At 42.0% G+C, this 72089-nt stretch overlaps 1 protein-coding gene across 1 annotated transcript; it reads right to left on the bottom strand.

Moving 5' to 3' along the window:
- Positions 1-11963: 11963 nt before the first annotated feature.
- Positions 11964-43415, bottom strand: LOC137641424 (NAD-dependent protein deacylase Sirt4-like). Its single transcript, XM_068373960.1, has 4 exons — positions 43077-43415; positions 33167-33309; positions 14750-14931; positions 11964-12391 (listed from the first exon to the last, which is right to left on the bottom strand). The coding sequence occupies exons 1-4, from the start codon at positions 43273-43275 to the stop codon at positions 12259-12261; spliced, it is 657 nt and encodes a 218-aa protein (XP_068230061.1). The 5' UTR covers positions 43276-43415; the 3' UTR covers positions 11964-12258.
- Between the last annotated feature and the right edge of the window lie 28674 nt (positions 43416-72089).

Below are 72089 nucleotides of genomic sequence, written 5' to 3'. Positions count from 1 at the left end.
TGTCTAGTCCTTTGTTCACATGTTCACGCATTTTTTTCGTGATATGATTATACTGCACGTTCTTATCCAGCTCGCTAGTCTTGATTACAAATTTTACAGGCAAATTTTCTCTCATTATTCTTCAACTCATGTTCCTTTCCTACGAATATAAATGACACATTGGCACTTTTCTTATCTTTATTATATAAACTGGATTATTACACTTACTCAGCGAGGGCACCCTCAGACGGGCTCTTAAAGCAAGGAACGCATTCTGTCTTGCTTGATATACTGACACTACTAAATTTGTGGAGATCTCCACCATGGAAAGATACACGTTAACTCATTTCCAAAAATCATGATACTTAGAAAGGTTAATGCACTCGCTGTACAAAATCGAAAGTCCATGTCATATAGTACATCTATTCCTCTGCCCAGGGTTTGGAATACTCGTATATACCTTAAATTTTGATTAAAGCATATTATGAGCAAATATACCACCAATCACTCCTCTTCTCCCCATTACACCCATCAGTTTGTTCTTTCATTTACTCTTTACTAACACAGTGTAGCAAACCCTTTTCTCCATTATTTTCTCTTTGTTATTCTTCTATTATACCTTAACACATTTCTACAAGACTCTTCATTTGCATTTACTTCAGGAACACCATTCCTACCAATAAATACATCTCAGGTCTACACCTAACAAGAAATCCCTTTATCTAAACAACTTTTGCATTCAGATCCTCTAGTACACCCACCCTTTCATGTTTTCCAAACCCAGACAGGCAATGATTCAAGGTCCTTGAAAGATTCTTCCTCTCTCAGTCTTTTCCCTTCCTTGGCCATAAACATCTAATATTAATCATTTTATTCCACCCAGTCTTATCAATACAATCCTCAAAATAACACATTTGTACTCTTTCTTGACATTACAAGAACCACTTCTTCCTAAGCTTATACCTTTTGGATTCATGGGCACCTGATAAAACCCCCTTCAAGAGGTCGAAAGAGGAGAAACCCTTTTATTTGTGCAAAAAGGTAACGTTAGCTATGTTGGGGAGGGGTTAGTGATCGGGCTCTGTCTGCATGTTCAAACGCCTTTAATCCCCACAAGGGCGCAGGGAGCCATCCTTCTTCAGGACGATATGTAAGGGCAATGACTACAGGCTTGAGGCCTTTTGGCAAATGCTCATTTCTTTCATTTTGGTGAATATTTATTTAGCGGCTTCCAAACGATCTTGGGCCAGTCGCCTGAATCTGGTAAACACCACGGGCCCCCATCATCTTGATATGGTGATATATACTGTATTTGGCGGGAACCATGGGTATTTGGAGAAGTTCAGGACGGGATACTTTCGGGTACGACGTTATGAGTTGGGCATAGGTGTGCAGTAGATCACCACGAAGGGTGTGAGAGTCCATGGATTAATTGAAACTCATGTCGATGCATGGAGGTAGGTATCTATAGGCATGGTCTACCAGAAAAGGGTGGCGTTGGAGTCATCGAGGGGTCAGAGGAGCCGGGTTGAAGAGGTGTCAATGAGTATGAGTTTATGTTGACTATGTGTTGATGTGCCACATCAAACAGGAGGTGGATATGGGTGAGGAAATCAACACCGAGTAGTGGCAACGTTATGTCGGCAATGAGGGATTCCCAATGGTATTTGAGGCTTCCAAACGATAGTGTGAGTGTCTTGTAACCGTGGGTGGGGATCTCAGATCCGTTGACAGCTGCCAGGTAGCAGGCTTAGAATGACTACGTTGTGTCAAGGAGAGTGACTTTTGGTAGAAGGGAACAGCAAGCACCAGAGTCTACCAAAAACCACACACCCGTACCTTCATCATGTAAAAAGAAAAGATTAGTTACAGGGGAGGGCACTGTCACAAGCTATGGCCTACTTACACATTTTTTAGCCACTGACAACCGTCCACACATTTCTTCGCAGCTGCCCCGAACCTGGAGTGGTAGTAGGAGAACTGTGGCTGATGGGCATCATTAAGTGGCTGGGGAGGTCGTTGGTCAGAGTGTGAGCGAGAGGCAGCATATGTGGGTGGTGGATTGCTTTGTCGCCGCTCCAGCATGTCTGCTTTGGTCAGTGTTGAGTAGTAGTCCTCTATGTTAGGAGTAGAGGCATTAATGGAAGTCTTGAAGGTGGTGAAGTGGCTGTCCATAAGGGTGTCGCCTTTGGTCATCACGTCCTTCGTGGGCAAAGTATCGACATCGGGGATGGCGGCACTTACAGGTATGGGTAGGGGTCGTAACAAAAGGGTATGAAGTAGGTTCACTTCCTAAGGAGAGTCGTCTGCAAAAGGTTGCAGGCATGCAATACTGGTCATTTCCTTGAGGGCAAGCAAAACCTTTTGGTCCACCAACGGCTGTTGAGAGAGCTGAAAAATCTTGGCTGTATGGGTGGCTAGCGATGGTGAATACTGCACCAGGAGGTATATTTTGAGGGGGATGTAGACTATTGGGGCGTTCCCTTGGTCGCAAAGCCAATCGGAGATTTCTGGAAAAGTGTCCTCGGGGATTGCCCCAAGGACACAGTTTACTAGACTGCTTGAGCAAGTCACACCCTTAATGCGAAATTGAACTTCTATGCGCTGGAACCAAGCGAACGCTTCTTTGTTGGAGAAGGGCAGCAGTTTCAACGATACAGCGTATGTCACAGAGTCAGGATTGGTGGAAGGCATCATAACAAGGGTAGGGTGGTGGAAAAAAGGCGCTGAGGAGCTGGTCACTCCAAGAGTCACCAATTATGTGAGGTGGCTGTTAGGTGCTAATAGAGAGGGCATGTGAATATAAGTAAAATTTATTCAATCTGAAACATGCAATGACAAGCCTAAACTATTGCTTAAGCAGGTTTTTCTATTATCAGTGTGAGAGAGAGCGAGAGATAAAAAAAAAGCAATAGCATTACAGTGTATGAGCGTGTAGGAATTGCATGGGGGTACAAGTCTCTCCTCGCATGCACATCTTCCGCTTCCATCCTCTTTGTGCCAGCATCACTTGGTCTTTGCTTTGTCAACAAATCTTCATAATTCATGTTACAAGCAATGCCCACACAATATAAAATTAATATTTGTTTGGTGGTAAAGAGGTCAACATAAAAGGAAGATATGGCCAGAGCAGAAGTCTGAAAATTTTCCTTACCAATAGTAGCAGAGGTAGTCAACAGTCTTAGAGGCTTGCCATGGGATCCAGTGGTAGGGGGAACAATATCAATGTTATTAATTCATTTATTTGGGGATGGGGGATAATGATAAGAATGAACTAGAAAATAGAAAAAAAAACAAGTTTTTGTAAAAAATAGAAAAACAAGTTTGTGGAAAAAATTGAAAAGTAAGTTTTAAGGAAAGAAATCTGTGTGGTTTCTAGCATCCTAAAAGATCCCCTCATCCTTTCATGGAATTAATTCCTCTACTAATGACACCAGTGAGAGCAGTATCCAAATGTCTTCTTCATAGCCGACACCAAAGAGATGGTACTACCTTGATTAGAGTGGCTGAAGTGTAAGCCAATTGTACTTGATAGGACTGAGTGGCATGCAAAAAAAAAAAAAAAAAAAAAAAAAAAAAAAAAAAAAAAAGTATACCCTTGGAATCCGATGGTCATTTTTTTTTCGGTGATAGTTCTGCATATCAATATGGGAATATTGACATTTCTTTGGTCCAAACATTATCGGGTAGTTGGCAGCACTCCTATAATTAGTTCAAAAAATAACTTTAAACCTAGTAATGACATTCCTTCCCAAAAATCTCAACAGTGAAAAAGAAGAGGGGATGGACATCAATGTGGGAGACATTTGATAAAATTTGAGGAAGGTTGAAGAAATATGTAGTCCCCCATTCACGAAGCTTTTTTTGTCTGTCACAAAGCTTCAACAAGGAATATAAGCACAGTAATTTTGTAAAGACATTCTGTCAGTAAGCGGAACACATTTTTAACACCAGCAATGCAATAAAGAGAGTGTATTCAAGAACAATGTTAGATACTTGATGAATTTATAGATCGCTTTAAGAGAAAAAGTTTTGACTTTAAACTGGAACTGAATGAGAAACTTTTCTTCTACTTGAGCTTATAATTTATTGATTGTGTCTGAATTTATGGACATGATTGATGATAAGTCATGTTGGTAATCATCTAGACAACATAGAACAATAAAATGTATCAGAACTTACCTCAAGTAACTTATTTGGATACCTTAGGGAAAGGAAGTTTTCTCAAGAGTAAATACCTTCCGTATTCACCACCTATTATTTCACACTCTTGAAAGTTCTCTTAACAGGCAACAACAAGCTTTCCCTTTTCTTTAATACTAACTTTGCCAGTGTTCACTACTAACAAAAACAGGAAAATGACTCGAGCCTTTATTGAGCTGTGTTCACTGTGATTTGAAACATGATTCAACCAAAAACTTACTGATTTTTCAATATTAAACTTACCCGATAATCATGTAGCTGTCAACTCCGTTGCCCGACAGAATTCTATGGAGGGATACGCCAGCTATCACAATACTAGAAGGGGGTGTACTTACCAGCGCCACCTGTGGCCAGGTACTCAATCATTTGTTGTTGACACCTCCTCAATTATTCCTCTGTCGTGCTTCCGGCTAGACGTTCTGGGATACGCTCATGGTCTTCGAGTTTATTCATGGATATTTGGTGAAGTATTCTCTTAGATTAACGGCTGTCGCATACTGGAATCCTTTTTATATTAGCTAGTTAGCTTTTATATAAACTTTGATTAACGGTTAATGAATTTTTGCTTGTTTTTGGATCACCCTTTGACTTACTCTTTGAAACAAGATGTCTGACGTTTCGCAAGCTCCCTCCCATAGACGATGTAGGTCTTGCAATAGGCGTATTCCGAAGGTCTCGGTAGATCCTCACACCGCTTGTTCTGACTGTAGGGACAGGCCCTGTCTATTAGAAAATCGGTGTGAGGAGTGCGCCGGACTTTCGGAATTGGATTTTGTACGTCTTTTAAAATATTCATCCAAGTTAGAGAGTTCTAGAGCTAGGAGAAGTTCTTCTCACTCTTCTATGTTTTCCTCACCTCATGATCCCCTACCTTTTCCTACCCCTGTAGTGGCTACCCCCGAACCTACTGTGTGCCCTCCGCCTGATATGTCAACTGTTTTGCGTGCTATTCAGGCTTTAGGAGATAAAGTAGAATCAGTGGTAAGTGACCATAAGTCTCTGATGGCCGAGGTTAAAGAACTGAAGGTCAAGAGTGCAGTGGGTGGAAATAGTGCCAGTGCTGTGACGAGTGCTAGTGTCTGTGCAGTGCCAAGTGCTAGTGGTGCCAGTGTGGTGCGTGAGGATTTTTCTGTGCGAGCCAGTCGTCCTCCCAGTCCGGGACCTCTTGCAAGCTCCCATGCCCAGGGGAGAAGCAATGTCGAAGGGCTTAAGGGTTCGACAGGCCTTGTTAGGCGCACAGAATTATCCTCGGTGGTTGCGGGCGTGTCTTCCTTAGACCGTCACTCCCACCTGCAGACGATTGAGCCCGTCTTCTCGTCCGCTGATCTTCATGCAGGGAAGAAACGTTGGTCTCAGGTCTCGAGACCGCTGAAACGTAGAGTTCAGTCAGCGAGTGCTCAGCCAGGTTGTAGTCATTGGCTCAGCTCCGACTCGCCTCTGTCATCGGTCGACTGTACTCCGCCCAAGAGGAGTAAGGTTCTGCCTATACAGACCCCGACTGTGTCTTTACCTCAGTCTGTTATCGTTTCTGCCGACCCCAAGTGGACCCTGCTTCAGTCCATGCAAGTTCAGCTTTCGGACTTGATGCGTGAGTGTCGGGCTGAGAGTGTTGCACCTCCTGCACTCCCTCCACCTGTTCTCGCTGCACCTGTGCTCGCCCAGCCTGCACCTGCTCCGCCTGTGCTCGCCCAGCCTGCACCTGCTCCGCCTGGTCGCAGCACCATCTGCCAGGCGTACGATGTTGAACCACTTTCGGAGTTTGCTGTTCACAGTGTTGTTCAGCCTCAGCCTTCTTTAAGGCAACCCTTGCTTTGGGATCAGGAGAGTTACACTCTTCCTCCTCCTCCCCTTGCTGCTCCACCAGTGGTGCAACTCTCGGTTGGGGTACAACAACCTCTCCCCTCCGTGAGTCTGTCTGCTCAACCAGCGCTGCACCGAGTTCAACCCTCATCTAGGCAAGCTCATCTACACCATGGACTTGCGCCTCAGGAGCCTCAGCTTGCTAGAACTTTACCTTGTTCTGCGCAGCCTCAACCTTCTCATGCTCCACTCATCTCTCAGGAACAGGAACGGACTACTCCGCCTCCGTCCTCCGCTCAGCTGGTGCAATCCTTGGGTGCAACTCTTGCTAGGAGTCAACCTCCTTCACCCTTGCACCTGCCTTCTGCTCCGACTGTTGTTCAGCCTATGCAGTCTGAACCTCAGGTTTTCCCTCAAGTTGAGGAAACCTCTGTTGTTGTTCCTACCCGTTCTGACTCTGCGGTTCAGCATTCTGGTCCTTTTGCTTCGCTACCTTCTGCTGATGAAGTGTCGGATGATGAGGAGGCACATCTTGATCCCTCATCAGACGTGGAGGAGTCTAAGCTTTCTCCATTGTCTGTTGATTTTAGAAAGGTCTTGGCTCTACTCAGGGAACTTTACCCTGACCACTTCGTCTCTGCTGTTCCCCGCTCTCCTCCATCTGAGTTTTCGCTAGGCGTACAACAAGCTAAGTCGAGCTATACTAAGCTTGTCCTAGCTAGATCCTCCAAGAGGGCCTTAAGGACCTTAGGGGAGTGGCTTCAGTCTAAACAACACCTGGGCAAGACTTCCTTCATGTTCCCTCCAACGAAGCTCGCATCGAAAGGTTGCGTTTGGTATGCCACAGGGGAAGCACCAGGCTTGGGAGTTCCTGCCTCTGCCCAGGCTGACTTCTCAAGTCTGGTGGACTCGCCTAGGAGGACTGCGATGAGACGCTCGAAGGTTTGTTGGACCTTCTCAGACCTGGATCATCTTCTGAAAGGGTTGTTCAGAGCTTTCGAAATGTTTAACTTTCTCGACTGGTGCCTGGGAGCCCTCAGCAAGAAAACATCTCCTGCGGACAAAGACTCTGCCATGCTAATTATGTCCTGCATGGATAAGGCTATCAGGGATGGATCGGGTGAGCTAGCGTCGTTATTTGTATCAGGGGTGTTGAAGAAAATGGAACAACTGTGTACCTTCCTCTCAGCCAGCATTACACCGTGCCAGCGGTCACAGCTCCTTTTTGCTCCACTCTCAAAGTTCCTCTTTCCCGAGGAGCTAGTTAAGGACTTGTCGGCTGCCCTGATACAGAAGGACACGCACGATCTTGTAGCCTCATCGGCTCGTAAGTCTAAGGTTACCACCTCTGTCCCCAAGACTTATCGCTCTCCAGTGGCTGATACCCCGGCCACTAGGTTCATTCCGCCCTTTCGTGGTAGAGCCCCCAGCCGAGGAAGCTCCCGTCCAGACTCTCAAAGGGGCAAGTCTAGGAAAGGACCCAGGACATCTAAGGGAAAGCACTGACTCTCAGATTCTCCAGACAACAGTAGGAGCCAGGCTCAAGATCTTCTGGCAAGCCTGGGAGAAGAGAGGTGCAGACGCACAGTCTGTCAGTTGGCTGAGGTACGGTTACAGGATTCCATTCTGCCTCAAACCGCCTCTGACCACATCGCCCATCAACCTCTCTCCCAACTACAAAGAAGAGGACAAGAGGCTAGCATTGCAACAGGAGGTGTCGCTACTTGTGCAGAAGAAGGCAGTGGTTATAGTCCGGGACCATCAATCCCCGGGCTTCTACAACCGTCTCTTTCTTGTGGCCAAAAAGACAGGAGGTTGGAGACCGGTGCTGGACGTCAGCTCTCTCAACGAGTATGTCACCAAGCAGACGTTCACAATGGAGACGACCAAGTCGGTCTTAGCAGCGGTCAGACAGGAGGACTGGATGGTCTCGTTGGACTTGAAAGATGCATACTTTCACGTTCCCATTCATCCAGACTCCCAACCTTTCCTGAGATTCGTTTTCGGAAAGGTTGTCTATCAGTTCCAAGCCCTGTGTTTTGGCCTAAGCACAGCTCCTATGGTCTTTACTCATCTGATGAGGAATGTAGCGAAATTCCTGCACTTATCGAACATCAGAGCCTCCCTCTACCTAGACGACTGGCTGTTGAGAGCCTCCACGAGTCGTCGTTGTCTGGAGAACCTCTCTTGGACTTTAGATCTAATCAGAGACCTAGGTCTATTAGTCAATATAGAGAAATCTCAACTCATTCCCTCCCAATCCATTGTGTACCTGGGAATGGAGATTCAGAGTCGGGATTTTCGGGCTTTTCCATCGGCCCCCAGGATAAACCAAGCCCTAGAGTGCATCATGAGCATGCTGAAGAGGAGCAATTGCTCAGTGAGACAGTGGATGAGTCTCACAGGGACCCTCTCATCTCTGGCCCTGTTTGTCGAGCTAGGGAGACTCCACCTCCGCCCTCTTCAATTCCATCTTGCAGCTCATTGGGACAAGGGCTCGTCTCTAGAAGCAGTCTCTATCCCTATCAACCAAGAGATGAAGACCACTCTCCGGTGGTGGAAGCACAATCTTCTTCTCAAGGAGGGTCTATCATTGGCCATCCAGACCCCCCATCTTCATCTCTTCTCGGATGCATCGGATTCGGGCTGGGGTGCGACCTTGGACGGACGGGAATGCTCAGGAGTATGGAACAAGGAACAAGCTTTACTCCACATCAACTGCAAGGAACTGTTAGCAGTTCATCTTGCCCTGTTGAACTTCAAGTCCCTCCTGCTAGGCAAAGTGGTGGAGGTGAATTCAGACAACACCACAGCCTTGGCTTACATCTCCAAGCAAGGAGGGACCCATTCGAGGAGCCTTTACGAGATCGCAAGGGACCTCCTCATTTGGTCAAGAGGTCTAAACCTCACACTGGTCACGAGGTTCATCCAGGGCGATATGAATGTTTCAGCGGATCGCCTCAGCAGAAGGAATCAGGTCATTCCCACGGAATGGACCCTCCACAAGAGTGTGTGCAACAGACTTTGGACCTTGTGGGGTCAACCTACCATAGACCTGTTTGCCACCTCCATCACCAAGAGACTTCCGCTTTATTGTTCCCCTGTTCCAGACCCTGCAGCGGTTCATGTAGATGCTTTTCTTCTGAACTGGTCCCATCTCGACCTGTACGCATTCCCTCCGTTCAAGATTATAAACAAAGTTCTGCAGAAATTCGTCTCGCACGAAGGGACACGGCTGACGCTGGTTGCTCCCCTTTGGCCTGCAAGAGAATGGTACACAGAGGTACTTCAATGGCTAGTCGACTTCCCCAGGACTCTACCTCTAAGAGTGGACCTTCTACGACAACCACACGTAGACAGGTTGCACCCAAACCTCCACGCTCTTCGACTGACTGCCTTCAGACTGTCGAAAGATTCGCTAGAGCTAGAGGCTTTTCGAAGGAGGCAGCCAGTGCGATTGCCAGAGCTAGAAGAATTTCCACTCGTAGAGTCTACCAGTCTAAGTGGGAGGTCTTCCGAAGCTGGTGTAGAGCCAATTCAATATCCTCTACCAATACCTCTGTGATCCAAATAGCTGACTTCCTTCTTCATCTTAGGAATGAGAGATCCCTTTCAACATCTACGATTAAAGGGTATAGGAGCATGTTGGCCTCAGTCCTCCGCCACAGGGGTTTGGACCTGTCTTCCAACAAGGACCTTCAAGACATTCTCAAGTCTTTTGAGACGTCTAAAGAACGTCGTCTTTCCACTCCAGGCTGGAATCTAGACGTAGTCTTAAGGTTCCTTATGACATCTAGGTTCGAACCTCTCCAGTCAGCTTCCTTCAAGGATCTTACCCTCAAGACTGCTTTTCTCGTTTGCCTTGCAACAGCTAAGAGAGTCAGTGAGGTTCATGCCTTCAGCAAGAACATTGGTTTCACAACCGAATCAGCTACATGTTCTTTTCAGCTTGGATTCCTAGCAAAGAACGAGCTTCCTTCACGTCCTTGGCCTAGATCGTTCGAAATACCTAGCCTCTCCAACATGGTAGGTAACGAACTAGAGAGAGTTCTTTGCCCTGTCAGAGCTCTCAAATATTATCTGAAGAGGTCTAAACCTATTCGAGGACAGTCAGAAGCCTTATGGTGTGCCATCAAGAAACCCTCGAGACCCATGTCCAAGAATGGGCTTTCGTACTATATAAGGCTTCTGATCAGAGAAGCACATTCTCACTTAAAGGAGGAAGACCTTGCATTGCTGAAGGTAAGGACCCACGAAGTAAGAGCTGTAGCTACTTCGTTGGCCTTTAATAAAAACCGTTCTCTGCAGAGCATTATGGATGCAACCTATTGGAGGAGCAAGTCAGTGTTTGCATCATTTTATCTGAAAGATGTCCAGTCTCTTTACGAGAACTGCTACACCCTGGGACCATTCGTAGCAGCGAGTGCAGTAGTAGGTGAGGGCTCAGCCACTACATTCCCTTAATCCCATAACCTTTTTAACCTTTCTCTTGAATACTTTTATTGTTGTTTTTATGGTTGTTACGGTAGGCTAAGAAGCCTTCCGCATCCTTGGATTTGGCGGGTGGTCTATTCATTCTTGAGAAGCGCCTGGGTTAAAGGTTTGGTAGAGGTCCTTTAGTAGGGTTGCAACCCCTTGTACTTTGGCACCTTTGGGTTGATTCAGCCTCCAAGAGGAACGCTGCGCTCAGTAAGGAAGACGAACTTTAAATAAAAGGCAGAGTAACGGTTCTATTCGACTTCCTTACCAGGTACTTATTATTTCATTGTTATTTGAGATAACTGTTATATGAAATTTGGGATACTTAGCTATCCTTTAATCATGTACACTGGTTTTCACCCACCTCCCTGGGTGTGAATCAGCTACATGATTATCGGGTAAGTTTAATATTGAAAAATGTTATTTTTATTAATAAAATAAATTTTTGAATATACTTACCCGATAATCATGATTTAATCGACCCTCCCTTTCCTCCCCAGAGAGAACCAGTGGACCGAGGAATAATTGAGGAGGTGTCAACAACAAATGATTGAGTACCTGGCCACAGGTGGCGCTGGTAAGTACACCCCCTTCTAGTATTGTGATAGCTGGCGTATCCCTCCATAGAATTCTGTCGGGCAACGGAGTTGACAGCTACATGATTATCGGGTAAGTATATTCAAAAATTTATTTTATTAATAAAAATAACATTTTTTAAGAAATTTATTGAAAATTATCTTCCTATTTTACAAATACCATGCGATAGTCAGGTATTTCTTAAATTTGGAGTAGAGCAACTAAATGTAATTTTATTACATCAGAGCAACGTGAGGACTGAAGGTAAGGCAGTTGCGCTACCATGGTTGCTGCCATTGGTCACTAGATGTTGCCTCGGTGGGCGAGAGGTGTAACCCTCTTGAAGGGAAGAAAGCGGGAAATCTTTATTTTTGGAAAGTAACGTGGATATCAATTCAGGTTCGAAAACAAAGTAATATGAATATCAGGGGCGATTTATAGAAATAATAAAGGACAGTATTTCAACCAGAATATTGAGCCATTTCCAGACTCTCATAAAAGGCTGACTTGAAGAACTTTTTTCTTAAATGCAAGGGGAAAATTAAAGGAATGTTTTAGGTATCTTAGCAAGAGTGCACACTGTAGAATATTGGGAATTTAAATTTCCTACCAATTCACCGTTTTCCAGTTTTAGTATCACAATATTTCAGATCTATGATACCAAAATGGTATGATTGGCTTTGGGTAGTTTTTTGGCTCTAATGAGGTGTTAAACAGTTTGGTGGCAAGGGTAAACTACTTACTGCATACTGCACAAGGCATACTTCAGGTGATATCGCCTATAAGGGTTTACTGGGGTAGTTAATTTGCCGGTATGTTATTTTCCATAAAGCGAAAGGACAATAGGTCTTACAAACGAACCTTCAAACCTAAAGAAAGGTTTCAATATTAATCTTGGACTTAACTAATTTGGAAAGGAATAATTAAACTATTTAGTTTGTTTTGCTTCTGTTATTTTTTCACACTGTATTTTATCATCCATACACTGAAATGTATTACTGTATTGAGTTTTGTACAGTACTTCCAATTAATATTGAAAAATTGAACTAATTTATGATTTTCATTGCATATAGGTGTTCTAATTTGTAACATGTCATAATTTTACCTTTCTCTACCTACCCTGTAGCTATATCTATAATAAATAAACTGATAAAAAGGTAATGATTTTAAATGTATACGTAAAAACAAGAAATTTGTATAACAATTGTATAAATTAAACTTTTATACAATTATTTTCGGAAGAATTTCACCACATCGTCCACTGATCCGAAATTCTAGATGTTTGTCTGCTCGAGTGGTTCCTATATTTACCGCACAGCATTTTATGCCAGCTTCGACTGCTTGAAGGATAAATCTGGGGAAAACATATAAATTACTATTCCTGAAACATTAGTGATACTTACTTTAACGTAAGCTTTATATAATTTCAACGATAAAGATATATTAATAAGAAATGATACAGTGTGCTGCATAAAATGGTGATATTTAAAAGTATTTCCCAATAATTTTTTCAATTAAATGTCATAATTATTATTATTATTATTATTATTATTATTATTATTATGATGATGAAAAGTGAGATGATTAACTAGGGCAATGAGTCATGCTCAATTCTTCCATAGCTGACCCAAAAATATAATATACAGTATATTATACTCAAGTGATGAAAAAATAAATAGAAATCTACAGTAAATATAAATTTAAATTTTATCTATTAGCCTTATAATTCTAAAAGTCTTTAATATTATGAAAACAAACTAAAAATCCAGGGGCGGGGGTAACAGTGGCAATGATATTCATAGTAATTTCTTAAGAGCAATAATAAAGATATGAGCAAAACCAATCAAAAAAGAATTTGTTTATGGAAAGAAAGTTTTAGACTGTTTAACACCGTAAGACTGTTTAACACCGTATCTCGAAAAAACTAGCCCACTCCTGGAATACGAGGGACAGTTATTGGCAATGAGATAGTTTTGCATGTCAATATGGAAATATTGTCATTCCTTTGTTCCAAACATTATCGGGTAGTTGGTACACCACCACAGCTCCCACAATTGGTTAAAACAGAAAAAAAACCTCCAATCCCAGCAATGGTATTCCTTTCCCAAAAGCTAGACAGTGTAAAGAGGAAGAGATTGGACAACAAGGTGGGAGACAGTTAGTAAAATATGAAGGAATAGAAAAATTATGAGAAATTTTGGGATTTACTGAGGAAAATATTTTTCTCCAGTTTGAAGGCCCTCTTGCCTCACACAAGGATTCAACAAGGAAATGATATTCCGTGTTGGAGCCAAGTAGTAGTTAAGATGGGAGGGCATGTTAATGACTGGTATGGCATTTCTGAGTTCATCCCTATCATATTCAACTAGCCTAATCTTCTCTAGAATTTTCCCTGAACTAAAAGCTAGTTTTCTTTTACGTTTGGAATTTCCAATTTTTCAGCAACCATTTGAACATACTTTTCCATAAAAGAAAATAAAAGGCTTTCACATTCTTCACAATGATTAACCAAAGTCATCATGGGTGGGATTTGATTCAATTGCCATGACTAACTTTAAAGGTGTCAAGACAAGGGAGACAACTTCAGTATGAAATTATTTGCACAAAACTTCTCATAATAAAAATATTAAGAAAATGGAACTTCATAGAAAATACTGTTGTAGTCTGATGCAATACTCAACCCCAGTCATAAAAATTGTAGAATATGACCATTTACATGTATTGAGCCCAAGAAATAAGACGAGTTTTTACAAAATTTGTCCCTTGTAGTTTTGTTCATAGTAGTATCGATCTGGCAGAGATGCTCTTTTCATGCACCAGAATAACCCCTAGTCAATTACAGCTATTACCAGGTGTGAGCCATGAACTAGTCACGCTACCAGTGCACAAGTTAGGACAACTTTAGTTTACCAGAACTTACTAGATGAGAAAAAGAGGAAGTAATAGATGTTGATTATGCAGAGTTTATTAGGAAATTCAGTACAAGGAACGAGAATTACTAATAATAAGAAAACAGATGTATGGATCACTTTAAAAAATGAGGGGCTAAGACCATGCATCAATGATAAACAGTAATTAGAGAACCAAGAGAAAAATAAACAGGTAATAGAACAATAGTAGACAAGTCTTTGTTTAGGTTCTCTAAACTGGCCTTAGTGATATTTTTAAAACCTGTCTGGGTGCGAGAGTAACCGATCACCATCACCCAGTTTTTCATTGCATCATTCAAGAGGCCCCCCCCCCCCCCATTTCCTCCTGCATTAAAAAGTAGTGCTATTGAGAGGGCAATGTCAAGAGATGTGATCAAGCAATGATTTAGAGCGTTCTGTAGCTTAGTCTAAAACGTCTTGTTCATCTGTGTATGATATGAATTAATAGGTGACCTTTTATTGGGTTGTGAACCCACCAGAAACTAAAGCTCCACTAATGCAACTCCCTTTGGCCAAGTCCACTTCTCCTACATTTAAATTCATACATTAAATCTAGGGTATTTTTACCATCCTCAATAATATAATGAAAATCTGAAACAATTCAGGATCTTCTTGTTCAAGGAGTTAAAATGACATTAGGTTTGAAACTAAATTTTTATACCACAAAAGTTGATGTAGAAGCAAAATCAATTATTCATTCTGAAAAATTACTTAGTTAATATATACTGTACTATAAAACATTTCATACTATACAAAATGTAAAGTAGAAATTAATGCATTACCTATAGCCAGAATATACATAGAGAGATGACCCTAGTACAAGGAGACCATCACTACTGGCTAAATCCTCTCGTATACTCTTAAGACGGTCTCCAGGAACATTATCGCCAAAGAAGACAATGTAGGGTTTCATAATCCCTCCACATTGGGTACAGGAGGGTACAATGAACTTTTCAACATCTTCCTGCAAAAAATAATAACTGCATTACAGTTTTTTACATGAAGAAATGTGATTTTTGCTTATAAGGTAAAAATTGCCTTCCTTGGAAATTGTTGAAAGACATTTTAGCTTTAAACTAGAAAACATAAACATAATATACAGAAGTAATTCTTAAGCATTTATGTTTTTCAGCAACACTACACACAACTAATAATGTATAAAGAAATAATGCTTAAGTTACGGGGGAAGATGATTTCTAGTCTACCTTCCTTAATTTGTGATGTAGATTCATCATTACTATCTGTGTAATGCCAGTTTCCTCTTTATTAAGTCATATTATAAATTTACTTCAGTTAGGGGTAACTTCAAAGATGAATGGAAGAAAATTATGAACTGAACTTAATAACACTATCGTTAGGCAGCTATTATTGTAGTATGAATCTAAATAAGTTCTTTTTTTCTTTATACTTTAATCTTTAGGATTTAGTATATGAATTATTTTAGATATGAAGCAGATAAAGGAATAGTGTAGAAATAAAGATTATGATATCATTTTGATTGAAAGTTTAATCTCTATATTTTTCTGTGAAAGGTTAAATGATGGATCTATACAAGAATATTCCAGTAGATATTGACAACAACCTCAAATGATAGATGTGGGATAGTGTTGTGCTGCTAGTTTGTATTCAAAGATGCTGGAAGGTTCTGCATGTTTCTTTTTAATATCAGAATTTTTACAAACCGTATAAATATCAACTGCGCCTCATGTAACTTTGGAGTTTTATCATTTCTAGAAATCTCCACTGATTTTCATATTGCTTTGCTCCTCGAGCTGACTTATATCAATGTTACTTCGTTCATTCAACAGCTTTTGTCATTTAGGTTGAGATTGACATAAAAAAATTGATGATATAATAATGGTAATGAAAACAGAGTTGAAAATAGCATGTGTTACATTCAACGGCTTTTGTCGTTTAAATTGACTGGAGTTCGATGGCGGCTACTATGCATGTTGAGTGGAAGAAACAGAGAGAAAACGTTCTTCTGTATTTGTATGAGTGTTGCTTGTTGAACATGCATTACATGGCTCCCCTCATGAAACAGACATGCATGTGAAAGAGGGCACCCTGCCTTAGAAAGTCGTACTTACAGGAGATACTCAGGTATTAGGTAGTCAATGGAGATCCAATTCTATTTTCAACAAATGTTGAGAAGGAAATTTTCGAAGTACAGTGTATGACAAGGAATGGCCCTGTGCATAGAGTCAGAAGCGGCGACTTGCAAGTGCTGGTGCGCATGAAAACTTATTTTGCTGTGTGTATATCTTTCAGCATGTGCTGCTTTGCTGGGGGACTTGTAAGTCTGACAGTTTTGGGGGTAAATTTCCCCACAATGTAACGTAGGCATTAGAATCATCAGAGGAAGTGGCGGACAGTAAAAAATTAGCAGGAACTATCAACAGATTGCCTTATACCATCTCTGCCACTGACACATCCATGGTACCCTTGGGAGCGGTTCTCAGTCTGAAGATGACTCGGGGAAGTTGTGGAAAACAGTTGGAGTTGGTGCAGCTGAACCTCAAAGCTGCTTTGAGGGTTTAATATAAACATTCCACCCTTCACTTGGCTGCAGGGATGTAAGCAGTAGTTTGATGTAGGCTGATGCCGAGAAGATGTCCTACTTATGTTCACAATTGAGAAGTGAAAGTGGTACCCCTGTTTTAAGTAATATGCTCAGGGATGCAGAATCTTGCAATCCATCCGGAAATTAAGGTAGTAGTAGAGTACATGAGGCAGATGTTGCATCTTGCATGGGGATAGGTTCAGGCCAAGGAAAGCAGCGATCGATGTGACATGGGTGAAGGCTAACCACGTCAATGTGATGTGGCAAAATTATGTTGTGAGGGATGAAAAGTGGCCATACTTGAGTCTATGAGTCGATGCACCTTTGAAGTTTAACATGAACAACAGGTGCAGACCCAATCCTTGGCTCTTTTAGTAATGCCATGGCATATGAACTATGACTTAAGTAGGTGTGCAGTAGATCACCATGAGGGGTGAGAAAGGTATGGATTAATTGAAACTCATGTCGGCGCATGGAGGTAGGTGTCTATAGGCATGGTGTACCTGAAAAGGGTGGCGTTGGAGTCATCGAGGCGATGTCTTCCCAATGGAGAGACTTGCATGGTTGCTACTCAGGACATGGGGCTATGCCAAGGCCTTGTAATCGATTCCCAGGTGGGCTGTGGCCAGTGTGTTTCTTGAAAGGGCATAGGCAACAAGGAAGTTTTGAAAAGTTCAGATGTATTCAGAATTGGCAGAGAAATGTCAGAATTGATGGATGGACCAGGCATTGGACTGTTGAATGAAGGTGTGCACAAGGGGCATGTGGCCTATGAAGTGCAAGACATCTAAATACACTAACAGTAACTCGCGATCAAAAGTAGAGTAACTGAATTACGCCTTGGAAAGTTTTCTACTGAAGAAGGCCAATGAGTGGGATGCTCAACTGATCTTTTGTTCAAGTACCATCCCTACAGCGATATCACTAGTAATGGTAGAGTAGAAGGGGTGTAGATGACATGGTAAAGGTGAAAACAGTAGCAGTTGACAGGGTTTTCTCTGCACTAAAGAAAGCCACCTTCTGCCTTTGAGGGAGTCGTAGAGCTGCCGGGTAGCAAATGTGGCAGCAATGACTATCAAAAACCGGTGATAATAGTTCACCATCTCCAAGAACTCCAGCAGTGATTCGATGGTTGAGGGCCTGGGGAACTTATGTAATGCTGATACCTTCTTAAGGAGGGAGTGAACGCTCTCAGGAGTGATGCTATGACCCAAGAATGCCACTTCTTTGGCACCGAAGGTACTTTTAATATACCTGACAAGGCTGTTCTGCTGCAGGCAGTTGGGGATGTGTAGGTGATGAAGGTAGTCTTCTTTGGAGAGGGTAGAATACCAGTGTGTCATCTATGTAATCTAAGCAGAAGGAGAGGTCCCCTAAGATGCCATCCATGTGCTATTGAAATGTCTACCCTACATTATGAAGGCCAAAGCAGGAGTAACTGAAAGTACATGTGCAGAAGGGGGTGTTGGTGGCAGTCATAAGGATATTTTCTGCATTCATAATCACATAATAATACCCCTTCAGTAGGTTGATTGTCATAAATACTTTAGGACTGTGACGGTAGGTGGTGATGTTGGCTTGGCGATGTTGGGGAGGGGATAGTGGTCTCATATTGTCTGGTTGTTAAGACACCTGTAATCCTCACAAGAATGTAAGGATCCATCCTTCTTCAGGACTATGTGCAGGGTTTATGACCATGGGGTTCAGGCCTATTGACAAAGGCTTATTCTTCCATTTCGGCGAATGTGTGTTTAGCAACTGTCAAATGGTATGCGGTCAAATGTCTGAATCTTGTGAACACTGAAGACCTTGTCATCTTGATATGATGATAAATACTGTGCTTGTCGGGAAGTGTGGGATTCTGCATAATTCTGAGTGGAAAATGTCAGGATAAAAAGTGAGAAGGTGGGCATAGGCATTGGTGGGCATGCTGATATGGAGAGCTAGGTCAGAGGGACCTGGTGGTGAAGGTGTGGACAAGCAAGAGCTGGTGTTGGCAAATATTGCTGTGCTATGTTAACCAAGGTGTGGAAATGGGAGAGAAAATCTGCACCAGTGAGATGTATTGTAAAGTCCACAATGATAAAATTCCATGGGTACTGGGTACCCACATACGACAGTGTCAGCATATCATACTGTGGAGGGGGATCACAGATCTGTTGGCGGCTGCCAGGCAGACATCAGTAAGCTTAGAATGGTGGAGTTATGCTCATAAGAGGGAACATGGCAGACAGGAGTGATAGGCACTAATATCTACCAGAAAGTGCACATAGATCTCGAATCATGTATAAAGGAGAGATTAGTTAGTGGGGAGCCCCTGCCACAGGTGATGGCTGACTTGAATCTGGTAGCACATTTATTAGCAGCAGCCCTGAATCTGAAGTGGCAGTAACACAACTGATATTGAGTACTGGCATCTAGTGGCTGTGGAAGGCATTGGGTGTCATTGGTGGATGGTGGGCATCGATGTCCTACAGCATTCACATCAGCTTCAGTCCGCATTGAATGGTTGTCTCATTTGTCAGGAGTGGAGATGTTGATGGAATTCTTAGCAGTGGAGAAGTGGCTGTCCATAAGAGTGTTGACTCTAGTCATCAGGTCCTTCATGGGCAAGGTGTTGACACTGAGGTCGACTTGCACAGATTCCAGCAGGCATTATGCCCAAAAGGCACCATGTAATTTCATTTTGCAAGAAGAACTGTCTGCGGCAGGTTGAAGGTCAGCACTACTGATCATTTCTCTGAAGTTCATCGACATCTTTTGATTTCCCATCTATTGAGAGCTGAAAAATCTTGGCTACACAGGCATCAAGAGATGATGAGTACTGCTCTAAGAGGTATGATTTAAGAGTGTCGTGCAGTATGGGGTCGTCCCTTAGTTCGCAAAGCCAGTAGAACATTTTTGGCAAGGAGTTGTCAGTGATCGCAGCAAGGACGTCTGCTTTGCTGCCTGAGAAGGTCACACCCTTGATACGGATCTAAATCTTACAATAAAACCAGACCAACACATCTCTACTGGTAAAGGGTGGGAGTTTCACTGTGGCATCATGGATAAAGAAGTTGGGGTCGGTGATGGATATTGTCACAGGATACGACAGTCAAAGCTATACGCTGGGGAGGCAGGCTGGGTGTTCAAGTCACTCTAAAAGTCACTAATGTGTCGTTCCTGGGAGCAATAAGAACTGACTTTATGTAGCGAACAACACAGGCATTTATATGTACCCTAGGGATCACATATGGGTGACAGTTGCATGTGTACATTCAACAGCTTTTGTTATTTATGTTGAGATTGACATAAAAAATTTACAAAATAATAACAGTAATGAAAGTAGAGTTGAAATTAGCGGGTATCATACTCAACGGCTTTTGTTGATTAAGTTGATTGGAGTCTAGTGGTAGTTACTATGCATGCTGTGTGCAAGAAACAGAGGGAATAATTCTTTATTTGTATGAGTATTGCTTGTTGCATGTATATTACACTACCCCCCAAAAGACTCAAAGTTTTCCGTCTTCTTACTTTCAAGAGGACAAGTCTCTTGCCCAACTATGAGACATCTGATCACTAACAGAAACACCTGCCAGCACCAGCTTTGTCTTCAGCCTTCTCATCTTGCTGACAATAAATGCTTGTTACCTCATTCCAAATAATAAGTCCATTTAGTAATTTGGGTATTGGGATGTCTTCTCCTGGATTTGTTAGTAATTACTGTATTGTGTATAATGTTAAAGAGAATTATTTCTTGCCAATCCGTCTCTTTACTGTATGTCTCTACCTCATAATAGGAACAGTAATTTCAATTGGATAATCATTGTGAAGAAGCTGAAGTCTTTCTGTTACCCTTATGGAAAAGTATGTTTATATTGTTGCTGAAATCATAGGTAGTTTGAAATGTAAAAGAATACTAGCCTCAAGTTATGACAAAAATCCTGAGACTAATTTATTATAGTGGGGATGAAGTTGGGAATACCATGCCAGCCATTAAGAGACTGCACCTATTATCGAACTCTCAGTCTTTAACAAGCTTCTGATTTTAATAATAGCAAGCTTCATAAGCTTAAAATTTCGTCAACTTTGTTTATATGATCAAAGAAGTACATTGAAATTTTTTACCAATAACAAAAAATCTAACCAAACCTGCCCCGTTTCAAACCCTAGCATAAGTCAAGTAGTGACTAGTAGTTCCAGTGCACCAATTGGTAAGTGTTCTGGTGGTCCATAATACATTACAGAGTCGAGATCCTCTCTTTTAACATAGTACTTTAAAACTAATTTTTTATCTTCTATAATGCAACCATCACATTTCTGAAATCCAATCTACTTCTGTGTATCATTGAATTCTAAGGTAGAAGTCCGAGCTGGTAGTGCTGATCCTAACATCTCTCCACTCCTTGAATTAAGTGCTAACAAGCAACCACTTACTTCTTATATTAATGGTGCTGTATATCATTTGGTTCACATTACTGATGGGTTGAAACATGTCTTGGATGGGAGTCTGTATTATTTGCTCATAGTATTGGGCTCTAGCACAATTCGAAGTTTTTCCTAATGATTTTAATTTAGGTACTAGTACCTCTGCTGCTGAAATGAATACCTTACCATACACAGGTGCAAATATTTGAAGGAAAGGTAAACAAAGAGGAAGTGTAGTATTTAATGTAAGGGAGACATTTTTAGAACAGGGAGATGAAGATAATCATGATGCAGAGGAAGAGCCATACTCTAATGAGGTACTATCTGATTTTTAACAGTTGAGGAAACTTATTTCTGAATAGTATCCAAATACATTTCTTGAGATAAGTTCTGATTCATCTTTTTATTCCGAGTCATTAGAAGCAACTTCCTCCAAAATGACATAAATAAAATAATCTACACAGTGCTGACATGGTATGTTACTAATCGGGCTAACTAGCCTGATATCCTGCTAGTATATGCCAAAGGTATTATCTTTCCTCACTTATGCAAGGCAGGGTTTTCTGCCATATTCTCAAGAGTTTGATGCATCTCCCGCAAGGCAGAGAGTTTCACTACAACAAGTGTCATTTTCATAAAGCTCTTGTGTGAAAACTACAGTTTTATAAAAGTTATCCATGAACACATGGTAACCTTTGCTTAAGAGTTGATCCAAGAGTCAGAAAACGAAGTTACGCAGAGATGAAGAAACACTACGGTAAACGATAAAATCAAGGACTTAATCCAACTGAGCCCCACATAATATCACACTATGCAGGTTTTATTGGTTCATGTACTGTACCTTGTTTGAAAGGCCTCTATTCCACTTCAACATCCTTCTTTTAGCGACAGATGGTTCTTCAGGATTTACAGACTCAGACATCTTTCCCAGATTTACTGCATGACAGGTCAAATAACAATCAACTTGGCAATATTATCCTTCAGTATGCTCCCTGTGGCTGCAGGGGATAACAACAATTAGAAAAGCGCCAAAATATCCGTGCGTGTTGTAAGAGGCGACTAAAAGGGATGGGACGAGGGGACTAGAAATCCCTCTCCTGTATTTTATTTCCTGAGAGAGATCAAAGAGGTGGAGCTGGGGGGAGACTGACTGCTCCCTGCACTCTAGTTTTGGGGTGTCGGAATGTGCGTGGATGTAGTGGGATAGAGAGTAAAAGATGTAATTGGATGTATGTTTGGGAGTAGAAGGATGGATAAATTGGGCTTGTGTGAGACATCGATAAAAGGGGAGGGTGAAGTGATGTTTAGTGAAGTGACTGGTAGAGTGTCTGGGATTGAAAGGGGAAGAGCATGAAAGGGTGTGGCTTTATTGCTGAGTGAGTGGATGACAGGTAAAGTAGTGGAATGGAAGGAGGTATCACCTAGATTAATGTGGGTAAGGGTTAGGTTGGGAAGGGAATGTTGGGCTTTTGTTTGTGTGTATCAGCCAGGTTGTGAGAAAAGTGAAGAAGAGTGGAATAAATGCTAGAATGAATCAACTAGTTCTGTAGAGGGACTGGGTAGTGGGAATTATGTAGTTGTGATGGGTGACTTGAATGCCTGAGTAGGCACTGGAGAAGTAGAAGGTGTCATTGGGAAGTATGGTGTACCAGGTGAAAATGGGAGTGGTGAGACTGGTAGATATGTGTGTTGAACAAGAGCTGGTGATGAGTTGTATTTTTTTCAAAAAGAATGATAAAAACATGTACGGTATACATGGGCAAGAGTGGCAAATGGAAGATTGGTAGAAAGGGCATTAATTGACTATGTGCTGATAACAAAAAGGATGCTTGGAAGATTGAAAGATGAGCACATATTTAAGGGTATGGCTAACAGTATGTTGATCATATTTTGGTTGAAGGAAAATTAGTTATAGCAAAAGAGTGGGGAAATAGTGTTGGGGGGGGGATTTAAAAAGGAGGCAGTGAAGGTTGAGGAGTTGAAAAAACCAGAGGTAAAAAGTGAATACCAAGAAAGGTTGGAAGTGGCATATGACAGGGTGAAGGTGAGAGAAACTGGTGATCTAGAGGAGTGGAAATTAGTAAAAGAAAATTTTTCAGGGATTGCAAATGATGCGTGTGGCAAGAGGATTGCTGGAGGCAGCATGCAAATGGGTAGTGAATAGTAGAATTAAGGAGTGAAGATGAAAGTGGAAGTGAAATAAAGGGCATTTGAAGAATGACTGCAAAGTAATAGTGGAGAAGTATGAAAGATATTGAGAGAAAAATGTAGAAGGCGTAAGGTAGCTGGGGCAAAGAGGGTGGCAGACTGGAGGTGAGGTCAGAGTTTTGGCCATTTGTAGGAGGAGAATAAGAAGTTTTGGAAAGAATTGAAGAGAGTAAGGAAGGATGGATCGAGAATTGAAGAGAGTGAAATATGAAAATGAAAGGTTGTTTAAAGGAGAGGAGGCAAGGAAAAGGTGGGCTGAATATTTTGGATGGTTGCTGAATGTTGAGCATAAAAAGGAGGCAAATATAATTGTGGTTGCTGGTGTTAAGGTGCCAGTGATGGGAGATGAGAATGAGAGAGAGATTACAAGAGAGGAAGTGAAGAGAGCTCTAGATAAATAAGAGCATGAAAGGCACCTGGTATAGATGGTGTGGGGGCTGAAATGTTAAAGGAAGGGAGTGTGACTGTACTTGAATGGTTAGTGAGATTGTTTAATATATGTTTTATGTTGTCAATGGTACCAGTGGATTGGGTGTGTGTGTAATGTTCTTCTATACAAAGGTAAGGGAGATGTGCATGAGTGTTGTAATTCGAAGGGTATTAGTTTGTTGAGTATTTTGAGAAAGTGTATGGTAGAGTGTTAATTAATAGGATTAAGCATAAAACAGAGGATGCAATCTTAGAAGTACAGGGTGGTTTTGGAAAAGGTAGGGGATATATGGAACAAATTTTACGGTTAAGCAGATATGCGAAAAATATTTAGTAAAAGGCAAGGAGATGTATATGTCACAGTTTTGGATCTAGAGAAACCTTATGATAGAATTGATAGGGAAGCGATGTGGAATGTTATGAAGTTATATAGAATTGGTGGAAGGTTATTGTAAGCATTGAAGAGTTTGTATATAGGCAGTAAAGCATGTGTAAGGATAAGAAATGAAGTGAGTGAGTGGTTTCCAGTGAAAGTGGAGGCTGACAAAAGGATGTGCGATGTCATCATGGTTGTTCAATTTGTTTGTTGATGGAGTTGTGAGAGAGGTGAATGCTGGAATGCTTAGTCGAGGACTGAAACTGATGCCTGAGAGTGATCATGAATGGGAGATGAATCAATTGTTGTTTGCAGATGATACTGTATTAGTTGCAGACTCGGAGGAGAAGCTGGGTCAATTAGTGACAGACTTTGGAAGGGTGTGTGAGAGAAGGAAGTGAGAGTTAATGTGGGTAAGAGTAAGGTTATGAGATACCCAAGGAAGGAGGATAGTGCTATGTTGAATGTCATCTTCAATGGAGAGTTACTTGAGGAAATAGATCAATTTGAGTACTTGGGGTCTGTTGTTGCTGCAAATGCTGAAGTGGAAGCAGATGTACGTCAGTGAGTGAATGAAGGATGTAAACTGTTGGGGGCAGTAAAGGAAGTGATAAAGAATAGAGGGTTAGGAATGAATGTAAAGAGAGTTCTGTGTGAGAAAGCGATTGTACCAACTGTAAAGTATGTATCGGAGTTGTGGGGAATGAAAGTGATGGATAGAAATTGAATGAGTTTGAGATGAAGTGTCAGAGGAATTTAGCTGGTATATCTCAATTAGATATAATTAAGAACTAAGTTGTGAGGATAAAAAATGGTGTAAGAAATTATTTAGCAGCCAGAGTGGATATGAATGTGTTGAGGTGATTTGGCCATGTAGAGAGAATGGAAAATGGCCCTCTGCTGAAGAAGGTAATGAATGCAAGAGTTGATGGCAAAGATTTAGGTGAATGGATGGAGGGAAGAAAGCTCTAGGTGATAGAAGGATAAATGTGAGAGAGGCCAAAGAGCTTGCTTAAAATAGGAATGAATGGCGAGCGATTGTGACGCAGCTCCAGTAGGCCCTGCTGCTTCCTCTGGTCGCCTTGGTGACCGCTGAGGTAGCATCAGTAGGGTATTTGGCCTATGAAGCTTCATTTGTGGTGGATAACAGGGGAAGGTGGGCTGTAGCACCCTAGCAGCATGAACCAAACTCGGCTGAGTCCCTTGTCAGGCTGAGAAGAGCAAAGAGAATAGAATTCCTCTTTTGTTCTTTCTTTTTATGTCAGCTACTCCAAAAAATTAAGAGGAAGGGTCTTGGTAGATGACTGGATGGCCCGCCTGTTGAATGTGTGAAAGTATTTCCCAATGCCAAGCTACCACCCATTGTCAACGACATTGGATCCACAATATGGATATACCAATAGTCTCTGCTGCTCCTCCCTCATCTATTTGTATCTGTGTAGAAATCAATCTACTTTCATAAGAAACTGATGTTAGTATTCATACCCACTCTCCCTCCCCAATGACTAATGTCAAGAGGATAGGGTATTAATTTTGACTTTTAGACTGAAGACAAGGCAGGGAGTGGCTACCCATAATGTGGTTAATGACGTTAGTCACCAGCTGTCTCATTGGTGGGTAAGAGTGAAGGGAAGATGGGAAATATTTAGTCTTTCAGGAATAACTTTGATATAAGTCGGCTTCGAGAAGGAAGAAATATGAACATCAGGTGAGTATAGAAATAACACATTTTATTAAAAAAATATTTTTCAAGTTGTCATACACAGTTCTTCAGTGGAATAAGCAAGACAAGTGCTTTAGTGCTTGAATCAAGTGTGATACCAGTTGAAGCACATTATTAAAATTGATAAATATACAAAATTCATTGTAAAACACTTGATTCATTCTTGGATAGGTATACTGTAATTCCATCAAACCAAATGTAAAAGGTCACTGGTCACTATCATTCTGGACCTACATTCATACTATCTATTGATATTTTATACTATACTATGCTAAATACTGTATTTTTCAATATTAAACTTACCCGATAATCATGTAGCTGTCAACTCCGTTGCCCGACAGAATTCTATGGAGGGATACGCCAGCTATCACAATACTAGAAGGGGGTGTACTCACCAGCGCCACCTGTGGCCAGGTACTACAGTACTTCTTGTTGACACCTCCTCAATTTTTCCTCTGTCGTGCTTCCGGCAAGACGTTCTGGGATACGCTTATGATCTTGGAGTATTTTCACGGCTTTTGGTGAAGTATTTCTCTCAGATTTCGGCTGTCGCTTTACTGGAAAACTTCTATATTAGCTTAGATAGCTATTATTTAGTCCTGATTAACGGTTAACGATCTTTTTGCTTGATTTGGAATCCCCACTTGGCTAACTCTTTTGATTCAAGATGTCTGACATTTCACAAGCCCCACCCCATAGACGATGTAGGTCTTGTAATAGGCGTATTCCGAAGGCCTCGGTAGATCCTCACACCGCTTGTTCTGACTGTAGGGAAAGGCCCTGTCAGTTAGAAGATCGATGTGAGGAATGCGCCGGACTTTCGGAACTTGATTTTGTCCGATTTCTTAAGTATTCAACCAAGTTAGAGAGAGAGAGAGTTAGGAGGAGTTCTTCTCGCTCTTCACTTTTTTCCTCACCTCATGATCCCCTACCTTTTCCTCCCCCTGTAGTGGCTACCCCCGAACCTACTATTTGCCCTCAACCTGATATGTCTGTTGTTTTGCGTGCCATTCAGGCTTTAGGTGACAAAGTAGAGTCAGTGGTTAGTGATCATAAGTCTCTTATGGCCGAAGTCAAGGAACTTAAGGTCAAGAGTGCAGTGGGTGGTATTAGTGCCAGTGCTGTGACGAGTGCTAGTGTCAGTGCAGTGCCAAGTGCTAGTGTCAGTGTCAGTGTGGTGCGTGAGGGTACTTCTGTGCGTGCCAGTCGTCCTCCCAGTCCGGGACCTCTTGCAAGCTCCCAAGCCCAGGGGAGAAGCAATGTCGAAGGGCAAAAGGGTTCGGCAGGCCTTGATCGGCGCACAGAAGTATCCTCGGTGGTTGCGGGCGTGTCTTCTAGAGACCATCACTCCCACCTGCAGACGATTGAGCCCGTCTTTTACTCGTCTGCTGAAGAATTGTCAGGGAAGAAACGTTGGACTCAGGTCTCAAGACCACTCAAGCGCAGAGTCCAGACCTCAAGAGCTCAACCTGGCTGCAGTCATTGGATCAGCTCTGACTCGCCGCAGTCATCAGTTGAATGCACTCCTCCTAAGAGGAGTAAGGTGCTGCCGCAACAGATCTCTGCTGTTAAGGCTTTACCTCAGCAGACCTTAGTGTCTGCAGACCCCAAGTTGACTCTACTGCAGTCCATGCAGTCACAACTTGCGGTCTTGATGCGTGAGTGTCAGGCTGAGAAGGTTACACCTCCTCCTGCGATCGCTCCGCCTAACCGCAGTACTGCCTGCCAGGCGTACGATGTTGAGGCTCCTCAGGATACCTTACCACGTTCTGAGTTGACTGTTTCCAGTGGTGTGCAGCTCCCTCCGCCTTCCTTAAGGCAACCTCAGCAATGGGAACAGGAAGCTTATACCTTACTTCCTCCGCTTCCACTTGCAGTTCCACCAGTGAGGCAACACTCTCTTGAGGTACAACAACCTCTCCCATCCATGAGTCAGACTCCTCAGCTCTCGCTGCAGCGACCTCAACCCTCCTCAAGGCAAGCACCTCAACACCTTAGCCTTGCGCCTCAGGAACCTCAACTCGCGAGACAATTACTGCGTTCTGCGCAGCCTCTACCTCATCGCTCACAGCTCACACCTCAGGAACCTCAACTCGTTCCTCAGGAACCTGCTACTGCGCATCCACCAACCACACAGCAAGCGCAACTCTTGAGTTCAGACACTCATGCCAGGAGTCAGCCCCCTCCACCCATGCGCCTACCTTCTGCTACTTCTTTGGATCAGCCTTTGCAGCCTGAGCCTCAGGTGTTCCCTCAACAGAGACTTGAGGAGGAAACCACAAGTATTTTTGTTCCAGCTCGTGCTGATTCTGCTGTTCAGCATACCTTACCGATCTCTTCGCTACACTCTGGTGATGAGGTTTCTGATGATGAGGCTGCACACCTGGATCCCTCATCAGACGTGGATGAATCCAAGTCTTCTCCGCCTCCTATTGACTTTCGTAAGGTCTTGGCTCTTTTCAGAGAGGTATACCCAGACCACTTTGTCTCTGCTATCCCCCGCTCTCCGCCATCTGAGTTTTCGCTGGGCATGCAGCCAGCTAAGTTTACGTATACTAAGCTTGTCTTAGCAAGGTCCTCTAAGAGAGCGTTAAGGATTTTAGGGGAGTGGTTGCAGTCTAAGCAACAACTTGGAAAGACTTCCTTCATGTTTCCTCCGACTAAGCTCACTTCTAAAGCGGGCGTTTGGTATGCCACAGGAGAGGAACCAGGCTTGGGAGTACCTGCCTCTGCCCAGGCTGACTTCTCAAGTCTGGTAGACTCTCCTCGTAGAACAGCAATGAGGCGCTCTAAGGTTTGCTGGACCTTCTCAGACCTTGATCACTTTCTGAAGGGTGTTTTTAGAGCATTTGAGATGTTCAATTTCCTAGACTGGTGCCTGGGGGCCCTTAGCAAGAAGACCTCCCCTGCGGACAAGGACTCTGCCATGCTCTTGATGTCCTGCATGGATAAGGCCATTAGGGATGGATCTGGCGAGCTTGCATCGATGTTTGTGTCAGGGGTTCTTAAGAAAAGGGAGCAGCTTTGTACCTTCCTTTCCTCCAGCATCACACCTTGTCAAAGGTCTCAACTCCTTTTTGCTCCGCTCTCGAAGTTCCTTTTTCCCGAAGAGCTTGTTAAGGACTTGTCTGCGGCCCTGATACAAAAGGACACCCATGATCTTGTGGCCTCATCGGCTCGAAAGACTAAGGTTGCTACCTCAGTCCCCAGGACTTATCGCACCCCAGTGGCTGATACTCCTGCTACGAGGTTTATTCCGCCCTTTCGTGGTAGAGCCCCCAGCCGAGGAAGCTCCCGTCCAGACTCTTCCAGGAGCAAGTCTAGGAAAGGTTCCAAGGCTTCTAAAGGAAAAAACTGACTCTCATCATCTCCAGACAGCAGTAGGAGCCAGACTCAAGATCTTCTGGCAAGCCTGGGAAAAGAGAGGTGCAGACGCCCAGTCTGTCAGTTGGCTGAGGGAGGGTTACAGGATACCATTCTGCCGCAAACCCCCTCTGACCACATCTCCCATCAACCTCTCTCCCAACTACAAAGAAAAGGACAAGAGGCTAGCGTTGCACCAGGAGGTGTCGCTCCTTTTACAGAAGAAGGCAGTGGTTATAGTCCGGGACCATCAATCCCCGGGCTTCTACAACCGTCTTTTTCTGGTGGCCAAGAAGACAGGAGGTTGGAGACCGGTGCTGGACGTCAGCGCGCTCAATGCTTATGTCACCAAGCAGACGTTCACGATGGAGACGACGAAGTCGGTCCTAGCAGCGGTCAGGCAGGAGGACTGGATGGTCTCGTTGGACCTGAAAGATGCTTACTTTCACGTTCCTATTCATCCAGACTCCCAACCTTTCCTGAGATTCGTTTTTGGAAAGGTTGTCTACCAATTCCAAGCCCTGTGTTTTGGCCTAAGCACAGCTCCTATGGTGTTTACGCATCTGATGAGGAATATAGCAAAATTCCTCCACTTATCGGACATCAGAGCCTCCCTTTACTTAGACGACTGGCTGTTGAGAGCCTCCACGAGTCGTCGCTGTCTGGAGAGTCTCAACTGGACTTTGGACTTAATCAAAGAACTGGGTCTGTTAGTCAACCTAGAAAAGTCTCAGCTCATTCCCTCCCAATCCATTGTGTACCTGGGAATGGAGATTCGGAGTCAGGATTTTCGGGCTTTTCCATCGGCCCCAAGGATAAGCCAAGCCCTAGATTGCATCATGAGCATGCTGAAGAGGAGCAGTTGCTCGGTGAGACAGTGGATGAGTCTCACAGGGACCCTTTCATCGCTGGCCCTGTTCGTCGAGCTAGGGAGACTCCACCTCCGCCCTCTTCAATTCCATCTTGCAGCTCATTGGGACAAGGGTTTGACTCTCGAACCAGTCTCTATCCCAGTCACCAAAGAGATGAAGACCACTCTCTTGTGGTGGAAGACCAATCTCCTTCTCAAGGAGGGCCTATCGTTGGCTATTCAGACCCCCAATCTTCATCTCTTCTCGGATGCATCGGACTCGGGCTGGGGCGCGACCTTGAACGGACAGGAGTGCTCGGTAACGTGGAACGAGGAACAGGGAACGCTCCACATCAACTGCAAGGAGCTACTAGCAGTTCATTTAGCCCTGTTGAACTTCAAGTCCCTCCTGCTAGGCAAGGTGGTGGAGGTGAACTCCAACAACACCACAGCCTTGGCTTACATCTCCAAGCAAGGAGGGACCCATTCGAGGAGCCTATACGAGATCGCAAGGGACCTCCTCATTTGGTCAAGAAGTCAAAACCTCACTTTAGTCACGAGGTTCATTCAGGGCAACATGAACGTCTCAGCAGATCGCCTAAGCAGAAGGGATCAGGTCATTCCCACGGAATGGACCCTCCACAAGAGCGTGTGCAACAGACTTTGGACCTTGTGGGGTCAGCCTACCATAGATCTGTTTGCCACCTCCATGACCAAGAGACTTCCGTTGTACTGTTCCCCAGTTCCAGACCCAGCAGCAGTTCATGTGGATGCTTTTCTGCTGAACTGGTCCCATCTCGACCTTTACGCATTTCCACCGTTCAAGATAATAAACAAAGTCCTTCAGAAGTTCATCTCGCACGAAGGGACACGGCTGACGCTGGTTGCTCCCCTTTGGCCTGCAAGAGAATGGTTCACAGAGGTACTTCAATGGCTGGTCGACGTCCCCAGGACTCTCCCTCTAAGAGTGGACCTTCTACGTCAACCTCACGTAGACAGGTTGCACCCAAACCTCCACGCTCTTCGGCTGACTGCCTTCAGACTGTCGAAAGATTCGCTAGAGCTAGAGGCTTTTCGAAGGAGGCAGCCAGTGCGATTGCCAGAGCAAGGAGGGTTTCCACTCGTAGAGTCTACCAATCTAAGTGGGAAGTCTTCCGGAGCTGGTGTAGAGCCAATGCAGTATCCTCTACCAATACCTCTGTGACCCAAATAGCTGACTTCCTATTACATCTTAGGAATGAGAGATCCCTTTCAGCCCCTACGATTAAAGGGTACAGGAGTATGTTGGCTTCAGTTCTCCGCCACAGAGGTTTGGACCTTTCTTCCAACAAGGACCTTCAAGACATCCTTAAGTCTTTTGAGACTTCTAAAGAGCGTTGTCTACCCACTCCAGGCTGGAACCTAGACGTAGTCTTAAGGTTCCTTATGTCACCTAGGTTCGAACCTCTCCAGTCAGCTTCCTTCAAGGACCTTACCCTCAAGACTCTTTTTCTCGTCTGCCTTGCAACAGCGAAAAGAGTCAGTGAGGTTCATGCCTTCAGCAAGAACATTGGTTTCACGACCGAATCTGCAACATGTTCTTTACAGCTCGGATTCTTAGCTAAGAATGAACTTCCTTCACGTCCTTGGCCTAGATCGTTTGAAATACCTAGCCTCTCCAACATGGTAGGTAACGAGCTAGAAAGAGTTCTTTGCCCTGTCAGAGCTCTCAAATTTTATCTTAATAGGTCAAAACCTATTCGAGGACAGTCAGAAGCCTTATGGTGTGCCATCAAGAAACCTTCGAGGCCCATGTCCAAGAATGGGGTTTCGTATTATATAAGGCTTCTGATTAGAGAAGCCCATTCTCACTTAAAGGAGGAAGACCTTGCTTTGCTGAAGGTAAGGACCCACGAAGTAAGAGCCGTAGCTACTTCGATGGCCTTTAATAAAAACCGTTCTCTGCAGAGCATAATGGATGCAACCTATTGGAGGAGCAAGTCAGTGTTTGCATCATTTTATCTTAAAGATGTCCAGTCTCTTTACGAGAACTGCTACACCCTGGGACCATTCGTAGCAGCGAGTGCAGTAGTAGGTGAGGGCTCAGCCACTACATTCCCTTAATCCCATAACCTTTTTTAACCTTTCTCTTGAATACTTTTATTGTTGTTTTTATGGTTGTTACGGTAGGCTAAGAAGCCTTCCGCATCCTTTTGATTTGGCGGGTGGTCAATTCATTCTTGAGAAGCGCCTGGGTTAGAGGTTGTGTAGAGGTCCTTTAGTAGGGGTTGCAGCCCTATATACTTTAGCACCTTTGAGTTGATTCAGCCTCCAAGAGGAACGCTGCGCTCAGTAAGGAAGACGAACTTAAAAAAGAGGCAGAGTAACGGTTCAAGTCGACTTCCTTACCAGGTACTTATTATTTCATTGTTATTTGAGATAACTGTTATATGAAATATGGGATACTTAGCTATCCTTTAATCTTGTACACTGGTTTTCACCCACCCCCCTGGGTGTGAATCAGCTACATGATTATCGGGTAAGTTTAATATTGAAAAATGTTATTTTTATTAGTAAAATAAATTTTTGAATATACTTACCCGATAATCATGATTTAATTGACCCTCCCATCCTCCCCATAGAGAACCAGTGGACCGAGGAAAAATTGAGGAGGTGTCAACAAGAAGTACTGTAGTACCTGGCCACAGGTGGCGCTGGTGAGTACACCCCCTTCTAGTATTGTGATAGCTGGCGTATCCCTCCATAGAATTCTGTCGGGCAACGGAGTTGACAGCTACATGATTATCGGGTAAGTATATTCAAAAATTTATTTTACTAATAAAAATAACATAATTCATATAAATTCATCTTTATTCCATCTAAAGAAGCCTGTATCCAAGAGTTATTCTAACAGCACTAATGACTTATAACCCCTTTGAAATACCATAATTTCAGATTCAATAACAAGTAATTTGAAATGTTGCCAATTCCAAAATTTAATCCTGAAATTTAAAAAGAACTAAATAAGTGTCCTTGTTTTGAAAAAAATTAATGCTATTTCCTAAATTACTGATTGCTGAATTGATTAGGCTACATTTCTGCTTAGAACCTATGTAACTCTTTAGTATAATTCTAGCACTCAGAATATTTAAATAAAACATTCAAAATGTTGATAACTGTATCAATTGACATCCATTTGAAACATTATGATCAAGATCAAGTGATAAAATGTTATCAATTCCAAAGTCTGAATAATAAAAGGAAATCTAAAAATAGTGCATTGGAAATTCCCTCTTGCCTTTGCTAATTCAACGTCACCATCGGGTCGAATATCATCAGATTGGATGGATAGGTGAGGATTCAACTTTCTAATATAATTCTGGAAGCTGTGGCGAGTTACCATCTTAGCACAGGACATACAGACAACATTAAAGGCTGTTCCTGTTCACAAAGAAAAGAAACAAGGAAATGATCATGATGTGTTAGAGACAATAACTAAATATGCTTAAGTGTAAAATTTGACCACAAAATACACGGACGAGAGTATATTATACTAGCAATGTCTTACTCGTGTGGTCATTTCGTGCATGTAGCATATACATTTCTGGATTTAAGGGAAGGGGCTCACCACTGCATACTAAATAACACTGAAATATAATGATTATGTCCTTATGGTCACCACTGGTGTGGAAAATTACCAGTAGAAGCCCAAACTAATGCATAATAAAGTATAATCACCTAATCTCTACAAAAAAGCTTTTAACTATAATTTTTCAAACCATGAAATTTTTGGATAAAAATTGCTACGACTTTTTTTTTTAATATAGATAGATTTTTGTCCTTCAAACATAAAAAGATTAAGAATTTTATAGTCTACAATCTTCACATTCAATTTTTGAAAAAATAAAAAACTTCTATATGACAAATAGTCACCTTTGAAAGTGACTTCTATACTATGATTAAATAATATAAGAATAAATAGCAATGCTAAGAAAAATTTCCATTATACAGCCATTACAGCGTAGAATTCTCTTTCAATGGTTTCTAAATGAAAATAATTAATCGAGAAAAAAATAAATAGTAGGAGTTTGATGTAATCCCAAAAATAACACTGTTTTAATAGGGTTGAGTTGCTCCCCTTTACTTTCATCACAAATCCAACAATGCATTCACTCCCTCCAATACAAAAAATGAATAGAAAAATACGGCAAGGAGCTGACAGTACATGTGTACTCGTCAGTAGCTGAATCAAAATAAGGTATTCAGTTGGGGGAAGCAGAGCTTCTTGCGCCCTTCACCATTTGGTTAGCCACTCGTTAACAGTTCTAACTACTGTCTCCAGCTCGCACTAAATCAATCACCACAATCAACTGATGATTGTTTTGTATGTCGCAGAGGAACAATCAGATCTTAATATCAAGGGGTTGAGAGAAATGAAGCTTGTACTAGATTTGTAAATACCTTGTAATAATCTAATGATCTCATAGGTTGTATGCTGTGATCTTTGGGCAACTCTTTTAATTTAGGCTGGCTGCAACCAGTCAAAGAATTTTGTATACTGCACTGAGTTTAGTCATTTCATATGAATTTAGCCACAAATGGTGTGTAGTTGAAATATGTCCCTCCAGAATCAGCTTGGATGGTTGAATTTCAGTCAAGTCTGCCCCCAGATAACTTTACGAGCCTGGGTGGGATAAAAAATTCATGACACTAGTGAAATATAAAATGAACTTGAATTATCTACCGACAAGGAAGGCATGCCAATGTAAGCATAATAGCGCCAGCAAAAATTCCCATGGTCAGGGAAGTAGGGAAAGACACACATTGAATCTTAATAATTAAAGTCTTTATTTCTTTATGAGCCTGATGTTCAAATTACTTCCTTCTAGAAGCTGACTTATATTGCCATTACCCTTAAAAATAAAAATTTACAATTTTCTTCTCTTCAAGAGTCTTATGCCTCTCGCCTTAAAATGAGACATGCAGTGACTAATGGCACTACATGTCTGGCCAACACCCAATTTGTTTTCAGCCTCAAAGTTAAAACTAATATCCTATTTTCTTGGCATATAAACCTTAAGTGAGTATAAGAAACAACAAATTTTATAACCAAAATTCAATTTATTTCTATGAATCTCCTTTGAAGTTCATATCGGAAGTGGGTCGTGAAGGAAAGGGATAGGATTTTTAAAAACTTTAAATAAAGCCAGGCTGACACTTACACGAATTTGTGGCACGCATTGTCACGACTCGAGTCGTGAACTGGCGTGAACTCGTCATGAACTGGCGTGAAGTGTTTGTAAACCTGTCGTGGCGAGAATTTTGAAATGTTCAAAATTTTGGTCACGACAAAATTTTGTGACCGGGTCGTGAACTCGTCGGGACGATGCAGGAAGTGCACAAACTTTGCGTGAACTCGTCGTGCCAGTTCGTGTCAATGTGGACAGGTCAGCTGTGATTCTGAGTTTTTTTTTTTTTTTCGATCTTCCAGTTCGTGCCACAAAATGTCACGACTTGCCACGACAGATTCGTGGCAAAAAGTCGTGGAAGTGTCAGGGTACCCTAATTCTTCTTTCATTCACTAGACACATCTTTTAGTCTAGCACTTGGGTACCAAACCATTTCAACTAATGTTATAATGTGATTCTCCAGATTATGTTTCTAAATATCACTTTATTAGCTTGTTACCTGTTTACCTTACCGGACACCATGCATTCCTATAAACATTTTGTAATGTAGCTGCATTTCTAATACAATGCACCCTACTTTCTTGTTTTGGGGTAAATATGGAGCACTCAACATAATACTGCTGCTCTTTGGTTTCTTTAGCTTGTTTATTTTTTCCTTGTTTCCTTTCCTCACTGTGCTATTTTCCCTGGGCTTATAGCATTCTACTTTTCCAATTAGGGCTATAGCTTAGCAAGTAATAACAAAAATAATAATAATGAATCATAGCAAACAGATGGAAAGGCTTGTAGATTTGTATGTGATCAGTCCTGGAAAAAAGGCCTCCAATTTCGTGCTAGAGAATTCAGAACTAGTGAATAAAATATCTCCATTTTTATGTTTAAATTGGTTGCAAACATGACTACATTTGGTCATCCTCACCAATATCGGCTAGAATGTTTTACCTTATTCGTATATATTGAAAAAGCACTATTTTCCCCAAAGTGGTCTGAATCTATGGTCCTTCTGCCATCTAGTACATGGAGTATAACCTGGTTCCACAATTTGAAAATATAATCTAATGCCACTGTGTTATCTGGAAACACAGCTAAATTTCTAAATAATCATAACTCCCGTGCCTAAAGGCCATTGAATACAACTAAAAATTCCAGACAATTGTGTTCTTCACATCCATGATAGAAGGAAAAATCTCGTGTTACTCCGCACCCCTCCGGTAAATTATCCAAGAACAAACAGAGGTCTGGAATACTTAACTCCAAGGAAACTTCCTTGGATAATCAAACTGGATCATCCCACCAACTCCGCAGTTGAAGTTGGTTCTTCATTACTGTAACAGATATTGCGTCTAGATTGAATATCCCATTCCAATTTTGACTAAGATGATATTGGAGCCTCTCATTCCTAGGAGGCCTATCAGAACAAACTTTTCTGAAGAATCCATGATCCCTAGCACTATTATCCTCATCATCCAAAATGACTCTTAATGTCCTAAATTTGCATATTAGCAAAGTATGCTAGTGAAGAGGCAAACCCAGCCTCAACTTGGTGCCAGTCCCAAGCCCGGGTAAATGGGGAGGGTTGGCAGCAGGAAAGGCATCCGGCCATGAAAAATTAGCCAAAACTAATATGGCCAGTGGAGATTGTGAGATTAGAATTAATGCTAGGGCATTCCCCGTAGGCGACGCGTTGGGACCTTGCCTGATCCTTCCGAAAAATTGGCAAGGCCTACCCGTTATGGGCGGGCTGGGTTAAAGAGGCAAGCTTAGAGGAAAATATCTGAGGAGAGGATTAGAGTAGCAACTCTGAATGTAGGGACAATGACAGGAAAAGGGCGAGAGCTGGTTGACCTCATGGAAAGAAGAAAGATTGGAGTGCTGTGTCTGCAGGAGACTAGGAAGGGAAATAAGGCAAGAGAACTAGGCGAAGGTTGTGAATTTTATTACACTGAAGCAAATATGGAAGGAAGAAATGGTGTAGGAATAATATTATCGAAAGATCTGAAGGAAAGTTTGATTGGAGTGAATAGGATAAATGACAGAATTATGAGTTTAAAGCTGGGACTGGGAGCAACAAAAGTCAATGTGGTGTGTGCTTATGCCCCACAAACTGGATGTACAAAGGAGTAGAAGGATACATTCTGGGAGGAGATGGACCAGGAGCTTAGAATAATTCCTGCAAGGGAAAGAGTAATTATAGGAGGAGATCTGAATGGCCACTTGGGAATTAGTAGGGAAGGGATAGAAAGAGTGCATGGAGGTTGGGGTGTGGGCGAGAGAAATGATGGGGGAGAAAGAGTGATTGATTTTGCAGTGGCTTTTGACCTAGCAATGATCAACACCTTTGAGGAAAAGATTAACAAACTGATTACTTACAGTAGCAGTGGCAGGGAGAGCCAGATAGATTTGCTGCTGTGTAAGAGAGACCATTTGACAGTGGTTAGAAATTGCAAGGTGATCAATAAGGAGATTGTAGCAGCGCAACACAGGTTAGTGGTAATTGATTGCAGACTAAGGAATTGTAGGAGAAGTAAAAAGATGAAAATGGATCCAAAGATTAGGTGGTGGAAATTGAAAGAGGCAGAAATAAATCTTGTTTAAGGAAAGAGTGCTGGAAGCAGTAAGGTTACATGAGGATGTACAAGAATGGTGGACCGAGAATAGTAAAGTGATTCTAAGGATCGGTGGGGAAGTACTTGGAAAGTCATTAAGAAGACCCCCAATGATAAAGAATCGTGGTGGTGGAATGATGAGGTGCAAGAATGGGTAAAAACCAAGAAAGAAGCCAAGAAGAAGGCAGATCTATCAGGACAAGAGCAGGATAAAGAAAACTATAAGCAGGCAAAGAAAGAAGCAAAAAGAGCAGTAGAAAAGGTGAAGGCAGAGACATTAAATGACGTCTATAAAGAGATGGAAACACCAGAAGGAGAGAAGAAAATATTTCGAATTGCAAAGGCCCAAGATGCTGCATCTTTAGATGCAGCATCTTGGGCAGATCAAGCAAATAAAAGATAGCAATGGTATAGTTCTAGCAGAAGAGAATGGAATTAAAAGAAGGTGGGAAACTTATTTTGAAGGACTATTGAATGAGGAGAATCCAAGACCAGTATTTGAAGGTGGAATCCCAAACGAGGCAGTTACCATAGGAGTGACTAGAAGAGAAGTAGAACATGCAGTAAAGAAAATGAAAAATAGTAAGGCTGCAGGACCAGATAATATACCAGTAGAGGTATGGAAGAGTCTTGGAGAGGAAGGCATAGATATCTTGTGGGACCTGATGCAAAAGATCTTCAATCAGGAAAATATGCCAGAGGAATGGAGAAGAAGCCTAATCATCCCCATCTACAAGGGGAAAGGAGACATCCAGGAATTTGGCAACTACAGAGGCATGAAGTTGATAAGCCATACTATGAAGATATGGGAGAAGATCATTGAGAAGAGACTCAGAGATGAAACAACAATTGGTGAGGAACAGTTTTGATTCATGCCTGGAAGAGGGACTGTAGATGCAATATTTGCTTTGAGGCAGATAAAAGAAAATCATCGGGAGAAACAGAAAGGATTACACATGGTCTTTATTGACATGGAGAAGTCATACGATCGAGTACCACGTCAGGAGCTATGGAGATGTATGAGTCCCTGAGAAATACGTAAGAATCACCCAAGATATGTATGAGTGGGCAGAAGCAAATGTTAAGAGCAGTATAGGCCTAACAGAAAGTTTCCCAGTAAATGTGGGACTACATCAGGGATCTGCATTGAGCCCTTACCTATTTGATCTGGTCATGGATGTAGTAACACAAGGTATTAGAGATCAGTCTCCTTGGTGTATGCTTTTTGCTGATGATGTTATACTGTGTAGCACTAGGTGAGAGATAGTCGAAGAGAAACTGGAGAAGTGGAGAAGAGAAATGGAAAATAGAGGATTGAAGATCAGCAGGAAAAAGACAGAGTATTTGAGATTGAAAAATGGGGAGAATGGGGAAGTTAGTTTACAAGGAGAGAGATTGAAAAGAGTTGAAAATTTCAAGTATTTAGGATTAACAGTTGCAAAGGATGGTGATCTGGGGGCAGAAATAAACTACAGAATACAAGCAGGATGGAAGAATTGGAAAAAGGTGTGTGGAGTACTATGCGATAGGAAAATAGGGGTTAAGTTGAAAGGTAAAGTACAAAGGACATTTGTGAGACCGGCAATGATGTATGAAGCGGAGATGTGGGCAATAAAGAAGACAGAAGAGAAGAAGCTGGATGTGGGTGAGATGAGAATGTTGAGATGGATGTGTGGTGTGACAATAAGAGATAAGATACGGAATGAGGTAATTAGGGGTACCACAGGAGTTAGAGAACTATCAGATAAGTTCCAAGAAAGTAGACTGAGGTGATATGGTAATTTCATGAGAAGGGATGAACAGTATATTGGGAGGAGAGTGATGGAAATGGAAGTACAGGGAACTAGAAGGAGAGGGAGACCAAAGCGAAGGTGGATGGACTGTATCAAGGATAAACTTCGATCAAAGGGATTAATCGGTGATGAAGTGTGAGACAGAGGTAGATGGAGAACGCTGACCAGAAACATCGACCCCACATACAGGTGGGAGCGGATGCAGACAAAGAAGAAGAAGTTAGACTGATCTCTTTGGTTTGATGGGGAAACTTTAGTGAAGAGAGAAGACGTAAAGAAAGAAAAGGGATTCTGTTAAAAACTTAAAGTACATGGGTAGAATACAAAACTGCAATGTGCCAATAAAGGGATTTTGACGAAGGAAAAATCTATTTCTGGGGAGAGACCTGTGGCGCCGGGCGAAAAGTCCTTCTTGTATACCTTTTCTGATAAAAACCTTCCAATTATACCAGAGAAAGATAAAAGCATGGAATGCTGAGGTTACAACCCTCGCGCGAGCACCTTTTGGGTGTCGTGTATAAAGCAAAGGCGCGTGAAATCCACTATTCACAGGTTGTCTTCCATTTAGTTAATTCCTTCGCCAAAGGGATGGGCCGATACAGAGGCCCTAGACACATCCCCATCGCCGCACCACCCACGCCACGACGCGAGCGCCATCTGAACAACATCCTTCTTTTTGGAATTCAAAAGTGTTGAATGTTTTCGTTGTGCTCTCGGTCTTTTTTATCTATCGTGGATTTATTTTGTCATGTCCGAAGCTCCATCTTCACACATTCCAATGTTAAGTACCATAGTAATTTCCAACAAAGATGGAAAAAGCAAATACTAGAAGAGGAAGACCGGCGAAGCAGCAACAGACATAAATAAGTTATATCGTCTCCTAAATAGTATAATGAGAAAATGTAAATGTAAAAAGGCTACCAGAGGGGTACAGTGACCAAGAATCAGCAAAAAAAAAAAAAATCTAATATACTTTAAAAACAAGATAGAAAATTTAAATAGGTCATTTACTAATATTCAACATCAGATTAATGCTGCGACAGATACACAGAAAAAAATAATGAGATTCAATAATAGAACACCAGACAATGTCACCAGGATTACCAAAAGGGCAAAGAAAACCAACTGTGCGATCGATCCAATGCCAATATCTGAAGTAACTGGAGAAAGAAACTTTTCTACTTCAGCTGTTACTTAGAGGATATACAGTAGAAGCTCTGCTTACAGAACATTATACTCTACTGAGAACAGTTATCTGTTCTGTTGTAAATGATATGAAGGATGAAAATAAATGTAGTATTCTATTATTGCTTGATCTTAGTGCTGCTTTTGATACGGTTGTGCATGAACTGCTACTAAAGGATCTACGGTCCATCGGTATTGAAGTTCAAGCTTTTAAGTACCTAAAAGAGTACTTGGTTGAAGGAAATTACTGTGTGCAAATGGATTTCTATTCATCATATGAACCTTTAACCAGAGGGGTACCACAGGGGAGTGTAGGATGCCAGAAAACTCTCAATCAATCAATCAATCTGGGGAGTGTACTGGGCCCAATCTTATTCTGTATTTATACTATTGGATTGTCAAAAATATTACAAAGACATGGAGTGAAGTTCAAACTATTTGCAGATGATACACAATTTTACTACTCCATAAATGATATAGACAAGACTACTGGAACTAAACTGAATTCTTCCCAGTGTTAGGGAATGCATGACAATCAAACAACTAAAATTCATTGTAAATAAAACCGAGTTTATTGTGTTTGAAAAAAACATCATAAGAAACTTGAGTGATATTCAAATAAATATAGAAAACAGCTCTGTTCCGATATCTAGTAAAGTTCGTGATTTAGGCAACTCTTGACTGTCACTTGTCTTTCAATATCCCCCCCCCCAAAAAAAATAATATAAAAATGTAAAAACTGCTGGTTATCATCTTAGAAACATTTCTTTTATAAAGAAGCTCCTGTATGAGCATTCTGTTAAGAAGCTTGTGATGAAATGTATTATCACCAGGATTGACAACTGTAACTCCATCTACCACAATTTACCAAAAAAGCAACTTTAGACATTCTAAACATAATAAACAGAGGAGCAAGACTGATAAAAGGTGTCCCACCCCGAGAAAGGATCACTCCCCGACTAACAGATTTACATTGGCTTCCTATTAAAGCGGAAACAGCTTAAAATATGTATAATAACTTGATGGGTCGTCTAAAATATCTAAGATAATTTCTACATATTGTGCAGCCAACAAATTGTGTTGACACGAGAATAGTTAGATATCGTTTCAAATTATTGGCACCTAGATATATGTCTACTGTAGGCTCTAGAGACTTTAAATATGCAGCCCTGAGACTATAAAATAAGTTTCCAATATACATCTGGAAGACTGAAGATATTAAAGCTTTCAAGAGGAAACTGAAGACTTCCTTGTTCTCTAAGTGCTTTGATAGTGTGGACTTGACTATAAACGAGCAATATGCGGTGTGAAATGTTGAATGCTTTCGAACGAACATGATAAAATGACTGTGGGGGTCTTGTAGAGAGTAGAGTTCCCGTGCTGTATAGGACCAGAAAAGCAGCCCTTAAAATGAAAGGAGAAAGGAATATCCCTCTACCGTTACATTCCTTGGGAGGTGCCATTGCATAAACATATATATCCCCCGGGAGGTGCCGTTGCATATGGTTGACATTTGGACCATAAGCCTCAACATATGTGCAACACTAACATTTCAGTTGTAGACAGGATCAGTGTAAGTGATTTCAGTGCTAGAAATCTTACGAAAAACTAACTTAAAATGATTTTGAGATAGGATTTGATGCAATTTTTTCATCTAAGTTTGCAGGAAAAGCTATACCTTTCAATTCCTTAATTTCGAGATGAATAAGACCAATAATTTCTTTTAGGGTAGTTCAGAAAACAACTTGTTAAGTGCATGTATTCTTTTGAAGTGAAAGAAAATGGTAAAATTCTAACATTTTAGAATTTAATGGATAAAAGTCGATTAAACCGAGCTTCTGGAGAATAAGCAATACGAAAATCAGGTGAGAATAGAAATATTTATTATGTTTGAAATTTTGTGTTTCTATTATTGAGGTCTAAATTTTCCTGCTATTAAGGAATAGTAATGAATGATGAATGTCATTTGCTAAATTGGTTCCCTACATTCGACAAATGAGTTATAATTGCTAAAACTAATAACATGAAAAAATGCTAACAAACAAGTGATTATCAACTTTTTAGAAGTGTCAGAATTAGATTACACTAAAAACGTGCATAATTCACTCGGTAAAAATTATATTTGCGACTTTTCATTTGAAGGCATACTATTCTCTCTTGTTTCTCTTCCTCTTATTATTTTGAAGCTGTTTTAGTTTATATATGAAAGATTTATTTTAATGTTATTATTGTTCTTAAACTTCTCTTGTAGTTCATTTCCTTATTTCCTTTCCTCACTGGGCTATTTCCCTGTTGGAGCCCTTGGGCTTATAGAACCCTGCTTTCCCAACAAGGGTTGTAGCTTAGTAAGTAAGTAAGTAATAATAATAATAATAATAATAATAATAATAATAATAATAATAATAATCCGTACAAAAGTAGTACTGACCACTCACCATGCAATTCATAGACTTTGGTGCTTCCCGCCTTATGATGCAATCTATCAACATTTTGGGTTACCAAACATTTAATCTTTCCTTTTTTCTCCCATTCAGCAAGCACCCTATGCGCTATATTTGGGTGAAAAGAAGAGAACCGTGGCCACCCAACATAATTTCTAGCCCAGTAACCTTGTCGGGCAGATGCCGATTCCATAAAAACCTGAAAAAAATGAAACAATTACTTGTAGTTTAATTTCTAGGTAAGATAGTGGCTTATATGTTTCCGATTTTAATATTTTCTTAAAATATTTACAGAAATAACCTACGTCTTATTAGTAGAGCCTTGGGATTCTCATGACGTCACAAGACACCTTGTAAATGCTCTTCCTTGAAATTATGAAATATGTTGTTTTCCATTAATAATAACGATTTACTGTCTAAAATATTTTGATATTGAGCAACATTCAGATGACCTATAGAGATGATGGGGGATTTTAATCGAAATTTCTCTTGGAGCAGGGATATTCAAACAATACATTAGCAAGCCTCTTTAAGGGGCACGACTCATCCCCATTAAAACAGTGTTATTATGGGATCATTTTAAACTTAATCTAAATTTTAACTTTCAACTGATTTTCATCATTTTAAAAGCATTTCAAAGGTAATTTTCTAAAAAAGAAAAATCTCATAGAACAGATTTTTCTTAATTATCCTCATTTCTGGGCTCCGACCTGTGCCGCGCAGTGAAATACTCCTAGAGCACTATTTCTAAGGAATATAACTGCTATATATACCAGAGAAAAAAAGCATAGGAATGCCAGGTTGAACCCAGCTCGCTCACCTATATAAGGTGTCGGTATAAAATACTGGGGCGTGATAATTCACAACCAGAGGTCTCGCACCATTTAGATATCTCCTCTTCAAAATCCCCGCCACAGCGAGGTGCCGTTCAACACTACTACCACTAACCCAACCCACGCCAGTGACGTCACTCCTTTATAGCACTTGTTGTTATTAAGTCCAACATGTTTTTTCTTGTGTTTACCCTTGGATTTATCATTATTTTATAATCGATGGCCGATTCCCATGATACCCCATCGAAGTTAAGTACTTTATCCATGAGTTTTAGCGAGATTGGGCAGTGTAACCTCTGTTTTTATTAATTGAGAAGTGTTTATATATGAACGGCGTCCCCGTTCTTACCGTTCATGGTTCGGCTCTGCTCTTTTTCTCGTTAGTTCGTCCGTCATTAATATTTGTTCGAACTTTTAGGAGTTTTTTCCTTACATTTATATAGTACACCATCTTTATGCTTTCATCTAGCATTAATTTTAAGTTATCCTATGATATCAGTGTTAGCGTTTCATCAAGGAGTAGGTTATGTTGGTATGCCTGCATTCGTGCATGTTGGTGGATTGCGTCATCTTTGAGATTGTTTCGCTAGTTCTAGGAAGACGACCATCTCACTTATTATTATTAAACCTTTTAGTTTTATTACGCTCCACCTAGTTTTACATTTGGTTCGAGTGGGACTCTCGCGTATTTTGTTGTTTTTACTGTTCGATCTACCGCTTCAGTAACTAGGTTGGTACCCCTGCTTTCCATCTGCTGATGGCGTCATGCTCCTCCCTTACCACTCGCCCGAGTCCCTCTCTCGCCATATTATTTCTGCATGCCTAACCTTACTTACGTGATTTCGCTTTTAATTCATTAATTATTTTTATGTATTTGTGCATTGATATTATATTTATTGCTTTACTCCGTTATGATCATATTTTTGGGATTTTCATGTCATGTTGAGGGGATCTCCAGTTGGTAGCCCTGTCTACCACTACGCACTGGTGATTCCCCGGTACCATACCCCCCCCCCCCCCCCACAGGTTGGGGAGGCTATTCCATCCCCCCCTCCTCCAGTGTACACCCATCCTCTCACTCGATGGTTGTTGGTTATGACATACGGGTCAAGTATGCTTGTTCCTCAGTCTTCCCTCAACGTTCCGACATATTGAGGACTGAGTGTTCCCACGGGGTGTGACTTAGTCTCATTCATTCATACCGGGCGGTTTCGTCTCCCCCCCTCCCGTCGCCCCGATTGGCCATCGGTCGGGGGAGGGGGAGGGCCGGGACCACCGGGGACTATCACACGTGATTAGTCGGTATGACTGCACCTTGGTGTAAATTTTGCTTTTAGCTATGGTTGTAAGAATGAGCACTTATATTAGGAGTGTCCCCACCTACGGTACCTCCTGCTATTATCGTCCGCATAGGACTTATTAATATCCCATATCATTATATTATATTCTACATGAATCATTATCTTCGTCCCGGTACCTCCGGTTGGGTAGTGGGGGTTCCATTGGCTCCCCCCGCGCTCTCCCGTGGTACCCATCGTCATCAGACATCGGAGCCTTCGGGCTCTTAAATACAAGATCTGTTGACACTGACACAGTTTTGATTAATATCCTCCCTCCGGGAGCCCTATTCAATTACAGACATTAGTTTTAGATCATAACTGGAGTTTTCTATTTATGTATAGCGACGGGATAGTGTATTTCAAGCTATGACAATATTATTTCATTGATAACCTTAACTTATTACGGGATTGTTTTAACAATGTCAGTTTATTTATAAGTTTTTCTCCGGTTACTAAACCGGTCCTAGAGTTGTTCATAGCCTTTTGTCCCGGTTTCATATCGGTCTACTTTAAGAACCCGGAACACCCGGATCCTTTTAGGTTACTAACCTATTATGGGACACTCACGTATCTTTATTTTATTCTATACTTCCCAAGTAGTAACGGGATAGTATATTTCTCGCTATGACAATATTTTTTCATTGATAACCTTAACTTATTATGGAATTGTTTTAACAAAGTCAGTTAATTTATGATAAGTTTTTCCCCGGTTACTGTACCGATCTGAATTTTGTTCATAGTCTTTTGTCCCGATTTCATATTGGTCTAATTCAAGAATTCGGAGCATCCGGATCTCTTTAGGTTACTGACCTGCTATGGGATACTTATGTATCTTTATGTTATTCTATACTTCCCCAGTACCGACGGGATAGTATATTTCGCGCTATGACAATATTATTTCATTGATAATCTTCACCTTTTATGGAATTATTTTGACAATGTCAGTTAATTTATGAAAGTTTTCTCCCCGGTTATTATACCGGTCCGAAATTTTGTTCATAGCCTTTTGTCCCGGTTTCATACCGGTCTATTTTAAGAATTCGGAACACCCGGATCTTTTTGGGTTACTACCCTACTATGGGACACTGTAGGTGCCCCTGTCGTTACTATCTATAATTATAACTTCGGATATATTATTTTGGGATTTTCATTTTATTTCCTTTGTGATTGATCGATTTAAACATTTATTCTCGATCTATTTATTTTACATTCCCAACGGAGTTACCTTGTTCATTAGTAACGATTTACCCTCTTTCGGAGCTCGCAGTCTCTTCTACCTTGGCGACTCTTTAGATCTGGGTTGGCGGGTTTGCCTGGAGTGTCAGGGCAAAGAGACCCTGTGTCTCTTCCTTTTAGGGTTTTCAAGGAAGCACGTGGCTGATGTCGGGCCACGTCCCGTTGTCCCTAAAGTTAAAGCTACCTGCCAGCCCTACCAAAGACTCACAGGTCTTCCAATCACCAAACCAGTTAAGACTTCTCTTGGGTCGAGAGCGAAGCCCGGCCTGAAACCTACGACCCCGGAGGCTCCCTTCGATCCGGCAACCCTTTCCAGATTGATGCATGGCCTCTCGTGGCATGGTTAGTTTCAACCTGACCTTTCATTAGAAGAGGCCAGCGACCGATCCCAGGGATGAGGTAGAAATTTATTTCTATTTGAACACGATGTTGTGCTGATATTTATCCATATATATACATATACAGTGAACCCTCGTTTATCGCGGTAGATAGGTTCCAGACGCGGGCGCGATAGGTGAAAATCCGCGAAGTAGTGACAGCATATTTACCTATTTATTTAACATGTATATTCGGACTTTTAAAACCTTCCCTTGTACGTAGTACTGTTAACAAACCACCCTTTAATGTACAGAACACTTAATGCATGTACTACAGCACCCTAAACTAAAACAGGCACAAATATTAAAGGCGATTTTATATCATGTGTTTCCTAAACACCTAAAAAGCACGATAAAAAATGGCAACCAATGTTTTGTTTACGTTCATCTCTGATCATAATGAAGAAACAAACTCATTTAGTGTACACATATATGTACGTATGGTTAGTTTTTGCATCGATTATATTGATTATATAGTACTGTATGTTGATTTTTTTATTACCAATGTTTTAGTTTATGTATTTTTCTTAGGACTTCCAAATGAAATCTTTTTCTTTATGACGCCGCCTGAAACGACGGCGTGTACGCTCAGTAAACAACCACGCTCAGAACAAACAAGGCATTTAACACGCATGATGATAGTGATAAATAATGATACAGTACATACAGTATTTACAGTAAAAGCATTTACAAAATATGTTACCTTACAAATATAAATTATACAGTACTTGTACGTAGCAAAGCAGGAAAACAATTTGAGAGAGAGAGAGAGAGAGAGAGAGAGAGAGAGAGAGAGAGAGAGAGAGAGAGAGAGAGAGAGAGAGAGAGAGATTGTTTTACGTACGTAAATGTAAATTTTAAACAAAAAAAATATGATAGGTTACAACATGTAGACTTTTAAAACCTTCCCTTTAACTTAATGCATACAGTACGTACATTACTAAACTATAAAACAGGTTAAAGTAAAAAATAAAGATTGTTACTGTACTCACCACGAAAGAAGTTCAAGAAAAACTTGAATGACGATGGCGATGAATTTGCTGCACAGTAGAAATGATGATGATGAAGCTGATGATGTGTTCTACTGTGCAGTCAATGATAGTATTTTACGTCTCTTCAGACGGAGGTGTCTTTTCCTGGGACACCTCTTCAACTTCTTCAATTTCTTCCGAAGGCGTACTAGCAGGAGGAACTGGCTCTTTTTTGCGAGGCTGAAAAAACATTGTGATCGGAAGTTGTTGCCGCTGCTTCTTTTTTCGATCCAAGAGCATCCTGTAGGGAGTCGTGATGTCATCGACCTTGTTGCAGAATTGCATCGAGCGAACCATATCCTCGTCCCACTCTTGCAACATTTCTTTCGCCTCCTTCATATGGTTGCAGAACTTGGCGAGCCGTTCTAATGTTAAGCCCGTTTCTTCTACATTTTCTTGGGTCTCTTCCTGGGTACCCTCACTCTCTTCCTCACTTGCCGATTTCGTCAGGTCTTCGAGGTCTGCGTCAGTTAGGGGCTGGGAATGGCAGTCCAACAACTCGTCGACGTCTTCAGTCGTCATGTCGCCAAACCCGTCACCCCCAATTATGGCAGCCAACTGCACAGATTTCCGTATTGCAGAGTGTTGGATTTCCGACGGAGTAAATCCCTTGTCGTCGTAAACAATATCGGGCCACAGCTTCTTCCAGCTCGCATTTACGGTTGCAGGTTTCATCTCTTGAAGTGCCTTTTGAATATTCTGCAGGCACGTGGCTATGGTGTACTGCCGCCAGTACGCCTTCAAGTTGAAGTCTTCATCCTCGTCATCTTGGGCAGCATCCACACACGCAACGAGGTCCGCCAAGGTATTCTTCGTGTAGAGGGCCTTGAACGCCCTGATAACCCCCTGGTCCATTGGTTGAATTAATGACGTGGTGTTGGGTGGCAGGAACTCAACCTGAACGCCCTCACGCGACAGGTCAGTTGCGTGTCCACCAGCGTTATCCATAAGGAGAAGGATCTTGAATGGCAAGCCCTTCTCTAAGAGATATTCATGGACTTGCGGGATGAAACACTGGTGGAACCAGTTGGAGGTCAGCATCTTCGTAATCCATGCTTTTTGATTATGCATCCAGTACACGGGAAGGAGATTCTTATTTTTGTTTTTCAAAGCGCGAGGATTTTTCGACTTATAAATAAGCCCCGGCTTTAACAAAAATCCAGCAGCATTGCCACACATCACGAGGGTAACGCGATCCTTGAATGCCTTAAAGCCAGAGGCTTTGGCTTCCTCTTTGAACAGGAAAGTTCGCGACGGCATTCTCTTCCAAAACAAGCCGGTTTCATCCATATTAAACACTTGTTCCGGCTTGTATCCACCTTCAGCGATAATGTTCTTGAAAGTCTGGTTCACGTAAGTTTCAGCAGCGGCAGTGTCAGCGGAAGCAGACTCCCCATGCAGGGAAACGCTTTTCAGGGCGAAGCGTTTCTGAAACTTCGCGAACCATCCTTTGCTGGCGGAAAAACGTTGTTTCTGACGCTGGGAATCAGTGGAGGTCCCTGGTTGAGGATCATCTACATCATCATCTTCTTCAGCATGGTCGCCATCGTCGTCATGAGGTTCCTTTGCCGCAAAATTCTCATACAAGCTCAAAGCCTTTGTTCGGATGGTGTTCGTATCCAACGCTATGTTCTTCTTCCGACAGTCGGCAATCCACACAGCTAAAGCACCTTCCATGCGTACGATCGTTTTATTACGCGTTGTAACGACTCGCTTCGCTGATCTGCTAAAGGTGATTGCAGCAGTCTTTCTAATGTTCGCCTCGTCCTTCTTGATGTAGCGAACGGTGGATTCGTTGATGCCAAAATGGCGGCCGGCGGCCGCGTAACTTCTACCATCTTTTAACATGTCGAGAAGCGTAACCTTCTCAGCTATCGTCATCATTCTTCGGTGGCGTTTAGGCTCACTACCAGCCTTACTAGAAGCAGAACGCTTGGGAGCCATTGTAACAGAAAGTTCAACAAAAAGTTCAACTTAAAACAGTCGCACACAGCACAGATTAAACTTCACAAAGTTAAGAACGTCTACTCAGCAATACGCGGAAAGAGAAAGTGAACGATGCAGACCCGCGAGAACTGTGATGCTGGAAGTTGAAGATGCGGGCAAAACACCAATCACAGGCTAGATAACAAAACTTGAGTTTTGATTCGTCATCTGTCAGCGCTTGAACCAATCACAACCCGTCTTACAGTACATGGTGCGTTGGTTACTCATAGAAGATGCCCCGCGCATACTGAACGTACGTAGATTAAGTACAAGGGTACCGTAATAATAATAAATAATGATAATAATACTGTACAGTAATAATAATAATAATAATGATTAATAATAATAACAATAATAATTTTATTAACAACAACAACAATAATAATAATAATAACAATAATAATAAAAATTTACGTACGTACGCTATTTTACGCCTCTCTCTCTCTCTCTTTCTCTCTCTCTCTCTCGTACGCTTACAGTACTTATTCGAAATGTGATTTTTGCAACAAAGAATATTATTGGATGCAGTACTGTACTACGTACGTATACATACAAAAGATTCATGGAAAAGAAGCACATCCATTACAGTACACACCATTCTAATATGGTATGACTGCATCTGATTTGCGTTTCATGTTCGATTTAATTTTACTACGTACTGAATTATCGTATGATCACATTCTCTTTTCGTGTTTTATTTCTTTCTGTGCTGAATTATATATCATATGTAATGCAATGAACAATCAGTAAGAGCAGATATTACTAATTACAGTATTAATGGAATTACAGGTAACAAAATATCGTATTTGGTTATCTTCAGATTTCGCGGTATTTTCGAATTTTCCGGAAAATCCGCGATATGTATATATATATGGGTTATGGGAAAACCCCGCGAAGTGGTGAATCCGCGATTGTCGAACCGCGAAGTAGCGAGGGTTCACTGTATATATAAATTACGGACCTCTGTAGCTCACTGGCTCAAACCTCGTGTCACATACCGAGTCACCACGAATTATAGGATGGAAGATTCCTGGTGCCTCTGTGAACTTGACAATTGAATGGAATTATTGCCCATTAGGGGGAAGAGAGAGTGCTAAACCAGATAGCCTCTTACAGGGTCTCATTTGTTATGGGCTACCTCAACAGCACAATATATCATCCCGGATGCCTCTTAGCTCCCGGAATTCGTCGAAAGCAATCCGTGGAAGGGGGCCTTGCGCTCTCCCTTCAAAGATGGTATGTTAACCATCGAAGGGTTTGGCACCCGGACTGTAGAAGATTTTGAATTCTCCCGCCGGGTCTGCAGTTCCCTCTCTCTGGTTTCGCATGCCTTACCGAGGAGACACTCGTAAGGTTTGACAAGGTCCCCAAAGAAACCAAAATGTACCCAAAGGGGCAGGCTCAGTCCACCTGGGTCCGGCCCTTAAACGAGTGGGAGTGTGTTAACACTACGTTAACACCTCACAAGAGCCCGTACACGATGTTTCTAGTGGAGGAGTAAACCCCTACTCCGTGTGTCACTAAGATATCGGACCTTGCTCAGCAGGCAATAAACGAGGACAAGCCGTTACCGCAGCTGAAGGAAACGCATCCAACCTCCCTCTTGTCCCTGGGGGATCACGATTGCTGGACTAACGCCCCGGCGACCTTCACATCGGGTAAATTAAGCGCTGACTGTGCTCCCATTCAGTTCAGTGAGTGGCTACCCAGGCTTCCGGAATCTCTGATATGCCTCGAGCTCGAAGCCTGTATGCGCCTGAGTAGACATATCAACTCGGCTACAATGGCAGAAAAGACCTCTTTAATGTATGAAGAAGAACCACCTTTTAAGGTCTTGACGAAGTCATTACTTCAAACCTTACTGTCTGATTCCTACGACTTCTTTGCGGCCAGACGTCGTTGCTGTAGGCATGTCTTGTCTGAGGCCACTATCAGACATGAGCCTAACAAGCTCATTAAAGCCCCAGTCTGGAGCTGCTAGGGTCAATCAGAGACTCAAGGTTCGATGGGCTTAGTCCCCAAGCACAAGTTCGAACCGGCCAGCAACCAATCTCGAGGTAGAAAGAGTCTGAGATCTTTCCATTCCTTCCAAACCGGCAGTCCCAACAGGTGGTTCAAACCATCCCGATGGCACAAGGGAGTCAACCTTTCACTTCGAAGGGTCAACCCCAACAGCAATACGTGCTGGTTCCTCAGTCCCAAGTAGCAACTACCTCCTATGCTACTTCCCCAGCCCTTAGGCCCACCTTTGAAACTCAGGGTGCTTTCCAGGGTTACCAGCGCCCCAGAGGCGCTAGCTCGAGAGGAACTTTTCGCAACAGCTACTCTCGAGGCCGAGGAGGTAAATCCGCAGCAAATCATTGGGAGTTCTCAGGTAGGGGTAGGACTTTACATCTTCCGGAACCGTTGAACGTTCAACATTTGGGCTTCCAGTATAATTTCCAAAGGTCTGGGGTGGAGTTGGATAGAATGGCCCCCTCCACCAACCAGTTTTCATCAACATCCACGGAAGAGCTAGTCTTATATGAAAACGATTTATTGCAAAAGGAAGCAATAAAGAAAGTAAATCGTTTGTAATTTCAGGATCACTTGTTCAGCGGGCCAAAGAAAGACTCAGAATAGCGAAGAGTAATCCTAGACCTGTCGCTTCTGAATTCTTACATTTAATGCGACAAGTTTCACATGCTGACCATCTCTCAGGTGCGGACCTTGCTTCTCTGTGGGGCCGTCACCTCCCCTATGGATCTTGCAGACGTTTGCTATCATGTTCCGAAAGCAAGGCATTTTCGTCCGTTTGTAGGCTTCAACTAGGCAACTGCCTCACAGCAACTACAGAGTGATAATCTCTTACAACAGTTTTGGTTCCAAATCAACTTCGAGAAATCTCGTTTGGTCCCGAGGACAAGTTTCATGGTTAGGATTCAATGGGTTCTATGCTCCCACACTCTGTCTCCCAACAGCCAAGAGGAACGATATAGCAAAACACAATACGTTTTCTCAAAGACAAATTGTCTTCCAGAAGAAATCAAGAGAGAATCCTGGGTGCCCTCCAGTTTGCCTCAGTAACAGATATACTACTGAAGGCCAGACTGAAAGATATAAGCCGAGTATGGTGCTCCAGGAAAACGAGTACTATCGAGACAAAGGGCTCGACTCCAACCAATTCTGAAGAAAAGACTTCAACCATGGACAAAGGTCAAAATCTGGCAAATCCGTTTCCTTACAATATCCACCCCCAAGCTCGTCATTCACACAGACGCCTCCCTAACAGGCGGGGGGGGGGGGGGGGGGATACTCTCAGTACACGAAAATCCTGGGACTATGGTCGACAATATTCCGCCAACTTCATATCAATGTTTTAGAGGCCATGGCGGTATTTTTGACCTTAAGCAACCGGCTCCAGCCAAAAACCAACATATCAGGTTTCTTCTAGATAGATAGTGGCGGACGCACTTTCGAGGACAACTCCGCTGGAGTCGGAGTGGTCACTAGACCCAATGTCCTTCAGTTGGATTCTTTCTCAGGTTCCGGATCTCCAGATAGATCTGTTTGCAACAAAGTCCAACTACAACTGCAGTGCTACGTAGCTCCCAGCCCGGATCCTCGGGCTTACGCCACAGACGCACTATCATTAGTCTGGAACACTTGGGAGAGAATTTACCTATTCCCACCAATAAATCTGTCGATGAAAGTGTTAGACAAGTTCAGGACTTTCAAAGGCCAAGTTGCTCTAGTAGTCCCCATCTGGCCCAAGCACAACGGGTTTCCCCTTCTGGTGGAACTGGGTCTCCACCTCGACAGATCCCCAATCCAATACTAACACAAGCAGTACAACTCGCTGTGTGTTAGCTTCCTCAAATTCAGAATGCCCTACCTTTCTGGACTTTATGAAATTTGCAGCTCAAGAGGTGCAGATATTGATCCTCAAATACGTTATTTTTAGAATCAGATAAGAGGGGATCCACCCTTCGACAGTATGATTCGGCTGTCATGAAACTTGCCAGTTTTTAAGGGACTCAAAGGTTGAGACGATGACTATGAATCTGACAGTAACCTTCTTCAGAATTTGAATCAGACTTAGCGACTTGTACTATTACCACAAATTAAGTCAGCCTTGAAGGTTTTACAATTGGCTTTAATATTGCCCTTACAGATTCATACTTCTCATCCATCCCGAGAACCTGCGCCAGATTGAAACCATCAACTCACCCTAGCTCAGTTTCCTGGTTTCTGAATGACGTACTTAAGTTGGCTTCAGACACTCTTAACGAGACTTGCCATTATATTCCATTGGTTAGGAAATCCTTGTTCTTAATGAACCTGACTTCTGGCGCCAGAATATCAGAACTTTCAGCCTTGTCTAGAGATCCAGGTCATATTGAATTTCTCTCGTCAGGGGAAGTACTCCTTTCCCCTGACAAAAGATTTTTAGCGAAAATGAGGACCCCCAGGACAGACGGTTCCCCTGGAAGATTGTCCCACTTCCGCAGGACCCATCTTTATGTCCAGTAAACACTCTGGAAGCCTACTTAAACATATCTCCCGTTCAGTCCTCGGGGCCCTTACCCATTAGAGAAGGTGAAGAACCATCATCCTGAAAGGACTCAGACAGAAGATTCTGCATTTCATTAACGGGCTACCTAGAATCATTCCCACATCACTCCCTCACGTCCATGATATATGAGCTGTAGCTACCTCAGTTAATTACTATGAACTTCACTGGACTTACTAAATATATAGGCCGGAAGTCTCCAACAGTATTTAAACGCCACTGCTTAAAACCTCTGGAAGCCTTATAGTATTTGCTACAGTGGCAGCAGGGAATGTGATTCCTCCTGAACATAGTGAACCTTAATCAACTATGTCTTGCTATCCTCTTACCTGTTATTTTGGATTTTATTTTACTTCCTCAGGTATTGTTCCAAGATTTGGGACCATTTCTCTGGTACTATTTCACTGCGCGGCACAGGTCGGAGCCCAGAAAAGGGATTTTGACGAAGGAAAAATCTATTTCTGGGCGAGAGACCTGTGCCGCCCAGTGAACCCTCCCTTGACTTCCCTCCCAACATGGGCCCCAAACCTTGGGTGCTATGAGGAGTGACGTCACTGGCGTGGGTTGGGTTAGTGGTAGTAGTGTTGAACGGCACCTCGCTGTGGCGGGGATTTTGAAGAGGAGATATCTAAATGGTGCGAGACCTCTGGTTGTGAATTATCACGCCCCAGTATTTTATACCGACACTTTATATAGGTGAGCGAGCTGGGTTCAACCTGGCATTCCTATGCTTTTTTTCTCTGGTATATATAGCAGTTATATTCCTTAGAAATAGTGCTCTAGGAGTATTTCACTGGGCGGCACAGGTCTCTCGCCCAGAAATAGATTTTTCCTTCGTCAAAATCCCTTTTTTATATATATTGTTTTCCGAGCATATTGGCAATAATATAAAAAATTGCCATTTTTCATGTTTCTATAATTTTCCAAAACACTAATGTAAATATTTAGATCATAAAATGTCCCATCTTTTCATTTATGAATGGTAAATGTAAGTCAATAAACCTAAAATTAGTTTCGATTATTCTCTGAAAACTTCGTTTTGAAAAATTGGCCGTCAAAGAATTTTTTTTTTTTTTTTCCAAATCAACTTTATTGGGGGTTAGTTTGAGCTTTTAGGGGTAATTATACCTCACCACTGGGGATAATAAGGGCATAATCATCATATTTCAGGGTTATTTATCAAGTAGTGGTGAGCGCCACCCCTCAAATCCAGAAATATATACGCTACATACTGTATACTAAATGACTATACGAGTAAGATGTTGCTAGCATAAAATATTCTCTTCTACTGACTTTCAGGACAAATTTTACTCTTCAGTAATGCTGAGCTGCGCACGCTAACATCATTGATTGATTATTATTTTTTAAATCATTATTCCAGGTATATCTTTTTTTATAAAAGCTAATGGTTCTTGCTTCACTGTGCGCTCACTTCGCTTGCGAAAAGAAAAAAACATTAAGCTCCTATGTACTGGCAAGCAATATATGTTGAGTGGAAAAATTAATAGTATAGTTAAGAAGAAATACAAATTATTTTTTACGCAAAAGCCAGTAGTAAATAAGAAAAAGCTTCAGCACCAAGCGCTTTCGTGCATTTTTTAATACACTTCTTCAGGATACATTAAAAAGTGAGACATAGTTGAAGGACGTCAATAAGTTAAAAAGGACAAAGAAAAAAAAAAGTTGAACAATAAGAGAAATGATAGAAAAACCTAGTCAGCTAACTAGCATTGTCAAACAATCAAACAACCCACAGCCAAAATTTATACTTGAACGTAAATTGGTCATAAACACAAATTATAAAATTCTAAATTGTTGAACAATACTGGTCATGATGAAATTATCCAATTTATATAAACCAGCACTGATATTAAAAACACAATCAGACTTTATCTTTATAATAACTTGATTCTATAATATTTCTCTTCACGACATCTTTACAGTAGAGCAGTTCCTTAGAGTTCTTCCGGTCTATCAAATGATTATACTCATTCATGTGAACGAATAGTGCGTTGGAACATATTACCAACTCGAACGCAATATTTATGTTGATTTAACCTTGTTGCCAGTATTTTTCCACTTTGCCCTATATATTTCAAATGACATCCATTACATGGAATTTCATATACGCAGCCTACACTATTACACGGAGAGTTCTTTATCAAAATAAATTTTATAGTAGAAGAATTTCTAAAAACAACATCAACCTTAAAACATCTTAAAATTTTGGGTAGACAGAGAAAACTATCATTATAAGGTAAAACTAATAAATTATCATGATCAAAAGCTGTTACATTGTCAATCGCATAATAAGTTGTTTTTTTTTTTTGGCTTTTTGTAATGCTACGACACTTAAGAATTTTGGATACTTTAAATTAAAAGCGATATCGTATATTCTTAAAACTCATCATCTAAAAATTCTCGGCAACAAACTCTAAGAGCTCTCAAAAATATCGATGAAAAAAACAGAGTTTTACTTTAATATGGTGATTAGAATAAAAGTGAATGTAAGATGATACATTAGAATGTTTTCTAAAAACGCTAAGATTAAATTTATTATTATCTCTATGAACATTTACGTCTAAAAAGGGTAGAACAGAATTTCTTTCTTCCACAATAGTAAAATTAATAGAAGGAACCAATGATTTTAGTCTATGTAAAAAAAAAAAAAAAAAAAAAAAACAGATACATCTTCATTTAAAGGCAATATATAAACAACGTCATCAACTGAACGAAACCACAAAACTCTTCCCGGCAAAATATTCACTAAAAGCTTCTTCTCAAAAAATTTCATATGAATATTACTTAAAAGAGGTGATAAAGGGTTACCCATTGCCATTCCAAATCTTTGCTCTTTTAAGAAATATTTATGTGGAATTTTTTGAGAAGAAGCTTTTAGTATCCCAAACAGATACCCGGCTAGGGTGTACCTTTGTTTATACTTGCATCTGGAACCCATAAGTGCGTCCAGCATGTGAATAGTTCTTGTTTTTTTTTTTTTGGGGGGGGGGGGCGGGGAGGTTATACAAATAATTTTTTTTGTCTTGTTAACTTTTAGAGAGTTGATTCCTATGAGGCTCTGCCATGGATATATCTATGTCTCTGCTTATGTTTTTAAAGATCTGACTTTCATACTATAGTTTTGTATTTTTTCTCTCAGGAATTATATAAATTTTTTCCCCTTTCAAATAAATATTTTTCTTGTTTTATGAAGACAGAATTTCATTCCAGAACCTTGCACCATTGTGTCCCCTTCTCAGCCACCTATTTTTTTTCTTAGTATCATTGTTTTTCCATTTTTTTTTTTGTTTCTTAAATAACCTGAAAACGGCTTATCTCTGAAGAATATAATGCAATCATATTTTTAGCTGGGTCCCCTTGCCCAGTATAAATCAACGGGTGGTGCCCAGTGCTCAGTTCTCTTGACCTGTTACCTAGATTTTTGGGTATTCCACCGTTTTACCTTTTTGTGTAGTGAACGTTGGAGTGTGGTCGGTATTCGGACACTAGGCAGTTCGGGTGCCACCTCTGGCCACAGTCCGCAAACCAGTACAGCGCGCGCCTTCCCCTCAATTGGTTCTTATTTCATGGTAATTATTCGACAGATTTTTATAAATCTAAAAATCACAGACCATATAATCAATAAGAAAAATGACTTAACTTTATGATTGGGCCGTCAAAGGTACTTGTCTTCCCTTTATGATAACCAAGAACGACACTTCAGGCACTGCAATTTTTGTGGCATGACATTATGCGTTTTTAGAAACGTGTTAATTACAATTGGTGTACCATGGTACGGAGAACTGCAACCATTGCATATTTCTATAGGAAGTTCCATAATAGTACACGGTAACAGTAACACATAAAAGCCGATTCACACGACCAGTTTTCTTTCCGACAGGCAGGCCGTCAGATAAGCGGCATCCAGATTTCGTACGTGTATTCAAATGCAACTATTCATACGCCCTGTCAGGTTAGAGGCCGATTCACACAACCCGTTTTCTTTCCGACAGGCTGGGTGGTGGCTAACCGCCGTCGAAATGTTGAACATTCATACGAGGCATTCCATATCCGTTTACCATTGCGCGGTTTTCATTGTTCACTTAGACTCTGTCACGTTAGGACCGAGTAAATTACGATAATTTTGACACTTTAAGATGTTGGTTGATAACTGTTTTGATAAAATAAGTTATGCAACTTCATAATGCTCTATGCACCATGCCAAGAATATTAAAATTGCGATAAACTTACCTGTTTTATTTAAAGCCTGTCCAGTCATTTTCCATATCTTTTATTTATGTAAATTATTTCTATACATCTTGTTTGCCATGTCAAACATCTCCTCATAACCTTGAAAAAGTTCAATTAACCTCTAATACATGGTGTCAACAACAAACTAACTAATTTCTATGACTCTATACTATGAGGAAAAGTCGGGGTTGTAGGCCACGAAACGAACGGGTACGATACAGGTCCTCGTTCACACAAATAAAATCTTCCACCCATTGGTTGGGACGGGTGGCTAACGTCCGTCAAACCGGATGAGGTTTCTTGGAAAGAAAGCCGAGCCTACTCGGACGGCTGACGTCCGAGGGCCGCCGTCAGCCTAACGGGTCGTGTGAACAGTTGCATTTGAATACACGTAAGAAACCTTGACGGCTAGCCTGTCGGAAAGAAAACGGGTCGTGTGAATCGGCCTTAACGGCGGCCCTCGGTCGTCACCCGTCCGACTTTCTTCCCAAGAAAGCCACCCAACCAACGGGTGGATGATGCTTCGTGTGAACGAGGACCCGTATTGTACCCGTTCGTTTTTGTAGCCTGCAAGATCGACTTTTTCTCATAGAGTCATAGAGTGTACAGTTAGTTCACTGATGACAGTTGACACCATGGATAAGTTAATTGAACTTGTGTGAGGGTATGAGGAGTTGTTTGACATGATGAAAAATTTTATTTTGTGAAGTAAGAAAATTTGTTTCCAAAGATGAGTGCAAGGATAGCTCTTTGTTGTAATTAACTTTCATATGTAATGTGAATTATTTGCCTTCATAAAATTCTTTCATTGTTTGCCATTTTTTACCTTGAGCAAACTGCAAGTCTTTCCTTTGGAGATGTGGCTTCTTGGCAATTTGAGTTGTTCCTTGGTAGGCCTATTTCCATCTTTTGTAGCAAACAGATAAACTTTGCTTTTGACATTCTGTATAATTGAAAAAATATCACTTCATCATCTGCCAGTTCTTTATATGGTGTCCAGAACTCTCCCTCCCTCTTTCTTTCCTTTAATGAGTGACATACCAATATCCTTTTCCTTTTTTTGTCGGAATCTCTCTTCCTCCTCCTCTTCTAGTAGAAGAGCAATTGCCGCCAAATTTCTAATGCTGAGAGAATTATCTCTCATGATACTCGTGTGACAGAATCTAAGTAAACAATTAAAACCTCGCCGGGGTAAACGGACAAGGAACGTCTCGTGTGAATGTACAACATTTCGACAGCGTTTAGCCACCGGCCTACCTGTCAGAAAGAAAACGGGTTGTGTGAATCGGCCTTAAAAAGGCTTGGGAAAGGACTGAATCAAACCACTTGGAGTGATAACAAAGGAAGGGGGAAATATAACTAACCCCCCTATAGAAGTTTCTATACGTATGGGTACGTGATTAGTTAACGGAAACATCTGTATAATAGTATGGCATCTATAATTTAAACTTGAAGGGTAAACTCAGTCAGAGCAAGTATTTGTTATGTGAAAACTGAATGTAATACGTCAATAACAGGAAAAAAATGTTATTTTTATTAGTAAAATAAATTTTTGAATATACTTACCCGATAATCATGTAGCTGTCAACTCCGTTGCCCGACAGAATTCTATGGAGGGATACGCCAGCTATCACAATACTAGAAGGGGGTGTACTTACCAGCGCCACCTGTGGCCAGGTACTATAGTACTTCTTGTTGACACCTCCTCAATTTTTCCTCGGTCCACTGGTTCTCTATGGGGAGGAAGGGAGGGTCAATTAAATCATGATTATCGGGTAAGTATATTCAAAAATTTATTTTACTAATAAAAATAACATTTTTCAATATTAAACTTACCCGATAATCATGTAGCTGATTCACACCCAGGGGGGTGGGTGAAAACCAGTGTACAAGATTAAAGGATAGCTAAGTATCCCATATTTCATATAACAGTTATCTCAAATAACAATGAAATAATAAGTACCTGGTAAGGAAGTCGAATGGAACCGTTACTCTGCCTCTTTTTTAAGTTCGTCTTCCTTACTGAGCGCAGCGTTCCTCTTGGAGGCTGAATCAACTCAAAGGTGCTAAAGTATATAGGGCTGCAACCCCTACTAAAGGACCTCTACACAACCTCTAACCCAGGCGCTTCTCAAGAATGAATTGACCACCCGCCAAATCAAAAGGATGCGGAAGGCTTCTTAGCCTACCGTAACAACCATAAAAACAACAATAAAAGCATTCAAGAGAAAGGTTAAAAAAAGGTTATGGGATTAAGGGAATGTAGTGGCTGAGCCCTCACCTACTACTGCACTCGCTGCTACGAATGGTCCCAGGGTGTAGCAGTTCTCGTAAAGAGACTGGACATCTTTAAGATAAAATGATGCAAACACTGACTTGCTCCTCCAATAGGTTGCATCCATTATGCTCTGCAGAGAACGGTTTTTATTAAAGGCCATCGAAGTAGCTACGGCTCTTACTTCGTGGGTCCTTACCTTCAGCAACGCAAGGTCTTCCTCCTTTAAGTGAGAATGGGCTTCTCTAATCAGAAGCCTTACATAATACGAAACCCCGTTCTTGGACATGGGCCTCGAAGGTTTCTTGATGGCACACCATAAGGCTTCTGACTGTCCTCGAATAGGTTTAGACCTATTAAGATAATACTTGAGAGCTCTGACAGGGCAAAGAACTCTCTCTAGTTCGTTACCTACCATGTTGGAGAGGCTAGGTATTTCAAACGATCTAGGCCAAGGACGTGAAGGAAGTTCGTTCTTTGCTAAGAATCCGAGCTGAAAAGAACATGTTGCAGATTCGGTCGTGAAACCAATGTTCTTGCTGAAGGCATGAACCTCACTGACTCTCTTAGCTGTTGCAAGGCAGACGAGAAAAAGAGTCTTGAGGGTAAGGTCCTTGAAGGAAGCTGACTGGAGAGGTTCGAACCTAGGTGACATAAGGAACCTTAAGACTACGTCTAGGTTCCAGCCTGGAGTGGATAGACGACGCTCTTTAGAAGTCTCAAAAGACTTAAGGATGTCTTGAAGGTCCTTGTTGGAAGAAAGGTCCAAACCTCTGTGGCGGAGAACTGAAGCCAACATACTCCTGTACCCTTTAATCGTAGGGGCTGAAAGGGATCTCTCATTCCTAAGATGTAATAGGAAGTCAGCTATTTGGGTCACAGAGGTATTGGTAGAGGATACTGCATTGGCTCTACACCAGCTCCGGAAGACTTCCCACTTAGATTGGTAGACTCTACGAGTGGAAACCCTTCTTGCTCTGGCAATCGCACTGGCTGCCTCCTTCGAAAAGCCTCTAGCTCTAGCGAATCTTTCGACAGTCTGAAGGCAGTCAGCCGAAGAGCGTGGAGGTTTGGGTGCAACCTGTCTACGTGAGGTTGACGTAGAAGGTCCACTCTTAGAGGTAGAGTCCTGGGGATGTCGACTAGCCATTGAAGTACCTCTGTGAACCATTCTCTTGCAGGCCAAAGGGGAGCAACCAGCGTCAGCCGTGTCCCTTCGTGCGAGATGAACTTCTGCAGGACTTTGTTTATTATCTTGAACGGTGGGAATGCGTAAAGGTCGAGATGGGACCAGTTCAGCAGAAAAGCATCCACATGAACTGCTGCAGGGTCTGGAACTGGGGAACAGTACAGCGGAAGTCTCTTGGTCATGGAGGTGGCAAACAGATCTATGGTAGGTTGACCCCACAAGGTCCAAAGTCTGTTGCACACACTCTTGTGGAGGGTCCATTCCGTGGGAATGACCTGATTCCTTCTGCTTAGGCGATCTGCTGAGACGTTCATGTTGCCCTGAATGAACCTCGTGACTAAAGTGAGGTTTTGACTTCTTGACCAAATGAGGAGGTCCCTTGCGATCTCGTATAGGCTCCTCGAATGGGTCCCTCCTTGCTTGGAGATGTAAGCCAAGGCTGTGGTGTTGTCTGAGTTCACCTCCACCACCTTGCCTAGCAGGAGGGACTTGAAGCTCAGCAGGGCTAAATGAACTGCTAGTAGCTCCTTGCAGTTGATGTGGAGCGTTCCCTGTTCCTCGTTCCACGTTCCCGAGCATTCCCGTCCGTTCAAGGTCGCACCCCAGCCCGAGTCCGATGCATCTGAGAAGAGATGAAGATTGGGGGTCTGAATAGCCAACGATAGGCCCTCCCTGAGAAGGAGATTGGTCTTCCACCACAAGAGAGTGGTCTTCATCTCTTTGGTGACTGGGATAGAGACTGCTTCGAGAGTCAAACCCTTGTCCCAATGAGCTGCAAGATGGAATTGAAGAGGGCGGAGGTGGAGTCTCCCTAGCTCGACGAACAGGGCCAGCGATGAAAGGGTCCCTGTGAGACTCATCCACTGTCTCACCGAGCAACTGCTCCTCTTCAGCATGCTCATGATGCAATCTAGGGCTTGGCTTATCCTTGGGGCCGATGGAAAAGCCCGAAAATCCTGACTCCGAATCTCCATTCCCAGGTACACAATGGATTGGGAGGGAATGAGCTGAGACTTTTCTATGTTGACTAACAGACCCAGTTCTCTGATTAAGTCCAAAGTCCAGTTGAGACTCTCCAGACAGCGACGACTCGTGGAGGCTCTCAACAGCCAGTCGTCTAAGTAAAGGGAGGCTCTGATGTCCGATAAGTGGAGGAATTTTGCTATATTCCTCATCAGATGCGTAAACACCATAGGAGCTGTGCTTAGGCCAAAACACAGGGCTTGGAATTGGTAGACAACCTTTCCAAAAACGAATCTCAGGAAAGGTTGGGAGTCTGGATGAATAGGAACGTGAAAGTAGGCATCTTTCAGGTCCAACGAGACCATCCAGTCCTCCTGCCTGACCGCTGCTAGGACCGACTTCGTCGTCTCCATCGTGAACGTCTGCTTGGTGACATACGCATTGAGCGCGCTGACGTCCAGCACCGGTCTCCAACCTCCTGTCTTCTTGGCCACCAGAAAGAGACGGTTGTAGAAGCCCGGGGATTGATGGTCCCGGACTATAACCACTGCCTTCTTCTGCACAAGAAGCGACACCTCCTGGTGCAACGCTAGCCTCTTGTCCTCTTCTTTGTAGTTGGGAGAGAGGTTGATGGGAGATGTGGTCAGAGGGGGTTTGCGGCAGAATGGAATCCTGTAACCCTCCCTCAGCCAACTGACAGACTGGGCGTCTGCACCTCTCTTTTCCCAGGCTTGCCAGAAGATCTTGAGTCTGGCTCCTACTGCTGTCTGGAGATGCGGAGAGTCAGTTTTTTCCTTTAGAAGCCTTGGAACCTTTCCTAGACTTGCTCCTGGAAGAGTCTGGACGGGAGCTTCCTCGGCTGGGGGCTCTACCACGAAAGGGCGGTATGAACCTCGTAGCAGGAGTATCAGCCACTGGGGTGCGATAAGTCCTGGGGACTGAGGTAGCAACCTTAGTCTTACGAGCCGATGAGGCTACAAGATCATGTGTGTCCTTTTGTATCAGGGCAGCAGACAAGTCCTTAACCAGCTCTACGGGGAAGAGGAACTTCGAGAGCGGAGCGAAAAGGAGTTGAGACCTTTGACAAGGTGTAATGCTGGAGGAAAGGAAGGTACATAGCTGTTCCCTTTTCTTAAGAACCCCTGACACAAACATCGACGCAAGCTCGCCAGATCCATCTCTAATGGCCTTATCCATGCAGGACATTAATAGCATGGCAGAATCCTTGTCCGCAGGGGAGGTCTTCTTGCTGAGGGCCCCCAGGCTCTAAAAACACCCTTCAGGAAGTGATCAAGGTCTGAGAAGGTCCAGCAAACCTTAGAGCGCCTCATTGCTGTTCTACGAGGCGAGTCTACCAGACTTGAGAAGTCAGCCTGGGCAGAGGCAGGTACTCCCAAGCCTGGTTCCTCTCCTGTGGCATACCAAACGCCCGCTTTAGAAGTGAGCTTAGTCGGAGGAAACATGAACGAAGTCTTTCCAAGGTGTTGCTTAGTCTGCAACCACTCCCCTAAGATCCTTAACGCTCTCTTAGAGGACCTTGCTAGGACTAGCTTAGTATAAGTAGACTTAGCTGGCTGCATGCCCAGCGAAAACTCAGATGGCGGAGAGCGGGGAATAGCAGAGACAAAGTGGTCTGGGTATACCTCCCTAAACAGAGCCAAGACCTTACGAAAGTCAATAGAAGGTGGAGAAGACTTGGATTCATCCACGTCTGATGAGGGATCCAGGTGTGCCGCCTCATCATCAGACGCCTCATCACCAGAGTGTAGCGAAGAGATCGGTAATGTATGCTGAACAGCAGAGTCAGCACGAGCTGGAACAACAATATTAGGGGTTTCCTCTTCAAGACTCTGTTGAGGGAACACCTGAGGCTCAGACTGCAAAGGCTGATCAAAAGAAGTAGCAGAAGGTAGGCGCATGGGTGGAGGAGGCTGACTCCTAGCATGAGTGACTGAACTCAAGGGTTGCGCTTGCTGAGCGGAAGGCGGATGCGCAGTAGCAAGTTCCTGAGGAACGAGTTGAGGTTCCTGAGGTGTGAGCTGTGAGCGATGAGGTAGTGGCTGCGCAGAACACAGTAATTGTCTCGCGAGTTGAGGCTCCTGAGGCGCAAGGCTAAGGTGTTGTGGTTGCCTTGAGGAGGGTTGAGCTCGCTGCAGCGAGAGCTGAGGAGACTGACTCATGGATGGGAGAGGTTGTTGTACCTCAAGAGAGTGTTGCCTCACTGGTGGAACTGCAAGTGGAAGCGGAGGAAGTAAGGAATAATCTTCCTGTTCCCATTGCTGAGGTTGCCTTAAGGAAGGCGGAGGGAGCTGCACACCACTGGAAACAGTAAACTCAGAACGTGCTAAGGTATTCTGAGGAGCCTCAACATCGTACGCCTGGCAGGCAGTACTGCGGTCAGGCGGAGCGATCGCAGGAGGAGGTGTAACCTGCTCAGCCTGACACTCACGCATCAAGACCGCAAGTTGTGACTGCATGGACTGCAGTAGAGTCAACTTGGGGTCGGCAGACACTAAGGTCTGCTGAGGTAAAGCCTTAACAGCAGAGATCTGTTGTGGCAGAACCTTACTCCTCTTAGGCGGAGTGCATTCAACTGATGACTGCGGCGAGTCAGAGCTGATCCAATGACTGCAGCCCGGTTGAGTTCTTGAGGTCTGGACTCTGCGTTTGAGTGGTCTCGAGACCTGAGTCCAGCGTTTCTTCCCTGACAATTGCTCAGCAGACGAGTAAAAGACGGGCTCAATCGTCTGCAGGTGGGAGTGACGGTCTCTGGAAGACACGCCCGCAACCACCGAGGATACTTCTGTGCGCCGATCAAGGCCTGCCGAACCCTTTTGCCCTTCGACATTGCTTCTCCCCTGGGCTTGGGAGCTTGCAAGAGGTCCCGGACTGGGAGGACGACTGGCACGCACAGAAGTATCCTCACGCACCACACTGACACTGACACTAGCACTTGGCACTGCACTGACACTAGCACTCGTCACAGCACTGGCACTAATTCCACCCACTGCACTCTTGACCTTAAGTTCCTTGACTTCGGCCATAAGAGACTTATGATCACTTACCACTGACTCTACTTTATCGCCTAAGGCCTGAATGGCACGCAAAACAACAGACATATCAGGCTGAGGGCAAATAGTAGGTTCGGGGGTAGCCACTACAGGGGTAGGAAAAGGTAGGGGATCATGAGGTGAGGAAAAAAGTGAAGAGTGAGAAGAACTCCTCCTAACTCTCTCTCTCTCTAACTTGGTTGAGTACTTAAGAAGACGGACAAAATCAAGTTCCGAAAGTCCGGCGCATTCCTCACATCGATCTTCTAACTGACAGGGCCTTTCCCTACAGTCAGAACAAGCGGTGTGAGGATCTACCGAGGCCTTCGGAATACGCCTATTACAAGACCTACATCGTCTATGGGTGGGGGCTTGTGAAATGTCAGACATCTTGAATCAAAAGAGTTAGCCAAGTGGGGTTTCAAAATCAAGCAAAAGATCGTTAACCGTTAAATCAGGACTAAATAATAGCTATCTAAGCTAATATAGAAGTTTTCCAGTAAAGCGACAGCCGAAATCTGAGAGAATACTTCACCAAAAGCCGTGAAAATACTCGAAGATCATAAGCGTATCCCAGAACGTCTTGCCGGAAGCACGACAGAGGAAAAATTGAGGAGGTGTCAACAAGAAGTACTATAGTACCTGGCCACAGGTGGCGCTGGTAAGTACACCCCCTTCTAGTATTGTGATAGCTGGCGTATCCCTCCATAGAATTCTGTCGGGCAACGGAGTTGACAGCTACATGATTATCGGGTAAGTTTAATATTGAAAACTGAAAAACCGGAAAGAACCAAAAATATTATTTTATGGGAATACCTTAAAATGTTGTAGTAATGGAGGAAACGGCTGAAAAAGAATGACAACAATTTTTAACCTGAGAAAATGAGAAATATATATGTAGGTATTGCATCAACGAATACATACTAACGGTATTAGGAGGGTCAAGTTTCGTACGCTTGAAAGTCGTGAGTAAAAAGAATTATGTACACATGGGTATTGCAACAACTAATACATACATACGGTATTAGAAGGGTCAAATACTTGAGTGTCGCGGGTAAAAGTGAGGAGGACTTATAAGAAAAAGAATATTCCTGTTGGTCAAAATAAAGGGGGTAGGGGTTTACGCGCAATTCTAATACTGGTTAACACGCATGTACCTATGATTGAAGGGGAGCGAATAAAACCGTTTTGTAGAATGTCACTAACAAATGAAAAATATACCAGTAGTATAGGATATAGATAATTTGTGCAATTTTCCATAGATTTATGTGTCCCAGAAAATAATGTCTAGGGAAGAAAAGGTTTGTTTTACCATTATTTACCATTTTCCCAGTATATTTTATCAACGAATACATACAAACGGTATTAAGGGGGTCAAGTCTCGTAGTATATTTAAATGTCGTGAGTAAAAGGAAATATGGATTTACATGGGAACTACGTAGCCCTAACTTGGTTCCTGCTGATTTTCTCCAGTTTAAAGCCTGGTCGACTGGAATTTTTCAGAAACACCTGAACTAAGACCTTTCAGAACTTGACTCACTTCAGCCGAGAGTCGGGTGCAGCACCTGGCCCTTTATTCCAGCAGTTCTTGAAGTAGCTTCATCTAAGATATCTAGCTATATACCTCTTCAACAAGGAACATAGCAAGACTAAAAGAACCCCAGCTCATCTATCTACAGAGCCAGTACCACCCTTTATGTTCACATGATAAAATATTTGTACCTCTTCATCAAGGAAATAAGCATACTAAAAGAATCTCAGATTCATCTATCTACAGAGCTATTACCATCCATTTGTTCACATGACAAAGTGTTTATACCTCTTCAGCAAGGAACATACCAAAACTAAAAGAACCCGAGTTCTGCTATCTACAAAGCCTGTATCAACCCTTATGTTCATATGACAAAGAGTTTATACCTATTCATCAAGGAACATAGCATACTAGAAAAACCTCAGCTTCTATCTACAGAGCCAATACCAACTCTTATGTTCAAATGAGGAGTTTGTACCTCTTCATCAAGAAACACAGCATACTGGAAGAACCTTAGCTTCTTCTATCTACAGAGCCAGTGCCAACCCTTATGTTCACGTGAGAAGGAGTTTGTACCTTTTCATCTAGGAACATAGCATACTATAAGAAGCAAGAAGAACAGTAGCTAAAGCGAAGGCAGAGAGATTGAATGGACTCTATAAAGAGATGGAAACACCAGAAGGAGAGAAGAAAATATACGAATTGCTAAGGCCCGAGATGCTGCATCTAATGACCTGATGCAGATAAGGCAAATAAAAGGTAGCAATAGTATATTTCTAGCAGAAGAGAATGAAATTAAAAGAAGTTGGGAAACTTATCTTGAAGGACTATTGAATGAGGAGAACCCAAGAACAGTATTTGAAGATGGACTCCCAAACGAGGCAGTTACCATAGGAGTGACTAGAAGAGAAGTAGAACAAGCAGTAGAGAAGATGAAAAATAGTAAAGCCACAGGACCGGATAATATACCATTATTTACCATTTTCTCCACCCAAAACCCCGGGTTCCCACTGGAGGTCCAACATATATATATATATATATATATATATATATATATATATATATATATATATATATATATATATATATATATATATATATATATATATATATATATATATATATATATATATATATATATATATATATATATATATATATATATATATATATATATATATATATATATATATATATATATATATACACAATATATATATATATATATATATATATATATATATATATATATATATATATATACACAATATATATATATATATATATATATATATATATATATATATATATATATATATATATATATATATATATATATACAGTATATATATTTCACTAAGTATTTATTTGCAGTGAAAATAAGTGTCACTTTCGAAGAATATATTGCTACTGTCATTTGCTTTCATTCAAAACCTCTACGCATACAATTTTCCAAGAGTGAAAGAGTCCAAGGTAGATTTTGGTCTGTTTGTGAGCCAAATTGCGAAACATGCCATGTTCCAGCATAAACACCAATTCAGTCTATAATTTACCATTTTGTCCAAAAATTTGCAAACAAGCTGGTCAGTGAAATTGGTTAGCAATTGTATGGATTACTTAGATGTTTTCCTGGCTTGGCCAATGGTATTACTATTGCATGTTTCTGGTTTAAAGATGATAGTAAAACTCTAGTAAGATAGACCTTAGCTAAAAGGGGGCTAGATTTCTTATCATATAAAATATTATATCTTTCCTAACACTGTTGAATTGCAATTTGATATTAAAAATTATAGCTCCTTTAAAGTAAATCTCTTGTTGTAGTTGATATCTTGCATAGCATCGAAAGTGGATATCCAACTTATTAATACTGTTTGTGGTTCCAATGATGCACCAAATAATGTTTAAAGTTTTCATTGTAGAGTGAACTTGTGAGCCAAAAGGTATTAATGTATGTCTTGCCGGTCTGCTAAAGGAGCCAATCATTTTTCAACATTTCAGCCACGCCTGCAATGAAGTATTCTCTGATATGCTAGACACATAATTTTGCCACAAAATTATCTCTTTTTATTGCTTCATTTCTAAATCTAGCAGAAAGATGCTTTGTGGTGAGGTTTACAAAGAAATTAATTGCCTCATCCTAATCGTGTACCTCACTTGACCAGTGTAAAACTTATACTTGTCATAGTGTTTTATTTGCATTATACCATTGAATAGTAGGAGTTGGTGTATATGCTAACATGGTTTTTAAAAATGGAAATGGTCACTGGTATAAAGATGGCCTAGGATGCTCCGTTCAAACCTATCAAGGATACTGGTAAACAAAGTTTAAATCTACTGATGAATATGTGCCATGAGTTTTTTTTAATAGTGACTACTTATTTAACAATTGTTTAAAATGTTATTTTGATTATAAAATAAATTTTTGAATATACTTACCCGGTGATTATATAGCTGCAACTCTGTTGCTCGACAGACAACTCTACGGAAAAACTCGCCAGCGATCGCTACACAGGTTGCGGGTGTGCCCAACAGCGCCATCTGTCGACCAGATACCCAGCTCTCAATGTAAACAAAGACTCAATTTTCTCCTCGTCCCACTGCGTCTCTATTGGGGAGGAAGGGAGGGTCATTTAATTTATAATCACCGGGTAAGTATATTCAAAAATTTATTTTATAATCAAAATAACATTTTTCAATATTTAACTTAGCCGGTGATTATATAGCTGATTCACACCCAGGATGGTGGGTAGAGACCAGTAATATATGTTTACACTCTTATGAGCTAAGAGTTTTTTATTTCATTTTAGAAGTTATCAAAATAACAAAAACAAAATAAATAGGTACCTGGTAAGGAAGTCGACTTGAACAATTACTCTGCCTTTTAAGTACGTCTTCCTTACGGAGCCTCGCGATCCTCTTAGGATGCTGATCGACCCCTAGGATCTGAAGTATCAAGGGTTGCAACCCATACAACAGGACCTCATCAAACCCCTAATCTAGGCGCTCTCAAGAAATGACTTTGACCACCCGCCAAATCAACCAGGATGCGAAAGGCTTCTTAGCCTTCCGGACAACCCATAAAAAAACAACATTTCAAGAGACAGATTAAAAGGATAAGGAATTAGGGAATTGTAGTGGTTGAGCCCTCACCCACTACTGCACTCGCTGCTACGAATGGTCCCAGTGTGTAGCAGTTCTTGTAAAGAGACTGGACATCTTTCAAGTAAAATGACGCGAACACTGACTTGCTTCTCCAATAGGTTGCGTCCATTATACTTTGCAGAGATATATTTTGCTTAAAGGCCACGGAAGTTGTTACAGCTCTAACTTCGTGCGTCTTCACCTTAAGCAAAGTTCGGTCTTCCTCACTCAGATGTGAATGAGCTTCTCGTATTAACAATCTGATAAAGTCTGACCAAGCATTCTTTGACATAGGCAAGGATGGTTTCTTAACTGAACACCATAAAGCTTCAGATTGGCCTTGTAAAGGTTTAGTACGCTTTAAATAGAACTTAAGAGCTCTAACAGGGCATAAGACTCTTTCTAGTTCATTGCCTACGATCTCCGATAAGCTGGGGATATCGAAAGATTTAGGCCAAGGCCGAGAAGGCAGCTCATTTTTGGCTAGAAAACCAAGTTGTAGCGAACAAGTGGCTTTTTCTGACGAAAATCCGATGTTCTTGCTGAAGGCAAGAGTCTTAAGAGTGAGATCTTTCAGGGAGGCTGATTGTAACGGCTCCAACCTGTCTGACATGAAGAATCTTAGTACCACGTCTAAATTCCATCCAGGGGTAGCCAAACGACGCTCCTTGGTGGTCTCAAAAGACTTAAGGAGGTCTTGCAGATCTTTATGTTTGGAAAGATCTAAGCCTCTATGCCGGAAGACCGATGCCAACATGCTTCTGTAGCCCTTGATAGTGGGAGCTGAAAGGGATCGTCCTTTTCTCAGGTATAAGAGAAAAACAGCTATTTGAGCTACAGAGGTACTGGTCGAGGATACAGAAACTGACTTGCACCAGTCTCGAAAGACTTCCCACTTCGATTGGTAGACTCTAATGGAAGACGCTCTCCTTGCTCTAGCAATCGCACTGGCTGCTTCCTTCGAAAAGCCTCTAGCTCTCGAGAGTCTTTCGATAGTCTGAAGGCAGTCAGACGAAGAGCGTGGAGGCTTTGGAGTACCTTCTTTACGTGTGGCTGACGTAGAAGGTCTACCCTTAGAGGAAGACTACTGGGAACGTCTACTAACCATCGAAGTATCTCGGTGAGCCATTCTCTCGCGGGCCAGAGGGAAGCAACTAACGTCAACCTTGTCCCTTCGTGAGAGGCGAACTTCTGCAGTACCTTGTTGACAATCTTGAACGGTGGGAATGCGTAGAGATCCAGATGTGACCAA

Source organism: Palaemon carinicauda, chromosome 1 (assembly GCF_036898095.1).
Source record: "Palaemon carinicauda isolate YSFRI2023 chromosome 1, ASM3689809v2, whole genome shotgun sequence".
NCBI lineage: Eukaryota > Metazoa > Arthropoda > Malacostraca > Decapoda > Palaemonidae > Palaemon > Palaemon carinicauda.
This window is presented reverse-complemented; position numbering and strand designations above follow the sequence as displayed.

Coding starts and splice junctions, on each gene's coding strand:
- LOC137641424 (XM_068373960.1), bottom strand. CDS start 43,275: ATGGAATCGGCATCTGCCCGACAAGGTTACTGGGCTAGAAATTATGTT. Junction 33,310..43,076: donor CAAAGTCTATGAATTGCATG/GTGAGTGGTCAG, acceptor CTTTGTGAACAG/GAACAGCCTTTAATGTTGTC. Junction 12,392..14,749: donor TATGTATATTCTGGCTATAG/GTAATGCATTAA, acceptor TGTTTTCCCCAG/ATTTATCCTTCAAGCAGTCG.